Source organism: Anopheles nili, chromosome 3 (genome assembly GCF_943737925.1).
Source record: "Anopheles nili chromosome 3, idAnoNiliSN_F5_01, whole genome shotgun sequence".
In the NCBI taxonomy this organism is placed as follows: Eukaryota; Metazoa; Arthropoda; class Insecta; order Diptera; family Culicidae; genus Anopheles; species Anopheles nili.
Genome location: NC_071292.1, coordinates 16,229,281 through 16,299,484, shown reverse-complemented (window position 1 = coordinate 16,299,484; position 70,204 = coordinate 16,229,281). Strand labels below are relative to the sequence as shown.

General features: G+C 48.3%; 6 protein-coding genes and 1 non-coding gene across 7 annotated transcripts in view; 3 read left to right on the top strand and 4 right to left on the bottom strand.

The window, feature by feature from the left end:
• Window positions 1–9,573, bottom strand: part of LOC128727000 (proton-coupled amino acid transporter-like protein pathetic) — a 12,487-nt gene extending 2,914 nt beyond the window's left edge. The window contains exons 1-2 of the mRNA XM_053820855.1: window positions 8,965–9,573; window positions 1–198 (exon numbers count right to left, since the gene is read on the bottom strand). The exon at window positions 1–198 is cut by the window's left edge and continues 815 nt beyond it. Of these exons, the coding sequence (XP_053676830.1) occupies window positions 1–198; window positions 8,965–9,018 (252 nt within the window). The 5' untranslated portion in view covers window positions 9,019–9,573. The remainder of the gene's footprint in view (window positions 199–8,964) is intronic.
• Window positions 9,574–19,858: 10,285 nt separating this feature from the next.
• On the top strand, window positions 19,859–32,173 carry LOC128727406 (proton-coupled amino acid transporter-like protein CG1139). Its single transcript, XM_053821315.1, has 9 exons — window positions 19,859–20,083; window positions 20,251–20,376; window positions 29,616–29,686; window positions 29,753–30,151; window positions 30,233–30,401; window positions 30,515–30,706; window positions 30,797–30,975; window positions 31,040–31,215; window positions 31,302–32,173. The coding sequence occupies exons 3-9, from the start codon at window positions 29,628–29,630 to the stop codon at window positions 31,553–31,555; spliced, it is 1,428 nt and encodes a 475-aa protein (XP_053677290.1). The 5' UTR covers window positions 19,859–20,083; window positions 20,251–20,376; window positions 29,616–29,627; the 3' UTR covers window positions 31,556–32,173.
• Window positions 32,174–36,719: 4,546 nt separating this feature from the next.
• Window positions 36,720–39,248, top strand: LOC128722823 (proton-coupled amino acid transporter-like protein CG1139). Its single transcript, XM_053816505.1, has 8 exons — window positions 36,720–36,853; window positions 36,931–37,203; window positions 37,266–37,350; window positions 37,415–37,556; window positions 37,620–37,750; window positions 37,820–37,998; window positions 38,067–38,242; window positions 38,322–39,248. Exons 1-8 carry the CDS (start codon window positions 36,720–36,722, stop codon window positions 38,561–38,563), a joined length of 1,362 nt encoding a protein of 453 aa, XP_053672480.1. The 3' UTR covers window positions 38,564–39,248.
• Window positions 39,249–39,460: 212 nt separating this feature from the next.
• LOC128727590 (nocturnin) lies at window positions 39,461–42,069 on the bottom strand. Its single transcript, XM_053821520.1, has 7 exons — window positions 41,982–42,069; window positions 41,623–41,855; window positions 41,487–41,552; window positions 41,298–41,419; window positions 40,706–41,215; window positions 40,490–40,600; window positions 39,461–40,397 (listed from the first exon to the last, which is right to left on the bottom strand). The coding sequence occupies exons 1-7, from the start codon at window positions 42,029–42,031 to the stop codon at window positions 40,224–40,226; spliced, it is 1,266 nt and encodes a 421-aa protein (XP_053677495.1). The 5' UTR covers window positions 42,032–42,069; the 3' UTR covers window positions 39,461–40,223.
• A 7,122-nt stretch (window positions 42,070–49,191) lies between these two features.
• Window positions 49,192–49,263, bottom strand: Trnap-agg (transfer RNA proline (anticodon AGG)). Its single transcript has one exon. It is a non-coding gene; the product is annotated as a tRNA-Pro (tRNA).
• An 8,443-nt stretch (window positions 49,264–57,706) lies between these two features.
• LOC128723783 (m-AAA protease-interacting protein 1, mitochondrial) lies at window positions 57,707–61,208 on the bottom strand. The gene is made up of 4 exons (XM_053817548.1): window positions 61,205–61,208; window positions 58,365–58,642; window positions 58,001–58,296; window positions 57,707–57,928 (listed from the first exon to the last, which is right to left on the bottom strand). The coding sequence occupies exons 1-4, from the start codon at window positions 61,206–61,208 to the stop codon at window positions 57,793–57,795; spliced, it is 714 nt and encodes a 237-aa protein (XP_053673523.1). The 3' UTR covers window positions 57,707–57,792.
• Window positions 61,209–69,572: 8,364 nt separating this feature from the next.
• Window positions 69,573–70,204, top strand: part of LOC128725335 (photoreceptor-specific nuclear receptor-like) — a 14,764-nt gene continuing 14,132 nt past the window's right edge. Inside the window, exon 1 of the mRNA XM_053819068.1 lies at window positions 69,573–69,642. Within this exon, the coding sequence (XP_053675043.1) occupies window positions 69,573–69,642 (70 nt within the window). The remainder of the gene's footprint in view (window positions 69,643–70,204) is intronic.

Below are 70,204 nucleotides of genomic sequence, written 5' to 3'. Positions count from 1 at the left end.
GGTCGGGTGCGTTAGCTTGCGATGTTCGAAAGGGTTGTACGTGCCCGCCTCCTCATCGTCCTTGATCATGTCCACCAGCGGCAGCGTCGAGCCGGCAACCGTCTGCACCGGCACATCATTCTGTTCGGACTTCATGCGACCGAAGATATATCCTGAGAGTTCGGATTTGCTTCCACCGGTAAGCTGCGGGCGTATTTGCTGCAAACGGATAAATGGAACCGGTCTATTAAATACAGTACAAGAAAGGAAGCCTATACATACATACGATGCTTGTTTAGCGGTTTATATAAGTAAATTTGGAAAGCAAAGAATTTTAAACAAAGAATATATTCAGTAATTTTGAGCCAGGTTCGAATAAACATTCTTGACAACAATGACATTTATTTCATGGCCTGCTCAGGATTGTTTATGTAATCTTACAGATTGATCAACGTAGGCTAACGTAGGTCAAATTTTGCCCTACAATAAGTTTATAAAAATGCTCTTTTGTCCCACTTACGCTGTACAACAGAACATTTATCAAAGGGATCTCCTTGCGAAAAGGATTCCGCCCGGTCAATCACCTAGCAACCCGGAAGGATGTAATAAAATCACTCGGCTAGTAGTTGACCCTGGATAAATTTGGCAAGCGCCTTCGTGAATCGCGTTGACCGTCCAACCTTCCGAGCTATTTAAAATCTCACCACCGGAACAAACTACTGTCGGCGGAAGCAACGCTTTGCGCCCACCAATTCATCCGCCAAGGCGGAAGAAGGTGAATGATCTCGAAATACACGAGCGTCCGAGAATAAGCATACGGCGCAATTAAGAGCCACGCTCGATTGGATAAACGGCCAGATCCTGCCGCACGAGGATGAGTCGGTAGGATCTAAGGATCGATTCTTTCCTCTCCGAGTGGGCATCAAATTAGTGACACTAAAAGAGCGATCTAAGCGATCAGACTAATGCCTTCATCTTCCGACCCCGACCTTCGGACGGGGTCCATACGTGTGCGATTGTCGCATGCATTTGCGCATGCACGCGATGCACTTCCCTCAGACAACAGCAAGATGCATCTCGCTCGCACGCATTCCTCCCATTGACGGATCACGACGTTGGAATCTAGGTCAGGCACGTTCCATTCCGGACGCACTTCAACTCCGACAAGATCTTGAGATCGCGCCTCACGTTCGCGTTCTTTGCCATGTGGCCTAAAAGGGGGAGGCACGCATGCGCATTCGAAAAGGGGGTGATTAGGATGTGCACGTGTTCGTGCGATTTGTGGCAATATGTCTCATATTCTGGGTCAGATTCTAAACGCTAACAAATACAGACTCCCCACCATCGAATGGTTCTACCGATCATGAGACTACGCATACGTCGTTGGAATGTAAACAATCCCCGAATGATCCCCACGTTAAGATCGTTGACTGGCATGCGTGTGTAGGATCACTCGAACGGCGATCAATCCCGCGTTTTCCCCAACACCGATTCCGCCATCTCAGCACCCTTTTCATTCCGCATTGCAAAACAGCGCAAACGAAGCGCAGAAAAGCACCATCACGCGCGTGCGTTTGGGGATGTTTATTTTTAAAACGGTGAACAAAACGGCAATGCCAATGGCGGTGAAAACTGCGAAAACCCGGACCTGGCCCCGGTCGCACGCATGACCCACCCCTAAATCGGCACTCCACCCCGAAGCGGCAACTCTCGATCTGGTCCTAGGTTAATTCGTCCCCCATCAAGGCGAGCGATCGCGTGCTCGCGTACCTTCACGGATTCGAGCGGATCTTGACACAAGATTGTGTCAAGTTTAAAATACCAACCACTGGCAGACGGAGAGAGAGAGAGAGAGAGACATTGAAAAAAAATCTCACCCTCAATGGCGCACGTGCACCCACACACACACACCATGGGGAGTTTATTTTTCACCATGCACCGCAATCGCAAATGGGCCCTTTTTTATTGCCCTGTCCCTGGTCACCCCGACAGGACGCGATTGTGTCTGTCCCGTAGCCGGCCGCGCAAGGACCTCAGGACGAGGTCTCGTGTGTGTTCGTCACGGTTTACGCGGGTGGTTTGCGTTGCGCATTGAATCGGTCACGTACGCGTCGCGGTGGGTGCCATATGAGCATGCTAAATTTGGAACGTGAACATGCAGCCGGTGGTCGATGGTCGAGAACGCGACATCTCAATCCACGATGTCGCCTCGACTAGGCCCCTTTTTTGCACTCGAGTGTTCCCCCTCGCGCAAGTGTTACGATCCCGCAAACATTTGTGCAGCCGCTGGAGCCGATGGGCTGGGGTCTGTTTTAAGAAACCACCCCCAACGCAAGGGGGTGACTTGTTTATCCATGTGCATGACGCATCTCATGCTCCATCGCGATTGCTGAGACAGCTGTTGGTTGCGGGGTTCCATTTATTATTGAACGATCGATGCCGCTTCCGTTCCTTTTCGGGGGGGGAGATTCAATTAATGAAGACGGATTGCCAATTTCGCCGATTGAAGCACTAATAAAAATAGCCCACACCGGCTAGAGCCCCGGTGGAATGCGGACGTTTGTGCGATGGCGTTTTGTTACGCTCGACGATTGGAATGCCATTTTTTGTTGCTGTTGTGTGCTGCTGTTTCTGTTTTCAGAACTCACCCTCACCGATTAATCCGGCTTTTGTTTCGGAAAAGGGCGCAACTATTTCGAGAGCCGCCCGTGTGTGCCAACGCACCCGCTTACCGACAGGAAACGTTGTTTCTTGACGATTTAACACCATCCCCAAGGGAGACCGTGGCCAACCCACATGCACTTGACGATCGGGAAGGTGAAAGTGTGTGCTTTCCTTGACCCGAGCACCCGAAGGTGTGGGCAGAACATCCTCAAGTCGTGCAAGATTGCGACCCTTTTGCGATGGCCGGAAAAAGGCGGATATTTGCTCTCGTTTAACAAACCGCCCGCGACAATCGGTTGCCGGAAGAGCGAGTAGGTTGCACCGACAATGTTGCTGCACTAGAAGCGGGCAATACGATACTTCCTTGTGTCTAACGCTTGTCCCCACTCGCTGTTGGTGTGGGTGGACACCCTGGAGCTGGCATCGCTGAGATTTTTGTTTTGCTTTTCAAAACATTCAGCAGAAACTTCCGCCCCATCCGGACAATGCACCAATGGATCGTTTACGTACACGTGCGCAGTGCATGTGCTGGAGCTGCAATTCGTCGCTGCTAATGCACGCCTCCACCGGCTAGAAATGCGAGAACACCCCACACGAGAAATTGAGGCACATTTTTGGTGGGTGCACGAAATGGCTATGGCTTAAAAAATTGTCACCTAATCACGGGCGCGTGGCCTTGCTCCAGAAGCCATCGACATCATTAGACCTCGCAATCAACTCCGGTCTCACTCACCAAACTCTTGCCACAGACCTTCACCCATCGAAGCGTTATGGGGTGTTTTTCGTTCCGTTTAAACGCCCAAACAAGTGGGATAATTTCTCGCGGTTCCTGCGCTATGGTGCGCGAGATTTAGCCACGCTGCCGGATCGGAACGATTCGTACCCGCTGACGCAGCAGTCATTTCTGCGTGCGAGCCGGTTTGAACCGGATCGGAGAAGAAGGGAGGTCTAATTAGCCTGTGGGTGGTCTATGGTGGGTGGGGGAGGTGCGCGAGAGTCACAAAAGGGTTAGGGGGTAATTTACGAGCGTAATCTATCCCCCCCCCCATCGTTCATGCGATAGAATGGGGTGCAAAAAGGCGATCAACAAACGGCATTTTGGATAATCATTTCTAACCTCCGGGGCTTTTGGGACCTTTATTGTTTCGATCAGCGATTTTGTGACATCAGCCCATGCGATCGTTCGGTCGCGAAAGCCGTCCACCACGGTTTCCATGGGCAACCGGTGCAAAAGCGGCCATTGAAGTGAACAAAAAAAAACCACGATGGCGCATTTTGAGGTGCGTTTTAAACGCTTGCGCTTTCAAGAGTCGTCAGGTTCGCGTGACGCTTGTCGGTACTGCTTGGTAAGCTTCTTTTTTTCTTTTCTTGTTGTTGTTGAGTTAACCGAAGAAAAGCGCAATGCAGCTCAATGACATAGCAGGCTACGACTCGGAAAAGGTGCGGTTAATATGTGCATTTGCTAAACAAAAAAACCCACTCGCTTCCGCCGACCAACACGGTTGTCATATTTTATAGTTCTCGCATCACCGCAACCGGCGTGCTGTCGAAATGCATTTCCTAGCTTCTTGTCACACAATCGCGGGGTCGTTTCCCCCCCCCCCCTCCCCACTCCTTCCGACTTGCCGCGTGCTTCTGCTGACGGGACAGAGGTCTAGAGGTTTCGCGCACCTTTTTGCCGTTTGCGTGCGTTTTGAGAATAATGGCGCGGTAAGAGTAATTGCTTGTTGCGTAAGGAGCGCAACTACTTTGTCCGCGTCCCGAGAGATCTCGTTCTCGTGCGTGCGCGCGTGCCGGCAAAGAACCTTCTCAGGGCTGCTTCCTGAAAGTGAGGCATCAATTATTCAATTAGGAGCGTTCTGAGAGCCGATTACCGAGACGCCTTCTCTCGGCGGCCTAACCGGTCCCCTGGTGGCCTTTATCGGTAATGCTCACGAGTTCTCTGCTCGTGGGGCTGTGGGAAGTGGGTCTAATTTTCCCGTCACCCATCGTCCAATTATTATTGACCACAGCCAATAGGGGTGTGTGGAAAAAAAACTATAAAGGTGCACGAAAGGTCCAGACCTCACCGAGCAGGAGAATGCGCTCGAGTTCGCAAGCACCGGTGGTGGTAGGGAAAAATCAACACGATAGCTAAATTACAGGTGGCCAGCACATATCGCAATCTGATAACGCGCCCTTCGCGGCCCTTCTCACGCGGTCCTTTTCCCTAACCCCCCGCGGGTGGCGACGTTCCTACCGCACGTGCAGGGCGTTAAGTGGTTGAGCAATGCTTGACGAGGCCCAAGATCGCGCGACACCTCACCGATGGCGTAAGAAGAAGAGGAAAAAAAAGTAAAAAGAAGAGGCCAAAGCCCACCACCCACCCGGAAAAAGGGGTGGGAGAGGAGGGTTTAATTTGGATAATTTCCACCAACACCGGTCGGCGACACCGAACTGCGTCGTAGCGATTTTGGGCACGATTTTGGGAACGATTTCAATGTCACGAAAGGTATCTAATTCTACGGAAGGACAACACTGTGTGCACAAGCGCACTGTGGCTGGCGCCAGTTGCACCCCCTGTGGAGGTGGAGGAGTTCGCTCCGATAAGAGAATTTAGTTCAACATATTTTCGGAGCCGTTAGTTTTGAGGGCAACGAATTAAATGGCTCTTACCGAGGCTTAGCATGGGGCTAAATTTGAACTCACCCCTTAAAATAGTTTGTCAGCCAAAGAGAATGTGTTTTTTTTGGGGAAATTCCAAAACCGAATGAATTTATTTCAGCTAACCCATCGTGAAACAAAGCCATTTTCTTGCTCAATGAGCGAAAGAAACACCTCCTCATGATTATAAAACCATAAAGAAAATTCATCCCCTCGACAACAACGTCGAACGCACACGTGGCCATCACCCTCGTCAGGTCCTCGGCCCGCCGAATGCGCGTCAGTTCTCTCCCACCAACGGTTTGTCTGCGAGTTTCCTCCCGCGGGTCGTTTGAAATTTCGGAAGGGAAAAAAACGTAATGCGCCATAACCATGACCTTGGGGTACCGGAGAACGCCTGGCTGGCGGTCGACTCCCGGAATCAACTCCCCATCATCAATCGCAATCAGGGCGCAGTCGCTCTGCCCGTTCGCTCCCCTTTTCCGTTCCTGTTGCGAGAGCGTCTGCATCTCCTGGAAACCATCACGGCCACGAACAGGAAGGACTCACTGCCTCTCGCTCACACTGACGCTTGATGTTTCGTCTACAAACGCTCGTCTACAATAATAATACGACACGTGGTTGGACGCGTTCGTGGAAAGTGACGACGTAGTTTGTTTGTTCCGTGACAGACCGGCCCACGTAGTGTCCCCTTTTTTTTTTTTGCTGGACGACTTGCTGAACTTCGCGGCTGCTGGAGTTGCCGGAGGGAAAACTGATTGCAACCCTGTGGCACGCCACACAGTGTACAAACGGCACAGTTACTCAATTACCGGCTGCTAGCTTCGATGAATGGGGCTGCAAATCGATTCGGACAGCTACAGTTGCGCCTCGTCGGCAGAGATGAGTTTGGGAACAGCGGGCTCTTGCGGTGGACACGTGTGGTCAAAAAGTAGTAGAAAAAGAGGAAAATGAAGGTCAGCCTTGGTCAGCCTTTCAAATGCATCATCCCTCAGGTGGGCACGTGCATCCTCTCTGGTTGGCGCGACTGGAAACTGGAACAGAAAACCGGCCTGATTTTGCATTTCTTGTCCAGCACATCCATGGCAGGCCACGTGTGCCGCCGGCGAGACAAAACCGTCTGGTGCTGATTACCGACGTTCTACGATGCGCTGTGGTGGGAATTTGCCATAAAGTACCCTGCAATTTGTCGGTTTCTCCACCGGTTTTCCTTTCCACCGGAAAAAGGCATCTCTCGTCGCCGCTTGCCGTTGTAGTTAACGATTGTAGAACGGGTTTAGGATGAGGGTTTTTTTTCCTGATTCCACCATTCGATCATGACTCGACGGAATGATGGACAGACTGATCGTACCACGAAGGCGATCAGCATGCAACTGTGCACGTGCACGTGGGCCTCTACACGTTGACATTAATTAGCGATTTGTGTTCCGTAAAGCGACGAACCTCGACGAATCTGCTTGCTCTCGATCGTCCCACACGGGCCGTTGCCATTCTGGGAAACGATCAACGTGCTTGTCTCGTGCCCAACTTAACCACGGTGGCGTTACGGATTTAAAAATACATCTATCAACAAATTCTCCCGTGCTTGGGGTGTCATTTTGTTGTCATTTTTTTTTGCTCGCTCCTTTTTGCTTGGTGTTTTCCCAAATATTTCCCACCCCCCGCCCGTGGCCTCAAAACGCTCCCTTGACGCATGGCATCCGTTGCGCGTGTCCTCGCGTTCGCGCAGATAATTTGCGATTTAGCGGGCAAGGTCGGTCGAAGGAGTTCTGAAATACCACACGCTTCCTCTCGGATGATCGGAAAAAATGGCAAACACAAAATACGCATCGGAAAAGTTCGGGCGTTTGCGTGGCGGCTGGGCGGAAAATCAACCCCCCCAGGCGACACACGCTTGGTGTGGCGAAAACAGAAACCATCCCCTTAAGGTAGGCCTCCCCCCCTTCACACAAACGGTGTGCGTCATTTCGCGGACGTTGATGGCCGATCGCGAAAAGATCCGCGATCTGCGATGGCGATGGATCGGGAGAGCGGAGACAATGGTTAAAACCACCCCAAAAAAAAAACAACTGCAACAACAACAAAAAACCACCCTATAACGAAATGCCTGTCATGTACCGGGCTATTTTCGGCCAGCGGCGTTATTTACGATGTTTCTGTACCGGCCAGACCGGAGATCGTTTTCTTTTTGCTTCTGTTTGTGTCGTGAAAGCCAGCGCATACCGAAAGTGGACGGTGATAATAATAAACAAAACTATGCGCCATACGGTAATGCCCATCACGTCAAAAGGTAAGAAAAAAAAAGTCGGACAGTGTTACATAATTTACGAGGGTCAATTCGAGCCATTCGAGAAAGGAGTGGGGTTTTCCCACATTTTCTCTCGACTCAACGAACCGGCTTGGACTGCTTTCAATGCAGTGCCGATTATACGGTGCTTGTGCCAAATAAAAGCACAATCCGTTGCACTAACGACGCCAACGGGCATGGCCACAACATGGTTCCGAGGAAGCGTCATTGAATCGAAAGCAACCTTCACCTTTTCGTGTGGCCACCCTCGATACCGGAAAGGAAGCAAAAGCGAATGCAACCAGAGACGAACGAGCTAAAGCAAAAGGGCACATTCTCAACGCGCCAATTAAGCGCACCGGCTTGCGTGCCATCTGTGATTCCGTTCACTATCGAACCCGGACCGGGGCGTTATCAGCGATCGATCAATCGATTCCGTTCGATTAGGAATGTACGGTGCGGAAACGGCATCAGACTCCGTGTTCGGAGTTGACTTCGTTTGCTGACGCAGCCTAACGGGGGGGTTGATCTTATCTTACTGGTGTGAGACACATTTTCTAGACCCTCTCCAGCGGGTGACAATTCCGGAAGTGCACTTCCGTGGCACCCTATGAAGTGTCTCCTCCTTTGATGCCGTTCAGGCAAAGGCAATCGCACCATCTGCGCAAGTTGCTGCCACTTCACGCGCGATCTCTTTGATGCGAGGAAAAGAAACACACAAACGCAAGCACTTTTTTGAGACGGCTCGTACCGGGGGGCAAAAGTGATGATCTTTTCTTTGATATCCAACAGCCGCACGATGATGAATACCCGCCGGAAGCTGAAGCGAAGCTTTGCTAATTGAATTTCCAAACGATCCGCGTGGCTCTAAGCTCGAAGTTTCCCTCCGTTCGGTGTTGGGCGTCGTTGAGTTGACTAACTTCAAACAACGCACACGATCACCGGTTAAGGTGGAAGGGTTGCACTGTAACCCTTCGTTTTTTTTTCCCCATTCTCGCTCCTCCAAACAAACCCAACCCCCAACCCGTGGTGTGACATCGTTTCGACGACGTTTTTATGCATATTCAGAATAGTGTAGGGTTTCGCGTCGCGCGATCATCGCGCCTCGCTTACTGAGAAGCGCCCTTGGGCGAAGTAGTGCAAACAATTTAAGCAAATATGCGGCACCTGGAACACCCTTCACGAACAACGTGATCCGGCCACTGCAACCGGAACCACCCGTTTCCCACGTCCGCAACCACCGGTTCGGTGAAATGCGACAACGAAAAAACCCACCCGTCGCGTGAGTTGGGGCGCGACTCTGAAAACCGATCGCTCGCGCACTATTCACCACGATCCGTCACCTGAACTCGCGAAAACGGGGTTGGCACAAACGAACGCATCGTACTTACGGTGTACTCCAAATGCTGCACCCGGCCGGGTGTTTTCTTCTTGTAGTTATCCATGCCTTATGATGCACGCGCTTTTGCCCGACAGTCTCGACAGTGGAAATGGAGCGTCGTTTTTTTTCTTTTGCTACTGCCCAGCTCCGAACACCATCCGTGGTTCCGAGCGTTTTAAATCTGACCAACGGTCACGGCACCACTAAACGACACACCGTGGGAGGTAGGAAAAATAACGCGCGATCTCGCTGCGCAATCGCGAACTTTTCACGAGCACTCGCTCTCTCACTCGCGCGGCGACCCGCGATGGTCGTTGTAACGGTCGCGTAAGCTAAACTTTCTCCCACGAAAAGGGGCGCTAGTTTTTTTTTCTCTTTTCTGCTGTTGTGTGTGAATTTTTCTTCGTTTTCGGCTGTGTGAATTTTCTCCCGCTCTAAGCGCGCATTTCCTTCGCCGCTCTACCCGGTGGATGCAAAATTTTCACCAAAGATTTACTCAATAAAGCGTGCACACCGCGTTTCACGCCACAAACACCCACACATGCGGTTCGTTCATACGCAAATGATGCGGCAGATGTGCAGAGCTCTGTTCACCGTACAGACAGTTAGCGCGCGTACGTCCGTCTTCGGCGGAGTTTCGCTGTACAATGGAGGCGCCCGGTTCGGCGAGTGGTCGATTTATAGGCGAGCGGGCGCGCGAGCGTAAGGCCGCGTAGGGAGAAAACTTCTATGTCGTTTGCTGGTTTCGCGCGTTTAGGCAGCTTCACGCGACGCAAAAGAGAAACATTCATCGCGAGCGCTTGACGTTGGGGTTTGGCATGAAGACGGGGAAAATGTGTATATTTATACGTACACCGACCGGGTGCACCATGCGCCAAGGCGGGTGAAACATTCGAGTATGAGTATTAACACGTGGACTTCATTCATCGAGCTTTGGCGGTTGTGAAAATGCCCGCCAAAAATGCCACTTCTTGTGGTGCATTAATGAGCTCCAGCCGTGTTCGAGATGTTTCTGAAAGCGTTTAGTTGTGTCACCATCCTCGGCGAGTTTCCAGCCACCAGCTTTTCCATTCACGATTCGCTCTCCGCAGCTCCGTTTTTTCGTGGTTTGTTTCGCATTTTTCAATCGTTACCATATCCCACCTATACGCCTAGGGAGACACGTTGGCATTTCGCTTCGTCTCAGCGAGGTGTTGAGGTTTCGTTTTCGTTTCGCAAAACCACTTCCCGAGTCAATAAAACGCTAAATTGCTCGGGAATCGGATTTCGAACGATTGATCCCTTCCATTTATGCACGAATTTGCTTTGTTTTTATTTGATTTTGCTTTAAACAACTGATACTCGCGTTACTCGCGAGGGAGAAGACTCCGATGCACGCGGTATATCGCTTCATATTGTACTTGGTAAGCAAAACGAATCGCCTGGTTGGAACGAACAGGTGTTGAAGTAGTTAAATTTAATGCCCAAAATCACACTGCTACATTGCTACATTGCCTTTTCACTCGTTTTTATACAAATTAACTGCTTTTTCCTGGTTCATGAATGATATGAAATTCCACACTTAGTTTACTCAATGTGTGATGGTCATCATGATAGCTCTCCACTACACTGCAACGACAAGATCGCTGTTCGACTGATAAGATAGTGTGGCTTTCCTGCAACAAACTAGACAAGGGCGTAGTTAAACTGAATCTTTTATCTTTCCCAAACATTGCACCACCCGAATTGACTGTGCCCATGTCATCGAGCTAGTCGGAGATAAAATTATAGTAATTGCATGAATCACCAACCGCCATTCTGTCGCCAATATGAGGATGCTAACATCGACGGGAACGGTGTGTCGTCATGACGATGGACTTAAGTCTTTGCGCAACTTCATCCGCGCGTCCGGGTCTAAAAATCGCAAATCACTTAGCTTTATGCGTGCATTTCTCTGCCCAGACGCTCGCTGGTAGCTGGATACGTCTCGTTCGACAACCTTTTTTTCTCCATTTGCTCTCTCACTGCCACTTCTACGTCTGGCTGGTATTGTTGCTTATGGAATCAGCATAATCGCTGCCTGGTCGGCGCGCAAACCGAGACAAGGTGGAAGACTGCGAAGACGCATTTCCGGCACCGACTGAAACAAGTTCCTGTCTTATGCCGGTAGCGGTCTAAAAACCAGAAAGAGTTTGCTTCACATTATCACAGCGCGAGTTTCGTTTAGAAGCCAGCAGAATGTGCTTCAAGGAAACATATGATATGATCGTAAAAGCGTCGGTCTCTTTTTTTCAGTCTCTTTTTCATCACTAATTCGCCGCCCAGCGGTTTCCACCTCGAGTGCTCCATACGCCGAATTGCCTGTACTGTCAGGAAACGATCTTGCGGGGAGCGACACGCGCTTGTGATGCGGGTTCGGTTCTAATTCACAGCCCTAGGACATTGGTATGGGACGAACAACGTGCCAAAACCACTGCCAACCAATTGGGCGGCCTTCTCAGCAGCGCGCTTGATCAGACTCGAGCTCAGTGGCGAACTTTTCATGAACAGTGATTTTTTTTTCGGGCTTCTTTCGCTTTCTCTTCTCTATCGATGGAGCTGAACGTCACTCCAGAAGACGGGACACCGAGCGCAGTATCCAAAGGTCGTCGCTGGTCGATGCGTACGACTTGATTGCCAATCAATTGACCGCCGGCGAATCTGGGCGCTGGTCAGTGGCGCCGGTTTTAGGCGGATGGAAATTTGCCGTAGGCCCGCGGGGATCGCGTCGATCGCCCAGTCACGATCAATTTGGCCAATTGAGTTGCACCGAGTCCCGGCGCGCACCGACCAAGCACCACGATCTCGATCGCGGATTGCTCGTGTGCATGCGTGTTTGGTGGGCTTATTTAGCTTAAGCATGATCAACGAGCCGTTAGTGTCGAGAAGCCAGTAAAGAAATGTCGATATTGATATTTAACCAAGCTCTACAGCTATTTTATTTACTTTCAATTTTCCACCGTTCATGTGAACTCTTGAATTGAGACATTTTACGCTTTGATATTGATATGTCGTAAAAAAAACTCGTAACGGAATGCATGTTCCGTTCTCAATGCGTTAAAATGCAATCTCAATATTGCATCATTCATACTCAAGGCCAATTGGTTTTCCCACCCACTCGTTATTGTTATAATCCGCAAAGCGCACCGCCGAGACAATGCCACGTCAGCGAAGATTCATTCATACTCTTCCTGCACCGTAAGCGCGATCAACCACGCGCAGAAACGCGTCTCTCTAAGGCACGCAGTGACCCGCTCGACGCTTCGTTTGCATTTCTCAAAGTGCATCGATCACGTATAAAATGGCGCTTGGGTGCATGGCGTTGACGGGCGCAGGAGTTTTCAGTGACAACAGCGTGGTGGGGAAATGAACATTTCAAACGGCTCCACCATGCCGGAGCTTAGAAGTACCTTCGAAGCAGGGCACTTACCCAGCAGAGTACTTTTGGACTTCCACGCTCTAGTACTGCCGGTCGGCGATGGTTGAAATTATACGCCTCAATACGGACATGTCCGTCGGCAACGTGCAATGTAACGCGAAATATGACGCCGGCGTTGTTAATTCATCCTGATCGGTGCACCGCAAACGTGAGCGAGATAGGGCGTGAGAGCGAAAGTTAAACCCGCTCATGGGAGAGAAAATAGTTCGCAGCAGAAAAAAAACTAAGATAACTAAAACAGATAGTTCTGATACATCTTTTTTAGAATGCTTTAATTGTCTCTGCGCAATTACTGTAACTTTAAAGTTACACTTGACGATGTGCAACTCTCTAGATAGGTTAGATAGTGCGGCAGATGAATGCAGCCATAAGACGCTAATATTCATTCAAGCATAACTGAATCGTTGGACGATCAAATAAATAGAACTTCCTAGTTTTATAATAAGAAATATTACAATAATATAATAAGGAATAGTAATATAACCTATAGATACATCAGCATCAATAAAACAGATAAAACTTTAGAAGTAGTGAATCTCAAAAGGCTTTATGTGATAGCGCCAATAAATAAATACACATTACATTCGAAAAATTCAAACGATGTTCTTTTTAAAATGATATAAGATGTAAAAACAAGAGAAAAAAGATAGCGTGTATAAAAACGCTCAAATAATACAGCGCCTAAATGTATGCTATACGCCTAAATGTATGCAATAAACTATACCTCGTTTTGCAATTATTGTTTCAAGGAATAAAATCGTTATTTTTTATGAATATCAACTTCTATGTATGATACCAACATAAATATAATGAGAATGCAAAAAGTGCAACATATCACATTGATTTTGGATGAATTCTGTTCAAAATACTGCCTTATGTACTTGTCGAAATATTGAGTAGCACTGTACGCCATGTGATGATAAAAAACGAGTTTTAACAAACTTAAAACGTGATAGGACCTCTATACAGCCATGTCATTGTCTTTGAACATCATTTCCACCGTTAAACCTTATCCACCACTCGAACAGATACTCAGTTTACACTCTAACATGCGCGATCCATCTAACCATCGCTGAGTAAATAGACTTGATTGCTTCACGCTACACTTCACCAGCACCGGCCGGCAGCACGTCGTCATCGTTTTGGAACAGATACGTTGTTTTGGAACAGAGCCCAAATTTAAGTTAAACAGCTTATCCTCCTTACCGCAGCATTGGCCCACTAACCTTGTCCCGATAGCAGCCGCTCACGGTATCGTGTTTGCCCTGAACGAGATGCGGCTGCCTGTCGTTAGCAATATGCTCGCCACACTGTCTACCGGCACGGCAAAGCGAAGGAGTAGTTCACGTGCAACAGGCTCGACAGAAGCGGTTCTAACACCAGGCACAAAAATAGTAAAAGCTATGCCCACAGAAGGGGATGCTAAACGCAAAATCGAGAACGAACGAAAACCCGTCATTAATAATGCAACGAACCGATCGATTCGTCACAAAGCATCTTCACCATGTCGAAGGTTTTCAACCAGCTAAAGGGAGCTACCCTGAAAAAAACCCACTGCCTACTGCACGTTTAACCTTTAGCGGTGCCTTTGCGGTGCGTGGTAATAAAACCTCGAATGGCTTTGCCGATTTCGAAGGCGGCCACTTTAATTTGCATTCACGCTACTCACCTTCGCGCGATCCGGCTGATCCAACGGCAAAATAGCTCAATAGCTCGGCTCACGATGTCCACCTTTCACTCGTCGAACGTAAAACCGGGGAGTAGAAAACAAAACCAAACGAGACTCGAGGCCGTACGATACACCTTCCAAAAGGACTGTCTCAAGCGCGCGCGACTCTTTGAATTAATTCACACGAACCAACGGTCGAATATCCTTTTACACAGGCGCAGATATCTCGCGTATCCTTGCTGGAGCCTTGCACACAAAAAGCGCGAGAAAAGCGCTCACGTTTCTGCAACCAAAAGAGTCTTCGCGATACTCAGAGAACACCTATCCGAAGTGGTACGCAGTCGGAGCTTAACTGACCGTCCGCACATTTGGGGTCCCATCGACTCTCGACCGATCGAGCGCAGTCTGGCCGGGTGTTCGCAAGTTCTGCCCGGTCTTGGTAGGGGTTGATCGGAGGGCGAAATTCATACGCAACATGCCGTCACCATCACTCACACACACACAAACACACACGGATCGGCTTGTTTGGGAGTTGGGAGATCGACCGGTGATCGCTTGCGAGATCACTGCTATTCGCGCTGTTCGGAATTGCTTGTTTTACACCAGTTTTTTTTCTGTTTGTTTCTTTCCTTCTCATTTTGTTTTGGTTGCGAGGTTTGCAAATCACCTAAACCGTGAAATTTGATCGCGCAGCGCCACCGGACAGTGGAAGTTCGGTCACATCCATTCGCAAACGCCATCCATCTGTGTGCTGCTGGTGTCCAGCGCCAGTCCCAGTTTGGGCGCTCATAAAACATCAGTATGTTGATGGTGCCACACCCTTCGGCAGCGTTCTTCTCCGCCCTAGCAGCTCGATGAACTGCTCGATCTGATTGTTTACTGCCAAGTTGCAAACCACCGGCATTAACGTGGGATCGCACCCGATCAAAAGAGGCGGAAACGTGCGCACGTTGGTTTGAGCGCATTATGTTTGCGCTGCAGGAAGAGATCAGCAAACCCAAACCTGCCCTCGGGATGACGATCGCGATGTGTTTTTATGAATGAAATCGCATGCGGCTTCGTCCCGCAACGGCACGTATCCAGGCATGTGGGGTGCGCACTTTCACCCAGCACAATCAATTTCAATCCACGCTAGTTGACAGTTATTGCGCCGTTCTGATGGCGGCTTGCTGGCAAATTTCGGTGCTGGTTTGCTTTGTCTATTGAATTAAGCGCAAATCAGCGCTCGTTTGGGGCGAAGGTTTGCACAGGGATTGAATAGGTCGCCAACAATTCATTAGTAAATTAGCTATTGCTTCCTTTATGCGGGTACTTAATTCAATTACTACGCAAAACCGGACGGAAGCGCATTAATTATGAATCTGCGCATGCCGTCACTATTGTCAAAAATGGGCCTCAAATCGTTGCGCTGTTCAGTGACATATTTCAACCCATTTTAATTTAAATTGTAGCTGCAGTAATGTATGCGCTCTCACTCTCGCTCTCTCTCTCTCTTGGTGCAAGTAAATTCAATTGCTATTAATTAAAGTAACGATAATAAGCATTACCCGTTCTAAAAGATCACAACTCGTTCGGCGTTCTAACCAGTATGCTAGCATTTCCTGGAACAAGCACAAAACTTGTCTAACCACAACCCTAACAAAGTATATCTATCGATCGGACTGTGCTATGATAAATTGATCCCCCTCCGGTATGGTCGCATTCATTGATTTCAAATTAATCAAGCATGATGGAGCATTTTGGCCGTTCGAGCAAAAGGAACCGATACCAACGAATGGTCTTTGGTTATCAACCAGCCGATTTGACTTCCAACAATGGCAACCACCCTCTCGGATATCTTCGCTTCACCAACCGCGCGGAACAGGCACAATGGGATAACAATGAACGTAATCCTGCATTTTGCAAATTGTAAGTTTGTTTAAAGCGTAGCTAACTTGCAAACCACCCAGCCAACAGCAGTACCAACAAATCAGCTGATCTGCATCTAGTTTTACCTGCTCGCTAGCACCCAGCTCGCCACCACGCCTAGATATAAACGCGGGCGAATGCAAATTAGAACCACCCGGTGTCCCGACCGAACCCGGACAGCGTACGAAACGGGTGCGTTTTGTTGAGAATCTCGTGTATCGCGGGATCTAGTCACTCGCCCGGCATCGTAGCAAAGCGGTTGCGATTCAGTGATTTGAAATTTAAATTTTAAATTGCCATTAAAAGCCACGAGCTGCCAGGCAGCATGTCCGTTGATAGAGCGATATTTGCCCCCGGGGGGAGCGAGGCTGAACTGACTCGCAAATGCATGGGAGAGGTTCGGATTTCATTCGCTAGGTCGCCGCAAAAGGTCCCTTTGGTCACCCGAGGCTCATTTTTCACACTCCCAATGGCCACGGGAGATCGACTTCTCCGGGACTGTCACACGAGACAGGCGTTTATCGGCTTAACGGCTCCATTTTGTACATCACACGTTTCAGCTTCACCATCATTATCACGCGCTCGGTAAGATTTCGCTCCACCAGGTGGTCCCGAGAACGTTGGTCCTTGTGAAAGAGTGCCGTACACTTTTGTTTCCTGGCTCGTGGAATGCTACACGTGCATACAGCATTCCGAAATGGCGGTCGAAACCAGCAGGAAACTAGCGACCTTTCAACAACATCCGGCTGGAGATCAGCCGCGTTGGCGACGGTACTGGAATGGAAATTGAATCTGATTCCGGTAAAATGCGAAATTGCTCGGGCGAGCATTACGTTAACGAGCTAAAGATTGAGCTTCTTCGTCTACGAGGGGCGAGATAGAGCCTGCGTGGATCATGGGATCGCGCGAAGATCAACGGATCGAAGTCCAACGGCTGGGACCGTGGCAAAGGACAAAGCTGGAAGTCAAATCTATTTGTGCACCACAACGCCAAGGACTTACGAGCTCGAGAGTAGTGCTTCCAAGCGCGCGAAGATGTTGGTAGAAGATGTTGGTGAGGAGATCCTGCTTATTCCCAAAATTTGAGCCTCTTCATGGGATGATCATTGTACCAGGGAGCAATTGATATGGCCTTAAGATTGGCGCACTTATCTCCAATTGAGTGGCACACTTTCGCCTTCGGGCGTTTGGATGCGAAGATATTTTTAGATAAAGAAAAGGTGAATCTTGTTATGCTACCTACCGGACTACTTAATTGGACCGGACTACTGCTAGTTTACAAGCAACAATTTGCGCCCACTCGAAGCCATTTCACTGCAAAAGGATCCGCTTAATACGATGACCGCAGGTCATAAATGGACGACCAACAGCCGAGTACTTCGTTCTTCATCGAATATAAAGCCAACCGCCAACGTGTTGTCATCGAATCATGTGCTTAGAAGTCGGCTACCGCTAGTGCGTCAACTTGCCTTCCTGATGATCCACCGCAAAGTGAAACATGTCACCTGACGAGCTCGTGGCCCAGGGTTTTAATTATCCGCCACCAACAGCCGCATGATGTCACGATCGGTAACGCAATTGCCTCTATTACCGAAGCCAATGTCCGTACGTACTCTCGTAATGCGTGTTAGAGTTAAGCAAGCGAAGGAGAAGCACGGGACATCTAAAATGCAAATTCCAATCACGGAACAGATTTGTCAGTGTGCTCATATTCGTACTGCTTCTTTGATTAGCCTGTTTATCCTTGGCCCAGGGCGAACGTCCTTCCCCCTTGATCAAGGGTCACTTGACAACTTATGATATTCGGATGTCCTCGCGAAGACCGGCATTGTGATCGTGTCGCGTTGGGATGCTCGCGACCCTCGTCAACAGGGCACCGGGGCAATCAAGAAGTTCCAGCCATCAGCATCAAGGACACCGCGCATCTTACCCGCACATCATCCTTGTAAGTTGAATGATTGAGCTGCGGCGATCGTTACCGAAAAGACCGGTTCTTAGTGGTTCCTTGAACTTAATTTATCAAACCCATCCTTCTGTCAAGATCGTTCCGGTGTCTAGTGAACCGCAACGAGATAATCCCGCTGGCAGATCAAGGACATTCAGAGCGGTGGTTGGGTGAAGGTAACAACAATAATGCTGAAGACATCATCATGCTGATAAATTTCACGCCTTTGATTGAAGCCACAGATTGGGGTTTTGTTTTCGAAATGTATTACCACCGAAGGAACGGACAACATGCAGTAATGGTGTCTGGAAACGGTTACTGTGGTTAAGAGCTATCGTGCGCAGAAGCTTACACTTTGTCCTTTGTTCAGTCGACAATAAGTACGCATTCGAATTACGGGCACTTTGGACTTACCACGCTACTAGATCCGTTGCAGTTCTTAAACCCTCTTATCTATCACGAGCTAAAGTGAAAGTCTTCTCCATGCCCACAGTCACCAACTACCCAAGAAGCGAGCACACCTCAACAGGCACTTCTAGCTATCCAGAAAACATCTTTCCTATCAACCAGCGTGACACCTGCGCGATGGACATGTTCCAGTTTTTTTCCACCAACCAATCCATATCTTATCTCATGCTGATGCACTAAAGAGAACACACACTCCAACTCAATACACACTCACACAAGTCATTCTTCTAAAGCGGAACTTTTCCTCCGATTTCGGTGGTCAACCGCAACACTTACCCTTAAAGGAATGCAATTTTCGACCGAGCCAAATTTGCATATCTCTCGCGAAAATGTGCACCGTTTGCATTCGTTCTTACGTTAGAGTCACCAAGTGGGTGATCGCGAGCCCCATTTCGTTCACGCTCTCGGGGAGCGGTTCGCTTTGCAACGCTCGTCATCTCCTTCCAACGCTCGGCAAGCTCGGTCCGACCAGCTTCAAACTCTCGTGGTATTGGTTGGTTGAAGTCGGTTTCGCGCCTGACGGCGATGTGGGGCTTGCAGCATCGACAGCATCTGCTACCAGTCGCGCTTCGGACTTCGCAGGTTTTAGTTGATCCTCGCCGGGTTTAGTCGATCGTCTTCCACCGCACCGATCAGTCGTCGACGTTGCCGTTGCCCCTACTGTAGTCGCTCTCGCTGCCCATCATCATTGTAGTGCAAACCGCGCGAGTGTTTGTTGGAAGTGTAGCAAAAGGAAAACCCTCGCGCACCTGTGCATCGTCGCGTGTCGTCATCGTCGGCAGCAAATCGCTGCATTTTTGTGGACTCACAGATCACAGCGTTATCAGGGTGAAGGCGAGCGAGAAAAGTGATCCGCTCACCGTTCGATCGCGCGATCAGAAAAAAAAGGATACGGCGACTGCGTGCTAGCGTTTCCGTGTTCACCTTACCGGTCGCTCGAGCGGAAGAATCTAATTAGCCCGGTCCGAGCCGGATTTTTCTGGCGCATTTGTTTTTTTTTTTTACTTTGTTTTAATCAACCAACGCCGATTTTAGCCAGCTTTAATATCCCTCCCCCCCCCCCCTCGCTTCGGTTCGGTCGAGTGATTCCGCGAAAAACAGAGAAACGGACAAGCGGTGGACGGATCTAAACGGACGCCACCAGAACGCGAACGGCACGACGCAAACGCGAACTAGGCGGTGTAAACGGCCGGCGCTACCGTATCCTAATCCGAGGATCTATTTTGAGCTCGCTCCCTGGTAGTGGTGTGCTTCGGTGTGCTTCTCGCGTGCGTCAGTGTCAATGTCGGTTGGGGCTCGCAAGAGGACTTCTTCTTGTCGCTTGACCAAAGCTGCCACCCTTTGTCCCTGCCCGCATCCGCCACCCATCCACGGCGACGACGACAGTCACGCATCGAACGTGATACAGCTCGTGAGCGCATTTCTGGCGATTGCTTAAAACCAAACACTTCCCAGCTTCGAAGCGTGGAAACTGGGCAGCGAAGTGGAGGAAAAACCACAAGGAGACGAAAAAAATTAACATCCTCCCTGACACGCACTCCTCGCCGGGTGGTGGTGCGCCTAGTAAACGACTAGTATCTGGCACGAGAGAGAGAGAGAGAGAGAGAGAGAGAGAGCGCGATAAGACGAGCGAGAAAGAAAAGCTAAACGGCACGGGTCGGTTCGGAGCCGAAAAAGAGAAGGTAATTTAAAACATCCGCTACGGAAGCGTAAAGACGTGCAGTGGAGTGTGGCGAATAATTTACCACCTGCGCGTGTGGTGGTGATCGCAACCACTAGTACATAGTAGCCAGCCGGTGATTGCGGACGGGTTTTCTAACTACTAAAGTGTCGTTTCGCCCCTGCTTAGGCGATCGCCAAAACCATCAGGAAGCCTTCGATCGTGTGGGTGCGATCTCTCTATCGCTTGGTGCGGATTTGACACTCGCGGCGTGTTGTATCATCGGAAGCGAACCGCGGCCAAAAAGCCGACAAGGTAAGGATACGCCACTTGTGTCACTTTAAAGGTGAGGGCTTTTTTGCTGATTGTTTGGAGCTGAAGTTGCTTCGAAAACGCCACCGACAGTGTGGATCAACGATCAAGCTTCGCAACGCCGGCGTTAGGTGTCGATCACCCACACAGCTGGTGATGATCGCGATCGTGATGATGGTTGATTTCCGTCCGTCAACGGCGAAAGTTGTGGCAACGTGGGGGTGATGTACCGATGGAAGCGTGTCATTTTATGTAAATGCAATTCAGCGCAACTTCCGATGTTCCGCCTCTCTGTGCGGTGACAACAGCAGGTTTGAGAGCCATAACTGCGGCTATAATGGCTCAATAACTGCACACGCTGGTGTTTGTGGTTCCGTTCTGTCACAGTGCACTCGATCGTTCCACTGAACGTTAGTAGTCAGGGTACACAGCAACCACAATCTGAGGACGGCTTAACGACAGTTTAGTGATACCCTTCCTGGCTGCGATGACAGACGATCGATCGGTGTTTCATCTAACCAAAGCCAATCGCTTGCTCTTGCGGTTGATTGCGTTCGAGGTAGGGTTCGGTAGTAATTTTCAATCTAATATCCAACACGTGACAGCCGGTGGAATTTACACGAATGATGCAAACGGGCTAGCTTCGAGATGACCTTTTTACGAGTGCTACTCGTGGGAATGTAAATAATTGTAACGTAAACAGCGCTGAATTGAAGCACTATCCAAGCGTCATTCCGATTGCACCATGCGTGAGTGCATTTAACATTACAAAATTGGCGGGTTTTTGGCTCGGTGTGGCCAGGTTTTTGGCGATGAAGTTGTTTTCAAACAACCGGCACAGGAAAATAAGCCAACTGTTAACCCCCACCCCAATTGCGATCGACGGGCAGATCCACCGCCAATAGCTGAGCAAATATTGGCCGAACCACTTTGGTCCACGAGGGGTGGGAATCGTGATAAATCATTCATGTTTCCAACGGGTGGCCGTAAACAAATGATGTTTATTATGCCGTATCGAACGGCGAGAGCAAAAGGGCTACGGAGATTGCCCGAAAATTGAACGCCCGTAAGGCGGTTCCTATTTGGGAAGTTATATTATTTATAGCTCATATACGCGCACCTTCTCTCGTCGGTGGGTTCCAACCCGGTTCCATCGCTAGAATGCCGCGCGCGCAAGATGTGATAAACGCGTCGTTCCGCGCCCAACGTTTGACGCAAATCCGAGTGCAAGAATAACAGATCGCGCCTGCCAAAAGCGGACCCGGTAAACCAACAACGTGCTCGCGCACAGGCCACGCGAAGAGCAGAACCATCGAGGGTGCTGAATGATCGGTAAAGGTTTTTTCGAACCAAAAGCAACCCCCCAAAAACAAGCCAAAACAAGCTTCACTTTCCACCACAGGCAGCACACCGCCACCTGCGACTCTCGGACCGATGGAATGTCCTCAACGTCTCGTGAAGCAGCACGCCTCCACCGCGATAGAAGCGCGATGTTTGCGCTGACCGTCGCAAGAGACCTTGTCAAGCGTGATCGCAATGCAAATGGCCGCCCGAAAGCTTTCGCACCGGTTTCTGGGACCGGAGTGGCTGGGAATCCCCAGCGCGATCGGGCAAGGATGCGACACGGAGGACGCGAGATTACGCGTGATTCGGATCGCTAATGGCCGGGCGGGTTTAATCACCGATATCTGGCGAAACCACAACCGACAGTCCGGGGGACAACGAAAATAGTGGTCCCATTATGGGAGTGTGTTTATAATTAAAACCCATTCCCACTCGCGCATGCCGCAGACGCCGCAGAACCGCAGAAGCGCGTGCCAAGGGAAAACACGAATTCCTTCCGAAAAAGACTCCCCATGATTGGGCAAAGTTCCACCGATTGGGGTGGGTTTTTGTACGCCAAACAAACAACCGGTTCGTATGCCTTCTTAGTGCAGCGTGGTTTGTGAGGGAGCTGTATGATTGATGGCTTGATCGGTACCGATCAGGTGATCGTAATCGAGCTTTTATTCTCGCCCGACATCGACGGCGGGAAATGTGTCTCTTTTATCAAGGATAATAGGCACAAATGAAACTCAATCTAAATTACAAGCGGATTGAACGACGGGACCATATTTGAGGAGTGGAACATTGAAATGATCAGTATAGTAATGATTAACTGAATTCTAAAAGCTACAATCCACCTTGACACCTAGCATGTGTGCTTGCAGCTGTTTCGTGCTTCTCAAACGAGGAATCGCGCTGAGCGACATATAAGGATTTCTTGCTCGATCGACTGGGTTTATGATCGAACGAGTTCTGCAGAGCCCCTGTCATTCTCGGGTGTCGGTAAGGGTAGGCAAATGGTTCCACCCACCGAAACTCACCCCACAGCCGGATAGAACGGAAAACCCGTTCACAGGGTGCGTTGGGTCCTCGCCCATGGTGCGGGAATTATCGGGGCAAGGTCAGAAAGATATCCTAGGCTTTGGGGGGCACATTAGCAGACCGGCTTTGGCACACGGCCCAACGTTGCCACCGTTCGTTTACCACGCAACCGTACGCCCGACAAGGGGCTAACAAAGCCCGACCACGCGCCTAATACCTTTGAAATGAAACAATCAAGAAACTGGTGCCGGCAGCTGCCAGCGGGACGGATCGTGTGCCAAGTAACGCCAGCCGGAGGGCGTTGGGCTGTTTTATTTATGAGAAGAAAGTTTTGCAAATCGTATGGTAATGGTCATTATTTGATTATTCGATGGTGTTAGCTTATGGTGTTGTTGTTTTGGGGCAAGCAATAAACTGCGTCAACTCGGATTGCGTCAACCGGCATGGGGAAAATTGTTCGTAACCCCTTCCGTGGTTGAAGGAACAAATTTGTGTGTTTTTTAAAACGGACAGTGTGCGCAAAGTGAGCTTGAAAGGCCATAAAAACGTTGCTGGGACATTAAATCGTGCGAGACGAAGCACATTTCCTACACTCTTTTAATGCGCCTTCACATTTACATTGATCCAAACCAGTCGGCATGGTTAATGGACGTGATCTCGATTTTTGTCTTGCATTTGTTCCACGCCATTATCATCTTCTCAGTGGCCAGCCTGCTTCAGCTGGGTGCTGAATGGAAAGTCTCCCCCCAAAATCTATAAACTCCACCACAAAATACAGCCACGAACTGCAGTCAATTATGCGCTTTCATTAAATCCCCACCATCGCGGCAGCAGCACAATGCACCGCAAGATCCTTTTTGCATCCTTCCACTTGGTGCATTCTTTTTGCGGCTTATCGCGGCTAATGAAAGTCCTCTCGCGAGCAAAAGCCTGCCCGTCTTCTCGTTCGATAATCGAACCATTTCGGGTTCTCCGTGACCATACCGTGGTTGTGGGGCTTAAAAGGCGCCTTAATAACGGGCGGGTTTTTTTTTTTATTCATTTATGCGGTGTTTCCCACCCGTCACTTCACGAGCCCGGTAAACCCGACCCGGCTGCGAAACAGCTTATTAGCGTTAATTTCGTCCCGCCTCTGCACACCGGGGACTGCTTCGTTCGGTTGTTAAATAAACCAGCTTTGCCCCTTTTTTTCGAGCCCCATGTGTGGTTGCGAGGCGCAGAAACACCGATCAATTCACGTGTTGATGGGCTCGATCCGGGATGAGAACTGCCATCAACACACCTCGGGGACACAAGGCCTGGTCGAGTTTGGGGTCAGCAAGTTTCCAGGGAATCCCCGAGATCGGGTACATTCTGCCCGGGGTTTCCCAACCTCTCCCGAAGGCCTCGCCGATGTTAATGCTTAGCAGGATTTCGTGCAATGTTTGCATAATGTGCGGCACGTAAATCTTAAGGTGACGCTTTGCTTTCAGTTTTTTCTCAACCAACCCTAATCCAGCGGTCCACGGTATTCGTCGGTCACAATGGCCTTAGTTTTATGGCTCTCACTTCTGCCAAACGGACGGCTTGTGTTGTTGTGGTTTTACGAGTGATTCCAGCCCATCCAGGAAGCAGCAGCTTCCAACCGGTATCACAGGATGCTGCAAAACGGCCTAGCAAACTGGTAGGCCGGTTAACCTTGGGCTGTGGGAAATCATTCCCCCTGCAGATCGCGATGGGCGCTTCAGATGGCAGGGAACGTGATGCTAATATTTCGCCTTGGTTAACCTTCACCAAACTTCGCAACGACTCACCCCCATCGAGGTGCCATTCTGCGTGTGCGTGTGTGATAGCCTTTACCACACGGCTACATCAATCAAACCGGCCACTGGAAGTCGGGCTCGACTTGCCAGAAGCGATCTGGCAAAGGTACACAAATTAAGTGCACGTGAAGACAGTTTTATGCTCGGCCAACGATCGTACGATCGCGATCGACCAACGATATCGGTGAAGAAGGCACGCTAAGGAAGCCTTCTGCTACAGTACTCGTCGAGTGCAGTAGGACGAACCCTTTATTTGAGCTAACGTGATAGCGCTTGGACGTGCCTGAAAGAATCCAACCGAGTCCTGTAACAATTTTCCGGCAAAATTGTAATTTCAAAAAAAGTTAATAAAATTCATTTACATGCTTCCTGTTGCGCTTAATCAATTCAGAAGATGCACGAAACATTGCCCACCGTAAATTGCTCCCGTCCACACGATCGTGCAACGCAGTGTGGTGGGAACGTTTTTCCGTCACTCATTTCTCAACGCAACACCCCTCGGGTGGCGCGTGAATGCTGCCAATTTTTCGGCTGATATCTTGATCCACTGGCTACCAGGATTCCGCACCGGGGGAGCACATTTTTTTTTCCTTCTTTTGCTCGTGCGACTGCACCCGATGACGGAGCGATCGTACGATGCACCTTGGCGCATTCGAACAAAGGCGCAGAGGGAAAAACGGACCGCAAGACGGCACCGTTGATGCCGATTTTCCCACACCCTGCCAGCGTTTGTCGACGGCTCGACGGGGGAAGCAAAACCGGGGCGACGTTAACTGCGACGCAAAATGAAATGAAAACGAACGCCTCGGGGCTCGTCGACCGATGCAAAGGACGTACAAGGCACAGGCGCACCAGAAAACCATGCTCCAACCCAACGAAATCCTCTTTGGGCTCCTTTTTTTAGCCAGGGTTCGAGAAAAAGCGCACGAGAGATGGTGTAGGAATGGAAAAAGTGTGTAATTTTTGTTTCTGCAAAGTTTATTGGCATTTTTTTTTCTGGTAAATTTTTGGCAAGTTTGGCAAGGTCCACCGATCCGATGGCATAGATTATTTTATTACAGCCACTGCCGGTGAAGCTTGCTAATGGGCTATACAATCGTACAAAAACCACGGCAAAGAAAGAGTTTATGATAGTTGAAAGTTGGTCAATTGTCCTATTATTAAACTGTTGCTTAAAGTATCGTGTTGAAATGCGTTTTCTAAATTATCTTTTGTCCCACTGAACACTGAAATCTAATACGCACTTTATATTTCATAAATTTTATATGTTATTATCGAAAAACACATTTTACCATGACCGATTTATCACATTTTACCATGACCGATGATCAAGTTCTTGACCACTCGCGACGTATTCTTCCGCCAATAACTCATCTCGCTGGCAAACCGACACCAAAAAACCCGCTTACAAAACCGCTCTCATACTTTAAAAAAAACCCTAAAAACAAACTCCCCGCCATCGAGCAAAGCATCAAAGCAACCCTGCTCCACAGCCTGCTGCGCACACCTGAACACCAGCGAACAAGGCTGCCTCGGGTGGGCTTTTTTTTTCAATGTTTCGGCCGATCCGGTTCACGCCGGTTCCGAACGTTGGGCTGATCGTGAATATTTATGAGCCCTACCACCCCTCCATCATCACCTGCCGGCGGTGGGCGATTGATCATGCCATCAATCGAATGGGAGCTGAGTTTTTTGGGGCCTGGCGAAAGTAATGGCGCAGGCCGCGAGTAAGGGGGAACACCGCAAACACCGAGCAAAGGAACAGCGCCGTCGGGCGTTCAAGTGTGCTTCTCGTTTTATGCGCGAGTTATACTGCGCATAAAGCGCCACAAGCTGTTGCGCGAGCCCTTCCGATCTGGACGGACGGATTTGGTTTGCTGGATTTGCAACGCTTGCTTTCTAGGTCTAAGAAAACTCCACGCCTGACGCCCGCGTTTCAGAACTGTGGCGAACGAAATATGGACAGAGCCGATTCTCTCGCTCTCGTTTCGCTACGCCACCGGATCTGCGTATGCTAATTAGCGACCGACCGGAGCTTTAGGGCCTTGAACTGATTGGCGGGTACTTACGAATGATTATTAGTCATGAAAAAAAAAGCCGACAAAACGCAGCGATTCCACCCCGACTGCAGCCCGACTGCAGGACTGACTGGACCGTGCCCATTCGAAACCACGTCTGGTTTGCCTTTCGTCCGCGACGGAAAGCAAATACGCAACGACACCTAAACCACGAAATTTTTGCGCAAACGGACGATGGATGGTGATCCGTGAGACCACAAAAAAAAAATAAACTGCATAAAGACCGCCTCGGTTTGCTACATTGTAGACGTTTATTTATTTTTTGCGGTCATGACTTTTCGCACTCGAAACCGGGTGTCAGTCGAAAATTGCACGGCAGCTGCCGGTGACCTTCGCGGACTGTAATACGTGAAAGTTGCTGCGTATTAGCCGGGCAAACTATTAGCTACAAAACCGAAAAATGGAAATGTAGGGCAACTTCATCCGCCGGTAGGAAGAAAATTCCACCTTATTGGACCTTACCTTGAGGCGTCTGATGGGGCGATATAATTACACCGTTCAAGCAACGCATCTCCAAACACGTGGCACGCGTCCGAAAGGAGACGAAACACACTTGCCGTTTGTGTTTGCTCCATCAAAAAGCCATTTATTTGCCTTCGTAAGTGCCGTTGGTGTGACGAGATATGATACGCGCCCTGGTGTACCTTTATCATGTTCAACATCCGAGGCTAAGCGTCTGGGGCTCTGCGTGCAAACAAACGCTGCTACTGTTCTAGTCGCCCGACAGACTCACTGGTCTACTGGAAGTGCGATCTCATTACTCCATACGTATGGAAATTGGTGATTTCATTCCATCTCGCACGCTCATTTTATGCCCCGCCAAAGAACGTATCGCCACAAAATCGCTCATCGCCAGCTGGAAATGCGCCTTACAGCGTGATTTACATGATAAAGAAGCTCCGCCTTCTGCACGCCATGCGTAATGGAGCAGCCCGGTTCCGGTTGTGGTTCCAATGTCAATGTCATCACACCACGAGCGGTCACAATTGTGCCCGAAATGCAATTTCAGCGTTAGATTGCGGCAATTAAAACCTGCGCTCGCCCTAGCCCACGCCACGTGCACTTGAGCCGAGTTTTGTTTTGTTGCATCAGCTGTTGCAATGGCATCCGCTTCTCGCTCGGTGGCTTGGTGTATGCATAATGAAGCGCATGGCAGAGTGGCTCACAGAATGCACTCGGGTGTGATTATTCAATTGATGCGCTAGCGAACCGCGCGCGCGCGCGTCCTTCTGTCTGGGACTGGCTTGGACTTGCACGGGGATAGTGAAGCTGGTTCTCGTGGTCACATCCCGCCAGTGGCGCTGATTGCCCGCGGTAATGACAGGATGCGCCCGATAGGTTATGAGGTTAGTGCAATTGGATTACCCGCCTTGAAGGTCGGCCCAAAACGACTTTTACCGGTCCGTTGGGGCACCCACACGCCACGTGCCTGCGTGATCGTGATCGTATGTCTAGAGGGTGGTATCGTACACTATCACGGGCTGCGGTGGTCCTTAAGGGCGGAAACCGGTTCTGGGCTGGTAACTGCTTCCTGGACAGATCGTTTCGACGGTTTAATTTCAAGCGTCGTAGGGCTTTGTCCCTTCCGGAAGGGACCCAACGTCTGCTAACCGGTCTCTGGCGTTCGTTCTCGCGATCCGGATTCAACTGAGCCCGAACTGGATCGGCATGGCAACTGGACCGCAATAAATCGCCCATCAAAAGTTCGTGTGGGGTAAAAGGGGGGTGGTGCCAATGTCATGGCGTGGTGGACCACCCCAGCTGGTTGACCTTCGGATGACGCTGGCATATAAAATACAATCGAAATGGTTGTCGGCTGACGCATGGTTGGTTGGGTTTATTATTCTCTTTTTTTTTACGTTATCATTTCCACCCAATCGGGTTTGGCGTACCTTGAATTTGCTATCAACAAAGGTATTGACCTACGCAGCATCCGTTCGAAAAAACAAAAACATCGAGCCCAGCTGATGGCGATGGGGTGAGGGATGATAAATATATTTGCGATCTCAAAACTGGCGCCTCTATCAGACGGGTGAGTGTCAGTTGAAAAGTAGACTGACCTGATAAAACACGACACCCGCACGGGGTGTATAATTTTCGCGATAAAATCTACAGCATTCCATTTGACACCCCAGCAGTAGGGTGTGGTGGTGTACAAAGCTGTGGGTTGTATTAATTTAATCAACATTAGCGCGTACCATTCGCCCGGCCCCTTCGACAGGTAATTTAGTTCGACCTAGCCGTACCGTGTTTTAGCCCCATTTGCGAGGTGTAAAGCTTTAATGCTGATAAAATATTGACGGGTTGCAAATGTTTGGCTCATTAGCGGCGAATAAAACAATTCATATATTGAGCAAAATAATGGTATAATATCGTCGCGTTATCACCGTACAGCTAGGTGTACACCTCCTGCGAGCTACTCTATGCAGTTCGCTTTGCATTTTACAGTTTCATAGTCCCAGTAAAATGCTCCTTGTTATTGCATCCCACCGAGTGCACGTGCTTCGTCCGTCCGTTGACAGGCACTTGGTGTGCGAACAAGCTTAGAGATATCTTTTATTACCAGTCAACCCACCGTGTGTAACCTGTAGCGACACTCTCGCCAATAAACTTTACGAGCCCGCTAAATCTTCCCTTGCCACTTTGAATGCTGGGTTGGGTGAGTCCTAAAAACCCGTCCGGTGCGCATCTTGTTTGCCGTGCAAGGTGGTAAAATGAGCTTGCAGAAGTCGCACTTTACCAAGCCGGGCAAGCTTGCTTCTGGGTGTGCTTGCTTTTTGCAGCTTAAGCGTCACCGGACGGTTGTCGGTTCGTTCGAGAAAGGATGGTTAAACTGTAGATTTAAGACCCAAACTCGTCCGCAACCGTGCGGCGGTCCTCTTTCATTAGCTCGTCCCCGATCGGTAATAAGCAATAATAGGCCGAAGAGTCGCCTGCAACGCTAATTAGTTTCGGTATCTTCTTTTTTTCTCTCTGCTCACATGCTTCTCTACAGCCCACTGTAGCGATGACGATGGACAAAGGACACACCAATACGGCGTTCGTTGGGGATGAAGCGATCAATGGGTAAGTGTCGGTTGCACAATAGGTCATCCGAGCCGGTACTATAATGTGCACATTCTCTCCATGCAGCAAGAAGCCGCCTCAGGCGAAAACCACCGATCGCAACATGTACACGCTGGACATCATGGAGAAGAAAGCCGAGCTGGAAGGAGACTACGATCCTTATCAGCATCGGCAGGTCGAGCACCCAACGACGAGCAACGAAACGCTGATTCACCTGCTGAAGGGCTCGCTCGGTACTGGTATCCTGGCCATGCCAAACGCTTTTCACCACGCTGGCTGGACGGTTGGAGTTATCGGTACGGTGCTGATTGGGCTGCTCTGCACCTACTGCATACACCTGCTGATCAAAGTTGAGTACGAGCTGTGCAAGCGGAAGCGCGTACCGAGCTTGAACTATCCGGCCGTCACGCAGACTGCCATACTCGAGGGTCCGGATGCATTAAAACCACTGTCGAAGATCATCATGTAAGCATTACCGAAGGTGTTCAACCTCCGTGACAGGGAAAGTGAACCTAATAAAACCGAATTTTCATTCTCCCATCACAGCCACGTTGTGAACGTCTTCCTGCTGATCTATCAGCTCGGCACCTGCTGTGTGTATGTCGTGTTCGTGTCCTCCAACATTAAGGCCATTGCGGACTACTACACCGACACCGACACCGATGTGCGGCTGTACATGCTCATCATCCTGCTGCCACTGATCTTGATTAATTGGGTTGGTAACCGGGTTGGTTGAACCTGCCGTACTAAAGTTTGTACTAATTGTCGCCCTCCTGTTTTGTTCTTTTTTTCTTTTTTTTCAATCTAACCCCCACCCCACCACGGTAGGTCAGAAATCTCAAATTCTTGGCACCGTTCTCGACGATCGCTAATTTTGTCACGCTCATCTCGTTCGGTATCATCCTGTACTACATCTTCCGCGAGCCTATTTCGTTCGAGAACCGCGAAAAAGTCGGCACAATGAGCGGATTTGCGCTCTTCTTCGGCACAGTGCTGTTCGCGCTGGAAGCCATCGGTGTGGTAAGTACCGAATGTGGCGTAAATGAAGCCATCCAGCAGCCAATTGACACGTTTCCTTGCTCGGATGGTATCTCACACACGCCCCCGTAGATCTTGCCGCTGGAGAACGAAATGAAGAAACCGAAAAAGTTCGGTGGCAACTTTGGTGTACTCAACAAAGCCATGGTCCTGATCGTGACGCTGTACGTCGGTATGGGATTCTTCGGGTATTTGAACTATGGATCGGCTATCAAAGGCTCGATTACGCTCAACTTGCCAGAGGATGAAATGTAAGTAGTCCTTAATCGGTTGCAAATAACGGATAAACTAATGGCACTTGAATTTACGTTGCAGCCTGGCACAAAGCGTCAAGGGAATGCTGGCGTTTGCCATTTACATCACTCACGGATTGGCCTGTTATGTCGCGATAGACATCACCTGGAACGACTACTTGAAGAAGAACCTTGGAGATTCCCCACGGAGCGTGTTTTACGAGTACATCGCACGAACCGTGCTGGTGTTGATCACATGTAAGTTTGATCCCGGATGGAACAAAGCCTTTTCCTTTTGCTTGTACCGTTATGCTAATCAACGCATGCTCTCCTACGTATTTTAGTCCTGCTGGCCGTAGCCATCCCCAATCTAGAACTCTTCATCTCGCTGTTCGGAGCCCTTTGCCTTTCCGCGCTCGGTATCGCTTTCCCGGCCTTGATACAAACCTGCACCTACTGGCACCAGCGCAAGGGCATGGCGAAGGTATGGATGGTCCTGAAGAACAGCATCATCGGGGTGGTGGCCGTGCTTGGTTTGGTCATCGGCACCTCGACCAGTATGATCGAAATTATTCACACCTTCGGCCACGACGCCTGAGGTGTGTTTGCGGTTGTATGCGCTAGCAATCAGCGACCGCGAAAACCAACATCCGCGACCGCCACGAAAACCTAGTATTGATTCGCCATCACTACAAATAAGTATTATGAGTGAAAGTGCACCATTGAGAAGCAATCATAGAGCGAGAGGAAGAGGATGCAGTAGCCTGTGCAACAGAGACAGAACAGTGAGGAAGAGACCAATAGTGAGGGAGAGAATGTATGTGGACAGAGGAGGAGAGTTAAAGCCATAACCATTCCTATGAGCAATGCGTTGAGAAATCTATGCGCAAGCTGTAGCCGCCAAACTACCATTGTGCGCCTGATCTCCTTGATCTTGATGCTAAGCGACAGCACCCGTTGGGGCGCGTGTCCGTCATATGTGCTTTTGTTTTAAGGTGTTCTTCCATGATCTAGACATTCATTTGATGTTCCCTATGATCGCAACGATCGCAACTGTGAAGCGGTGGAGCGTGCTCTAGAAGCCCACCTGGACGAACGTAGATATCTGTAAGACTAGCCAAGCTAAGCGAAATTATCAAACCATAATTTGAAATGTTGTGTACATAGTTTAAGCTAAACTACAATAAACTCGTATTTTAAAATAATCAGTGCTTCGTTGACTACATGTACATCCGATTAGGCATCTAGGGAATAAATTAATAAAAATACAAAACTCGTTTGATTTTGTTCGGATCTAGGTTGAGGGTTGAAAACTTGGGAGCAGGAAACATAAATTCAACTTTTTATAAAAAAATGAGCGCTTATAATCTTGTTAGAAAAAACAAAATACCTGTCGACTTATGTCGACAAACTGGCTGAGATTTACGCCCGAAGCTATGCAAACTCAATTACAAAGGAACCTACAATTATGTTCATCACTGTGTACCGATTGAGAGAGCATTCCGACCAAACATGAGCGTTCGCTCTCACTTTTCCACATAAATCAGCAGCCGTGACGTCAATTCTGTAAATCATAAATTTAAAAAAGTTCAATTTATTTAACAAACATTTTTAGGAAAAGAAAAAAACTCGATAAATAATAATGTTCAGTAAATCCCTTGACCCTGAAAGATTTTGATTCAACCGTTACCGAGGGTGTACATGAAGGGTTTGCTTCGGTGAAAATCTTCTCCGTTTTCGGGTACCGAACTCTTTTCACTTCGGCTAACCGAAGAGCGGTTCAAAAGCGCTTGAGATGGGGCCAAACCGTATCGAGGACTAGTGAACCAGCCAGTCCTCGTACGAACGACCAGGCGTCCGCTTGGTCGACACGCGTTCAGCTCCGGGCGAACCCGTAAACGTTCGTTGCTGGCCGGAAAGGATATTTACGCGGCTAGTTTCCTCTCCTCCATCGGGACCGACTGCACTCGCAGTTCCCAAGAGGTGTGTATTTTACGCTCATTTGTTTCATTACTACCATTCTGCGCTGAGCACGCTCGGCGAGGAGTGTTTTCCCAGTGGGGGTGGTAGACTGGGAATCTTCATTCCCTTTCTTACTTTTTTTCCAAGTGGCACAGGATACGGGCTCGTTTGTGTTGTGCTCTGCCACGGCAAGGACATTTGCAAGCCTGGCACGTTACATAATTTCCAACTGCATTTGTGGTGCATTCCGGCCCACGCTGTCTGGCCATACGCTGCACAGTCGGGCGAAGAGAAGGCAAGACATATCTGACTCGGGAGTGGGAGTAACACTGTGTGGGTGAGCGGCAGAATGCACGTGAATGAAGAGATGGTGGAATAAATATAGATTAATCTACGAGACGGTGGTGTCGGTACCGGACGACCCTCGTACCTATGAGCCAGCATAGCAGACGGCGAAGAATCTGAAGTGACGTGGTGGATAGCAGCAAAAAGGGGAACGTAAATGTTGCAACTAGCGGCTTGTCGTGCCGTGGGAGTAAAGTGTAGAACCACACGGTGCTCTGAAAACTTTAAAGTAGCAGGAAAATGTAGGATTTTTGAAAGATAAAACTTCTAGTAGCACGTGAAACCAAGCCAAGCCACGCCAGCGTGTGCCGTAGGAAAAATCCGGCGTGCTAGATACACACCATCCTACGCCAAGTGAGGACCTATCTCACCAATACCAACACCACGTGGGAGTGGATTGCAAAGGGATGCTACCGGGAACAGGTCGCACCGAATGGGACTGAGAGGCAAAGGACGCCTTTTATTGCTGTTGTTTGCGTGCGCACGAGCGGGAAATCAAACAAACGTCACGAGGTATGATACGCTACGTACGTCTACAGCTTCCGAATTGCAAAGCCTGTTGATAAATGAATTTGACCTTCGTTCTTGGCCATTATTTCCCCATTTGGTTACGCTTCTTGACGAAGACATGTGGGTGTCAAGCATGTTTTCTCTTGACGGATGCAATTATATGATTTTCTAATTATGCGAAATGGACGGGCAGGAATCGTTACCATCAAAATTTTCGTTTATTTAAAGACGCATTTAGCATAAACTAGAAATGCTTATAAATGAAACATTTCATGACGCTGGTTGTTAGATTGTATGAAATATTTCACAAAATCCTTTGCTGGGCAGTATTTTTTGCAAACAAGCATTATAGATTAAGTAGGCTTGTTATTTACCATGTTTATAGTTCAGTGTGTAGTTTACAGAAAACACAGTTAATCGGCCAACAGATTCAATACATATTTCAGGTTCGTACGTTTGTTTTCAACATTTAAAAATTAACCACTTTCTACACAATCATGAATGGGATGTAGATAGTTTGTTGAAACCGCAATTCGAAAGTCCTTGATAACTTTGACCACATTCCAATCGATGATTCGTGGTGAATAAACTTCAAGCTTCATTATTGCAAAGTTCAATCCCGAGGAAACTTTTACATCCCTTGTGGCTGAGTAAATTACGCGAACATAATAGGAGGCCTCATTGTTTGGCCACCTGCACCCAATCCCTGCCGTTGCCAAGGAAATGTGACCTTTGTTGGCAGGTTGGCAAAACCTTCAAGGTTGCGGGAAGTAATGCGCCCTGGCAGCAACACCCAAGTGAATCAACAAGTAGTGTGCTCCTCCCTGGATAAGCAAGTGGTAACGAAGCGTGAACACTTTAAGGAAAAATTGAGAAAACCATCAACGATGCTAAAAATACTATCCAATCCCGGTTGTTTACTAGGTGCATTCGGTGTATCAATCAATCAGTTGCAACTGCAACGGTTGCTCTTAAGTGAAACTCAGCCGACTTTGCGAGTCTAATGGATTGCAGTTTTTTGTTGTTTTTGTTGTATTTGTACATGACCCTTTAAATTTTCTCTTCTCATGCAATCATATGGCATAATCGATGACGTAAAATGAAAGGGTTGAGCAAGTCTGATCACAACAAGGGCACAATAATTCCGTTCAATTACACATACACCAGTATCGGTGACTAGTGCCGGCTAGCGTGCTCGTCGTGTGTTTCTTTACGTGTCTGAGGAGGCGCGGCCAAACGCGATCAAACCGACACCCGTGTTGCCAGTACGGACGTCACGTTCAACCTCGGCCATCCTTCCGACTTGTATGTGCCCTCGTGCACCCACCAGTCCCTTTGGAGACAATCTAAGGCAGGATTCGCCTCTGTTACCGCGCAGATGTCCGCCAGCCGTCGGTGCAGACGGAAGTGAAGTAAAACGTGTGCCAATCCTGAACCGACACTCCCGGTGTGATCCGCATTGTACGAGAGCGCGAATTAACTGGTCCGTTCTGTTGCTGGTGCGTTTAGTCTAGATCGTAACTAATGGAACTGGTGATACGTTTAAGTTGATTGGGTAATAATGCTGTCGGTGGGCAAAGTGATGGACTTATTGCAACATAAATAACAACGTTACCGTGTATCTGTGAAGTTGTGCATAAACATCAAACGTAGATGGATCATTTTAATTCAAATTTAACGTCTAACGTTTCTGTTAACAACATTTAATGTTGTGTATAAGAACAAAATTTATAGAGCTTTTTGGAAAAACAAATAAATTTGTTGAAAACATTTCGCAACGTTAAATGTATAGTTTTCACCAATCATGATATAAATGGATGAATCAAGCAGCTAACGAACTAACAGGCATTGAATTATTACCTAATCCAATACAATCTGATAGCGAAACAACTCTGAGCAAAACAAAACAATGTATCAAATTGCAAACCGCTTTTGCCAACCGAGCTCTGAATACCCTAGGGAGCGGCTTATTCTGCGCCACATTGTTGTCACTTTGATAAACCGACCCCCCTGTGCACAAAAAACGTTCCTAACAAATCTGATCGCATCACAACATGGCGGCTAATTTTGGCACGGATGGTGTGGGCGCGTCCCGCCTGAAACCATCCCGCGTTTGTCCACCTGAACTTTGGCCGCGGTAAACTTTCTAACTCGCTTGTTCTCTAGAGCGGTTAATCTATTTCAATTAACGTCAATTCGAGCCGGCTTTGCTGTTCGGTTGTCGGTTGTGTAGTTGCAGGAATGTGTTTTAGTGCCTGTCGGTCAGTTGATCCTCGCCACACCGGCCGGTTGCTAACGGGTGCCAAAAACTAAAATCCGCAACATGTGCGATCGATGGCGTATGTTGCCACTAACCAGATAAAATGAATCTTTGAACCGATGACCTAATCGAGCTGCCCTTTGGCACTGAGTCGGGCATACGGATGGGGAGAGAGTATTTTAAAACAAAACGAAGGGAATGTGCCCCATATCGGTCGTTGACGAAGGGTCGTACAAGATGGCCGGTTAATGGAGCTTGTCTGCTGCCAAGAATACCACAGATCGTCGGGACAGATATATTTTAATTAATAAACAATGCCCGTGCCCTACCGTCAACGACCATGCGCCTCCATTATGGGGCACGTTAACGCGTGTTGGGAAGTTAAAAAAGGCCATGCATCAACCCGTTGTCAACGAGGTCAAAAATGAGGTTATTTGTGGAAAAAAATGTACTCACCAAGCGATTCATTGCATTCGGATGGTATGTACGGCACGTGAGCGAGCAGAACGGGTGCAATTCAAAATGTGCCCTGCGAGTTTCATCGAGCACAGGATGAAAGCAAAACCATCACTTCAAACACACAAACAAACGAGACGCAATTGGGTTCACTTAACGCTGACTGATTCGTGTTCAATTGCAGTGAATTCTTCGAGAGGTACTTCGAGCGCCGCCGCTTCACGCCAAGATGAGCAGCTCCGGAGGGAGTCCCTCGAAGAAGGGCACCAACGTAGACATGCAGATATTCGCCTCCAACGGAAATACGATCGTTGACGAAAGCTATGATCCCCATCTGCACCGAAACCGACCACATCCAACGACGTGAGTAATGGAGGAGTTTTGTGCGATCCATCTTTCACCTTGTATCGTCATTCTTTTTTTTCGCGATCGATCATCAGCAACTTCGAAACGTTAGTTCACCTGCTAAAGGGTTCGCTCGGCACGGGTATCCTTGCGATGCCACAGGCTTTCTACAATGCCGGCTATATCTCCGGCGTTGTCAACACTGTCCTGATCGGCATCCTCTGCACGTACTGTTTGCATGTGCTTGTTCAGGCACAGTACGCGCTCTGCAAGCGTCATCGCGTGCCCATCCTCACCTATCCCATCTCGATGAAGATCGCCCTCGAAGAAGGCCCACAGTGCTTACGATGTTTCGCTCCCTACGCGGTGTAAGTGCCCGTCTCCAGGCTTCCAGTCGGTTTATTTTGATGGGGTTTTTTTTTTATTTCAGCGTTATCGTCGATGGCTTCATGATCATCTATCAGCTGGGTATTTGCTGCGTGTACATAGTGTTTGTGGCCACTAACATCAAACAGGTGGGTGACCCATTAAGTTGCAGGAAAAGGATACATTTTTTATTTTCTCTTCTCATCTCCGTAGTTAGTCGACTACTACTGGCTGGAGCTGGACGTCAAGATCCACTGTCTGATCCTGCTCGTTCCGTTGATAGGCATCAACATGATTCGCAACCTTAAGGTGTTGGCTCCCTTTTCGACGTTAGCCAACCTGATTACGTTTGTCGGTAGGATTCGCTATACACATTTTCTTTGTTGAGCGTTGCATAATCTGTTGTTCGCTTTACTAGGTATCGGACTAATATTGGTTTACGTCCTGGACGACATCCCACCGATCTCAGAACGTGAAGCCATCGCCGAAGTGGGCAAATTTCCACTTTTCTTCGGTACCACACTGTTCGCACTCGAGGCAGTCGGAGTGGTAAATATTCTTCGTGTGCTACCTAAACTGGGCTTGCATTAAAATACTAATCGTGACTTCCTATCATAGATTATAGCACTGGAAAATAACATGGCAACACCAAAGTCGTTTGGTGGCTCTTGTGGAGTACTTAACGTGGGTATGATCGCGATCGTCATTTTGTATGCTGGCATGGGTTTCCTCGGTTACTTAAAGTACGGTGCCGAGTCTGCTGGCAGTATCACACTCAATCTGCCACAGGAAGATATGTACGTCTCTGCGATACGGTTTTTGTTGTTTGAAAGATACATAACATGCCGCTTTTTCGACTTTACAGCATGTCTCAATCGATAAGAATTTTGTTCGCTGTGGCCATCTTTATTTCTTACGGACTGCAGTGCTACGTACCGGTCGATATTATCTGGAATGTGTACTTGGTTGAGAAGTATCGTGACTCAAACAACAAGCTCGTATACGAAATGCTGGTTCGGATTGTCGTTGTCATCACTACCTGTAAGTTATCTTCAGGCTAGCCATCCATGCCTCAGGACTAAGTACCATGTTAATCCATTTGATTTTCTGTTTTCCACAGTCCTGCTAGCCGTTGCCATCCCGCGCCTGGGACTGTTCATCTCGCTATTCGGTGCATTTTGCCTGTCCGCGCTCGGTATCGCCTTCCCGGCGATCATGGAAATCTGCGTGCTGTGGCCTGATAAACTTGGCCCCGGAAAAATAACTCTCTGGAAGGACATCGTACTCATTATATTCGGCATCATTGGTCTGGTAGCGGGCACGTACACGAGCGTGCGTGACATTATTCTCAGTTTCATGTAGATGAACACACCCACTCGCAATCTCCACCAGCTACTGCAAACTTTCTTGCCAACGAACGACGAACGGAGCCCACTTACTACCAAAGCGAGAGACTGGCAAAGCAAAATCGTACAGGATATGGGGAAGGAAACCTAGCTTATTTGTGGCAATAGAAGTCGGTTGTGCACTAAGCTTCCTGGGACGGAGTTTCTCGGTCCACCATAGCGATAGGCTTCAACCACAGTTCCTCATACTAGCCGGCCTTGTTGACAGTTTCGATGGCTCTGGTAGAGACTATATGTGACATATCATTTGTAGTTTCATAAACTGTTCTTTACACGATCGTTTACTAGTATTACTTTCACGTCTTCTGCTAGCAGCGACCAAAGGCGCGTAGGTGGCCCTTTCGCGAGACGCGTTCGGTTTTGTTCGAATAAATATGTTTCTACTAAACCGCAAAGCAACCTCAAAAGACGAAATCGTAAAGCCTATTCTCTGCAGATGTTTTGCATGCAAACGCCACGCGATAGGCGCACACGCGTTACGTAGAAATGGTGATAGTTAGAGATAACTTTGTACAATCACGCGACGCACTACTTCCACTAAAAAGATTAGAAGCCGACGCTTTCGGCCAAACAGATCCACTATATATGTTTATGCTTTACGCGAGGAACCAATGAAAACACCTCAATAAATGATACATTTATCCGACCAAACCTGAACCTGAAGTGTCTCATTCCAGCTAGTGCAGCTCATGATGATACTTGTAGACTTCTCACCTTTTCAACAGTGAATCAATACACCTTACGACGTTGAAAGTTACCATCACGAGACACCTCGTGGAAGAGATGATAGACGCTTGAGCTTAAAAAAGGAAGACATAACATAATTTTTATTTTTTATTATAAATACATCCTTACGGTTTACTCTATGTTCAGCGATCGCCGTTACTTGTTGATATGAAAATATAATTTTCTGCCGTTCCTAATACAATCTTCACGTTAATTGGGAGTTTGCCCCCCTCCTAATGCTATTGTAGCGGGTTATAAATATATTTGTTTCCTCCCCGGCCAGGCCGGAGGTCAAAAGCGGATTTATTTTTAATTCATCTTGCTGGCGATTTTCTCTTCCATGCGCGTTAGTGCGAGGTTACGCGGTAACCTTGAACGATCGGGGAACGATCGGGGGGAATTTTGTGTGTTTGCTGCTTTTCGCGTTTTGTCCACGTACCCGGAACAACATACAACACTAAACTATCAACATAACTCATTATGGCAGAATTAGTCTATGTTAATCGGACAAAAGAAGAAAATACAAAATGTATACCACATTTTGTAGAGGAAGAAAAACACATAAACTCCCTAACCTAAACCCTATCCCTCTTGTTATTTAGTCCTGTGTCTGACACCTTTTATGCACTGCATTTCTTACGCGATCACAGTATCTATCACAAAAATAAAACTAATTTCCACAAACTCATTCACACCTGGAAGAAAATCCAAAACGTGGAAAAGGCGTTGATAGTCGAACGATCTTTCCCGTAGGGTGAATCGATTTTTGAGACAATTTCAATATGGAACTGAAACCGATTACCATAGAGATGTAGGCACGCCTGCATGATGTTGACGCCTTTCCCAGCTAGCTATCCCTTCCACTACATGCAACTAGATCCCAATCAGAACTACAGCTGATGGTTCGGTGCAGGACTATTGACGTCCGGTTGAACGGTTGCTTCTGCCGGTGGCTTCAATTCAATATCGCACACGAGAGAAAAGTGATCCGATGGATATTGGAAGCTAGGAGTGCGATCGACACCGATATCCTCGCCGGAAGGGAACATTAAGCAATTTTTCACCTAAAACACAAGGAAGTTATTAATAACAACCGGTTAATGGTTTCATATTTCTACACAAAAGATTAAATCCTTCATTATTCTGTTTTGCATACCTTAAGTTTTTCCTTGGAGTAGAACACATAATCGATCGTGTGGCATACTTCTCCCTCCTCGCGAATCTTCCACGTGGTGTAGGATGGTTCGTACAAAGCAGATAGCTCTGCCTTCGTCCTTAAGCCATTCGATAGCCCGCACTCATCGCCGACACTGTGCGCCGATCCAATACTGCTCCGGCTACACCGCTCGTCCGTCGTCCTCGTGTTGGGCGCGTTCTGATTGTTTTCGTCCTGCGGCTCACTCTCGGCCAACATATCCGAATACGCGCTAGCTAGCCCGAGCGATTTGTAGTTCAAAACTGTGCTGTAGATCGGTTCGATGGGCTCGGCGTTGAAATCACCGCACAAAATCACTGGTCGGTTTCCTGCGACACCGTCGATAAAGTAAAGCAGATCCTTGCCTTGCTCATTCCGCAGCTTCGAAAGCAGTGCACCCTTGCGTGCCTTCAAGTGGGTGGTCGTAACACATATCTCCTGCTGTGTATCTCGTGTCCGCAGCACGGCTGCTATCGCTACCTGGTTGCTTTGTACGCGCCAAACCTCTAGCACCCGAGTGAAGTGGTTGATCATTTCCAGGCGATCCTTTTTGTAAAACACGGCGCACCCATCCGGACCGTTGTTGCCGTTGATGTACAAGCAAGGTGAGTCGGGCTTCGGAAAGAAAACACCCTCGTAGTTCTGCGTGTGGAGAATCTTTTGCAGAAATTTAAAGTGATCCACCTCCTGCAAACGTACAATTCAAATCAAACATGCTCTATTATTTCTTTGCTGTCCTTGATGTCGCACAGTGCTGTCTCATACACACCTGCAGGCAAATGATGTCAGGGTCATTTTGAATGATTTCCTCAATAAGCTGATATCGTCGGCAATCCCATGTTAGTGCTTCCAGCGGGCACCGTACGAAACCGTCGTTGTGCATGCCGAGCGCTAAAGAAAAATGGTGGACAGACCGGTTACTCCAATCGAGAAACTTAAATTAAGTCACTTTACTTACTTTGTGAGAGCATGTTCCATTGGAATATCCGTAGCTGGGTGGCTGTGAGAGATGGTTTACTGCATGCTTTGGAGTTGAACAAAAAGCATAGTTTAAGTTAGATTGATTGTTATCCTTCGTATTCCGGCAAACTTACTCTTCGATATTGCATCTAATTGCAGCATCTTGAAACCATCTGTAAGATCGCTCCCGTTCATCCGATCGATCGGTTTCAGGAACTTTCGCTTGACCAACGGTGGACGATCGTCACCACGCGCTAACCGGCAGTACTCAACCAGATCCGGCACGGACATGCCCTCAGTGATTTCCAGCTTATCATCTTGGTAGTCCACATTCTTTATCTGCGGTGCCGATGTGAATGAACCCATTCTGCGCGAGAAACAAGCGGAATATGGAAAAAACGGTTACATAACAATGCCAACACAGGCGATATAATTCAACCAAATCGGACAAATCGCACAAGAGAAACCGTTCGCTCTAACAAAAATGCACTACCTTTGCAGCATAACCCGCTGCAGATGACTCTTCTTTAGTGCCCCATTCATCGGTACGCCTCCCCGGGAGGGCTTTTCAACGAGTTGAATTTCACTACACGGATCCAGCATCGTTGCTAGGAACGTCCGAATTCTTTAGCACTACAACCGCCACTGGACAGCTCGCCCTGCTGCAGGATACTACGGACGGACCGGTTCTAGACGAGTGTTGATAGCGTTAACAAACATTCTTACACCCCGTTGAATAGAATTGAATGCATTTGGCTCACTGAGCGAACTAGCGAACGATTATCATTCGAGATGAACCCCGTCGCGACACGATCCGCTAGTTTCATGTAAAATTGCTCGTTTCGGCAAGCTACTCTCTATTCAAATAGATTCTCTAGACGATCCCCGTAGATCACGAAGAAGTGATACAATTGATTGTCCTGTTTAAATTATGCCTTCGTTACGCTTCTAGACCGTAGGTGAACAAACCTTTCGCTTAAAATATGCGTACAGTCAATCGTAAACCTTTTCGATCTTTTTTAATCTAGGACTAAGAAGCAGTCACGCGGAGACCTTCACAGCAACATGATAATCCCATGAGGCGACATCATATTGGCGCGAAAAGTTTTCGATGCGAGCAGCAAATTCTCTCAAGCACGCCTACGGGACGTTTTTACGCCAAATATGCAGTTTTTAATCTCAGATATAAATTAAAAAAAAAATCAACGTAAACACTCAAGGTGAGATGAACGAAAGTGGGCAATAAAAAAAACTAGCACAAGCGTTACACACCACGCCAGAAAATTGGCAGGATCAACAGAACTGAAGGTCACGGACAAACTATATTCGTGACCGGGTACGGGTGGGAAGTTGTTTTAAAAAGGTACGATATAAACATTTACTGGCCAGAACAATCTCGCTTTGTTTGATCGATGAATTGCGAGGCAGTATGAAAGGCAGTATAAGCTGGTTTTTCGCCGATTGCCCCGAACCGGGTGAACAAACCATTTTCAACCAGCACACGTACACCCCGTGGCATTCCTGGCGATGATCAAAACCATAGCTTTAGCGAAAACGCAAGCAATGGATGAATTAAATGAAGATTTATTTCACACAAGCCAACACACAACTTGCTGCCAACCCACGCATTGCATTGGAGGCGTAGTCCTGCGTGTGTCCTTACAGTGTCCGCTGCGAGATTTTTTGTTACACCCAATCAACACAAACTGCGTAGCAGACACACTGGCTCAAAGATTCGCAGAAGAATGCTCGCTTGCAGATAATGCATCTCCTCTAGCAATCCGTACTTCACGAGACACCGCCAACCGTCTTTCATTTTGGATTTTGGGTAAAAACTACTACTCCTTTCACCGAACTAATGCTTTTACAATTCTTGCTTCTGGCTCGGAACACTCAGCACACAACACCTTCACGAGAAGCACAACGCGAGCGTGAACGTAAGCGAAAGGAAGTGGTTTGGATTTGAAATACGTTGATTTATCGCAGGGTATCGACGTTTTCGCAAACCCAAACGCAAGGAAGGAAACAAATGCCCAAGGCACCCGAAAAAAAACCGACCGAATCGTACGCTTTTGACAGGTTGCGCAAATTACACGATGATTCGGTGTATCGAGAGAGAGGGAGGGGGTGATACCGAACAACGGTTTCGGTTGTACGCTAGGTTGATGTAAATATTTACATGTGCCACTAATATCATGCTTTCATGATTCAAATTGTTTTTAGCAGACACGCTGTCGCATTCGTGATTCAATTTTTAATGAACTGTTTTATAAAGAGCATTTTCGGCGTATCTTTGGAGCACTTTTTGGGACAACAAACACAAGGAATGCTCTTGCTATTTATGATTCAAATATTATAGTAAATAATAAAATGTAAAATATTTTAATTATTGGCATTCTCTACCAGCAACAACCACTGTGCCAACACGCGCGAGTTCGTTTGACAGCAGCCCCGTAAGCGAAAGCAATAAAAAAACGTAGTTGGCTACGTTTAGGGTTGTTTTTGGGGTGGGGAAGAGCCCAGAGAAGGGATGAAAATTCGTGCTATTGGGGTTTGAAATCGATGCGTGGTGAAATGAAGAGAAAGTCCACCCTATTAGCATCTGCACCACCCGTTGTGCGCTGCCTTCCGACCCCCACCGATGCCTTATCAGCTGACTTTGGCACGCGATTATCACCTCATCCGATCCGCGGCAGCGTTGGTTTCGATCCCTCCCGCGGGGTGTTTCGTAACGGATGACGAGGGCGTCAGCAGCCGAATTCGCACTAACATCCTGCATTTGGCCAGCAACAATTTGAACACTTCCATCAGTACTGGCGGCTGCACTCGCGCACTTTCTACACCATCACTTTCTGGCGCTAGAACGAGGCGACTGTAACAAACAATTTACCAAACTAGCGCGCTGCCCCGATCACGCCCTGCATCATCGATGACCGTGAAAACTTCGCTCCGACCATTTTCCGAATGGTTGGCATTGAGCGCGCGGCTTCACGCCACTATGGATACACTTAAAATACTACCACCGCCTTCGGTTTTTCCCCCGAAATCCCCACACCAGGCCGGCAACGGCGATCGACCCGCAGGAACCGCTTATTTTCCGTCCCGAAATTACCTTGGGATGAGTAGTAAATTCTTAAAGCGCTTCGTTGTAAACACACACGTCGTGCGAACAAACAGATCCATCCTGGCGAGAGCGAAACAGCCAATCCCTTCTATATCCTGCTCGCTCTAGCGGGCCACTTTGTGATTGCGCGTGCTGTTTACAGAAAATAATGTAAAATTAGTTTACTCGGCAATTTTAATGTTGATTTCACGGGCTTGCAACACTTCGCATCGATGTGAACCAAACGGATTTTCATAATATTACATTTGCAGACCTTTTTTCATGCAAAAAACTTGGCGTTTCTTGATCGAACAATAGCAATTTAAAAGTAAACCTAGGTTTAATAATTTTTCAACAGTAAAAATATGAGGAACTTTATGAAATTCGTTTATAATTTGATACTCTTTCATATTTTGTTATTTGTTGTGATTCAAATCGTACACAGTAAACAATAACACCAGGTCTAACCCCTAACCATACTAGATTCATGCTTTTGATGCATGACGTCATAAAAGCACCAATAACCCTGTACTTTTTGGTATGACAGAGCGAGCAGGTAGCTATGTCTTATGCGTTGCAATACAGGGTGCAGTCTTGCAAGAGCACGCTTCAAGGGTTAACGCTTCTCAAGCGTTACCGGTACCGGTTCAACTGGTTCGGTTGATTCCCCAACGGCTGTAAATCTTTTGATCAAATATCATGCATATATTCAAAATTTACAAAGCAAACGATTCGATAATGAGTAGAATTGACCTTTACATGCACAAACGAGAGTCTTCTAGGAATGGTAAATAATCATTTCTCAAGTTTATTCCCTAAGATTCCACATCAAATTCAAATAATTTGAATTCTGCACACATTGTCTTTTCCATTTCGTTTGGGTTTAGATTTCTTGGGTCATATGACTAATTTATTTACCACGCAAGCATTCAATCCCCCGGAAGGACATTGGAGCAAAAATAAATCGACAAACATACCGTGCTTCAATTAGCACCTCCCGCAGAATCAACCACGAACCAAGGAAACGCTTTGTCTAACAACAATGCAGCTCTATTGAGAAGCACCCTCGAAATACACGTTCTAGTCACAGCTTCCGGAAAGCGAATCTCACTACCATTTGGCAAATGACGTCTTGCAGCTTATAAGACGCGTTCGAGGAAGACAGATCCTTGCCAATGGGTCTAATGATGCACTCCACATGTCATTGCCCGAACAACCAAGCAAGAACCTTCACATTTGCTCATTTGCGGCATCCGACCCCAGCGGATGACATCTATCATCTACGCGGATCAGGTGCACGAAAGTGAATGGAGCGCTAAATTACAAGCAAACCTACAGCAAACCTAACGATCCCCAAAACCGCCAAGGCAGCTACTGAACTAGGAACTCACAACCCAAAATGATGCAATTCGCATCGTGGGGAAGTCCCATTTTTGATTGCCCAGCAAAAACCCCGCTCTCGATCAGACCGGAACTGAGACGCAAACGGCAAACCCTTCGCGGCAGCAATGATTCACGATCGCGACACGATCGGCCACCTGCGCGCGTGAAGGGTGACGACCTAGGTCACGACCTGAAGATCGCAATCGCGACATAGGGCGAGTCAACGCGTGAGCCGTTTTTTTTTCAAGGGCCATGCAACGCAGCATGCGTGTGGCGTGCCCGGGTGCCATACGGATGTGTACGGAAAGCGCAAGTAAACCTTCCACATAACCGGTTTTGGGGCCATGCGTCCGGTGGCAAACGGTTTTGGTGTGATTTGTTCGAACGTTTCACCCCAACCGACAGGGTGGTTCAGGTGCGATAACGTGCGCCACGTGGATTATTTAAAAAAAAAGCACCGCGTAAATGTACAATTAACAGGTCAAAGCGGCAACTTGAGACGGCTAAATTTAGGCGTCCTCCCGTCATTGTTCGTCCTTGTATTTTCAAATTAATAACAAAATTCAAAAATACTTCAAGGCACAAGAGCGAATAAAGCTTCTCGCTTGCCACGATTTGCAACCACGTTGTGGTTGTGCTATTCAACGTTCGGTTTCGCTCGGCATCTCATCCAGCCTTGCCAAGGACCGCCCTGTGCCACAGTGCCGGGGGAGGACTGCAAGATGTAATTTATTTTTACGATCCCAAACCTCCCTCCCACCCAGCACGCGTTTTCGGACGATGGTCGACCCGGTACGTGCCTCGGCTTTATAGATGTGTCCGCTGGAGGCGGGCGATCTCGCGATATCCTCAAGGTTACGGGCAACCCCCAGCTAACTGTAATTTACATTTCCCGCTCCACTTCCGTAACGGGTTTCGTCCGCATCGTGTGTATGTGTGTGTTTATGAAGGTTCACGCCGATGCATCGATCCGATCGCGGTGCATTTCTTCCGCGGGGGAATTTTTGATTAACGATGGAGACGCCACACGGAACGAGCCCCCTTTCTCGGGGTTCAACCGGTACCGTTAGGTTGGGAAATCGTTGCACTTGCACAAACGTCCCGATCCCGGCAACCGGTCACGATCAGGCGATCGATCACAATCTACGCTGAGGTCGCTCTGCTACGGAACGAGCACGTGGGTGCTGGGTGCGTGTGTTCTATTCTAATCGTATCGGCTGTTCTAGCATCTAAACCACACAAAGCGCAATAAATTGTATTCATCGGCCAAAGGCGGAAGCGACCCTTTTTTAGGCGGGGGAAAGAACGTGAGTTTTATTTTATTTTTTTTTTGCTGCTCCTTTTTCGCCCAACGGGTTTTCGACCCTCGCGTGCCCTTGCTTCCTGTGACCTTCAGCACAAAGTGATCGATTCCCGGTTTTGTGCGAGCACGTTCGCGAGACGCGTAAAAACAGGCGCCACGTGACGAATAAGGAGCCAATTCCCAGCCATTTGCGGCGTCGTGCCCGAAAAACAATCGTCACGATTCATTCGCCCACAAGAGTGTGCCATCTTTGACGCGACTCCGGAAGACTCTCAAAAAATCCCTCAACCCACGGGGTCCGGAGACGAGGATTGCGCTTGTACAATGGAAAAAGCTGTTGTTGAGGATGCAACGCGTATTGCGTCTTGACCGGACGCGGTTAGAGCACGCGTTTTGAAATTCCCCAACCTGGGAGGGCACAAAAGGACACAAAAAGATCTTCCGGTTCGCTCGGGTTGTTTGGTTGTTTGTTTACCCGGTTCGCGGTTCAGTTCGCACGCGTTCGCGATAAAAAAAGAGCCCTCAACGGGAGCCATCAAGAACGCAGGCAAGAATGAGCACGAAAAAATAGCGACAACTAATGAGAAACGGTAAAAACAAGCAAATAAATCATTTAAGATCTCTATCCAGCTACCAATCGGGGTGAGCAACAGCAGCTGGAGGAGTAAAACAAAAACAGCAAGCAACAACAATACGAACTATTGTTGCAGATGTTGAAATGGTGACGCCATTTTTTTTCTTTCGGATCCCACCAGAACGGAAGGAACAAACGGGTCGCGCTTCGATCGATTTGCGCATCGGTTTTAAAGCACGGTTTTTTTACGGCCTTTCCTGTTGGGACCTGTTCCCCCACCAGCAACAGGTGTTGTTTTCATCCCCCGAACAAAATGGAGAAACGTCCTGGGCGCCATGAGAGGTTAATAATCCCATCAAAGCAGGCGGCGATTAACACCAACCCCGTGGGGGGATTAATGGTCTGCGATCTCCCGGTCAATATTTGCATAGCTTCTTTCTGCGTTAGTCGACTGTTTTTAGCTCACTTCTGCTCGTTTTCGCTTCTTAATCCAGACCCAGCCCCCGTTAGTGATGAATTTTGGGGACAGGCAAAAACCTGCCTAAGGCTAGAAATAGTAAACAACAATTCGATACCCATGGGAGGCAGAACCACAAACAATCAAAGCAACCAAACCAACTCGAAAACTCTCGAAGCTGCGCCGGTTCCAAAGTGTGGCGCCAATCTTTCTGCTTCGGGCTCCATGTTATTCCCATTTGACGGTTGCCTTGTGGGGTGTTCTAATCAAAATTCCATTAAACCGGCTGGCCGGCGTCGAATCCAGAGCAGAGAAGCGGGAGAAGTACCGAGAGGGAGCGCGAGTGCGGTTTGTTTATAAATTTCGAATACCTTTCGTTGCGCTTTTCTGGGTGATGAATTTTAATTTGTTCGATTTTAGAAACTTCTTGAAAATTAGAGACGTCATTCGAGCCGTGCCCAATCCGTTCTTAATCGGTCTACTTTATTATCGTGGTGGCTAGCGTGGTTCGAATCATCGTAATGTAGCGTGGAAGAGTAATTTTATCAATTTATACATTCGACCAATGCGTCATTTTTCATACACCAAAGGCTGGTCCGTGCGTCAGCAACGACTCAACCAAAAAGGATGGATGATATCGGTGGCTACTAGGCGATGGGTTAAGTAATTCCATTCACGGTTGGCTTGCGAAGCTTGTTGGTGAGTTGTGACGGTGAACTGAATCGTGTAAAAATACAATTCTCAACAAGTGGCAAGCAAATGTTGGAACAAACGTGGAACGAGTTGGCAGTAAAAAGAAACACGCGAAATCAAATAGGTGCAATGCGGTAACAGGCTAGAAAAAGCATTAAAAGAAATACGTGACAAAAAGTTTGTGGGAGGTGGGCTCGTCCGGGATTTGAACCCGGGACCTCTCGCACCCTAAGCGAAAATCATACCCCTAGACCAACGAGCCCGTTGAGGAGTGACGCGTATAAACGCGTACAGTTTCGACGGGTCTTATGCGCATGTCGTTTTTCTCGATTTCATTATGACTTCGATGGAGAGAACCAGGACACGAGAAACTAAAAACATGCCACCGGAGTTCTATAAACATACAGAATGCTACACGAAAATGATACATGAATAGTTCTGCCCTTCGTGGATCATATCTGAAAGTGAAAAAGTATCATTACATGCGCCGTAAACGCTTTGTAAGCAAGAGAATGTATTGAAGCATTGACAAAAGTAAAGGACAAGTATTGTCCGTTGTTCTATCACGGGATTCATTCGCCACACATTCTCCTTTCCTCTGATTAACGATTCGTCGATCTGCTACTAAGCGAAGGGAAAAACCCTATGGCTCCGGAGATCGCTTTATGCAAGCCTTTGTGTGGCTGCGAGGAAAAGGTTCCCGTCGCTCACCCATAGACGGTTCAATCATCCGTTCATTACCAACCGGATGTGTTTGCCAATGTCCTCTCGAGCGATAGGGCGACGTACGTGCACCGCGTAACGTCTTCAGAATCAATTTAACAGCATGTTACTCTCTCCCCACCTTTGCGACCGGACGACTAAGTGATTGTTCTAATGGAAAAGGTCGTGCCGGAACGATGATCGATGATCAATGGGTAAGCACGCTATACACAATCATCTCAACAACCCAGCACTTAGTGAGCCGCGTATCATGACCGGCCGTTTCGTTGGTTGGAAAACCCCAATAACTGACCCACTTTGAACCAAACCACTGACCGTTTCGTCCCAAATTCGACGCCCTACGACGCATACGCACCTTACCAAGTACATGAGCAGCTGCCGGGGCGGAACACAGTCCAGCTCGTCGGTCACCCCGGAGCCCTCGGTGAGGCCACCCTCCATCTCCAGCTTCCTCGCCGCCAGCCGACGATTGGCCGCGACCGGCGTCATCATCGACGCCTCGAAGATGGCCAACTTTCGCTTGAAGTACGCGCGTGTATCTTTCTCACTGGCGAACCGGCTCAGGTCGATCTCCTCGTCCTCGGTGCCGCTGGTTGCGCCCGGTACGGCCTCTGCATCGCTCTGGACCCCACGATAGGTCGCCAGGGAAGCCGCCAAAGCACCAGCTTCAGCGGACGAGTCTTTACGGCAGGTGCCGCGCAGGAAGCCAGCCGTAGCGTCAGGCAGCATCCGCGAGATGGTGCCCATTTTCTCCGCTAGCGCCCTCGAGCCAAACTGGCCCACCGGCAGCAGATCCATCGTGATCGGCAATGCGGACGTTGTAGTATTTTCAAACGTTCAAAGAAAAACCGTAGTCCACCTCGCTCTCGCTTTAGTTTTGTTCTTTTTTTCCCTCGCACAAACCAACGCTTCCTCTATTTCCCGCCGGTTTTGGAAAAGCGTCTCGCACACGCCGCGTGTGTTTCACTCAACCAGTAGCACGATCGTTTGCTGCACACGTTTTTCTCACACACCCCGAAACGAACACGTTTTGCTTTCGGTTCGAACGCGTGGTGCCGTTCGCGACTGCCCGCAACTGACTGAGGGACTCTCGAAGCTTGCGAATGGAGCGGGCGCGATCGCGCGGTCCTTCCCCACCCTTTTGGGGGGTGGCGATCTTTGCCAGGTTTTTTTATGCTATTTTTTTCCCCCGCCTTTACTCGTCGGCTTGCTTTTTTTTCGGTTCGCTCGGGGCGAGAAGTGGGACGGTTGTGTCTGGCAGGTCGCGAGCAGCCAACGTATAGGGTGCCAACAGAACCGGCCCACTACACCACAGATGTTGCGTTTCTCGGGCAGCACGCTCGATACTTTCCCAAGATCAAGGTCGTTTCTTGTGTTAACGACTTTGTGTGTGCGGTGTTCCGGTCGTTTTGCCGCGCAACACTCTCGAACAACAAGCGGTGGAAAAAAAGGAAAACAGCAGCCTGGTCAGGGGCGCGATTTGGAGCAATTTTCACCCGAATCCAACCCGGCTGGATTTTTTCTGTCTATTTGTGTATCACGGAACGGATCCACTGAACACATCCGCTAGAACGATCACCAATTCACCGACAATGCATCCACCACGAATCCCGGTTGCGATCGAACTTAATCGATTGAAATTACATCAAGCGTGGCTTACGTCACACAGGACAAAAAAAAAGTATATTAAGCGCCCCCAACGCGAGACACGATTTCGATAATCGATGCTGTAACGATGCGGCCAGTTTGCGGTCCTATGATTGTCTATTTGTTCTGCTCATTGACGACACATCGGCCCAATCAACGTCACGATCCGTGGCGCCGTTGCATTTTGCGTGCCTTAAACACTTCGATGGGGCACCTCCGACCAATCACGATAAATGCATTAGGCTTGCATTAGTTGCACGAACGGTTCGCGGTTATGATTATACAATGGCTTCTTACGGCCGTGGTTATCGGGTGGATCGGTGCACAGAACCGCCTGTTAACACGTTACACGCCGATAAGGATCCTCTTGATGAGCGGATGGTTTTTAACTGTTCGTTTAACACTTCAAGCGGTCAATGATCCGGATTAGGTCCTCACAAAACCGAATGATCATTAAAGGATCGCTAGCTCTCTCGATGGAAAGACAACGCAACTCGGTTAGAACAAGTGGCAACTCCTAAACTAGCGAGCAACTGAACAAGTTCCGCGCGCACTAAACTATAAGCGGAAGAAATTAAACAGCACCAATAGGTACGTCGCCTGACCCGTCGTCCGTGGGGTGTTTGGGATGGCTGAACTGCTTAAAGCTGGTGTGCCGACACTACAGCACTAAGAACAGCACTCGGTTCCGCACTAATGAAGGAGGAGAGTGGCTTGCGATCTCTCGATCGAGAACGGATCCACGATACTGATCGCAGGCTCGATGCAAAGCAACGATTTTATCTGGACGACGGATCGGGTTCGTTGTTTGAAAAGGAGAGCCTCCTGGGGGAGGTATGCTGTTCTGTAGTGTCTCACTCACGCCCTGGAGATAGGGGTTGAGAAGAAGATAAAAGGAGACAGCAACAAGGATCTGCGAGCCACAGACAAGGAAGCTGTGCCACCTTTGCTGTACCTTTAGCATCGCTTTGGTGTGTAAGATCGGCCATCTCTTTGTCCGTGTGGGGTTATGCGATTCAAAATGCTTGTGAGAGAAAAATACCTAATGGAGCAAGTTTCGCTCGTATGTAACGATGGTAGAATTAAATGGGAAAATCGTTTCCCTTTGAGAATGTCCTTCATTGCGTGATCGAGACGTGATAAAACGATTGCATATTCTGGCGAGTTTTGTGGCAGAGGAAACAGCAGACGTGTTGTTGTTTTCGCCGGTTGATGTCGATTTAAAACATTGCATAAAACGCCCCCCACTCAGGCACACAGTTATGTCATAGTCGAATATTGCTTCTTGGTGGCGTGTGATTCATCGCGATCGTCGAAAACAAGTGAGCATTAAATTGCTACACGAAGGAAGACACACACAAAAAAAAAAACACACACACTCATCAAACCCTAGTAAACACCTTCCACCCGGTCCATCGCTCCCGCAACGTGCCGTCCCGTGCCCCCATTCAGGCCAATCATACCGACAATCGGCACCCTCTCCATGTCCAGCCCGTCCCACCGAATCGAACCAGGGGTTCGAGTAAAGTAAACAACGTGGCCCTGTGGCCCTTGGGCGGCAGATACTAGAAAAAACTGGCCGCACCAGCTCTTAGCTGTTGCAGCCGGCTGTTATGCTTATCATCGGCATGAGCTGGCCCAAGCGGGCGCTATATGCTGCGTAATGAAAACCTCACCACTGGTGGGTCCTCGGATGGGTAGGAAAAGTCCTAATCGACGTCCGACATCCCCGAGTAGCGGATTGGTCGAAGAAAACGCCAACATCGGATAGGTCCGTCGCTGCAGATGGATCTACCGTACAAAGGAGCGCTTATCTAACGAGGAAGAAGTGCATGAAATAGTCCACCAGTCAGAGTATAATCAGTCTGCGTCAGGTGAAACAAAACCTCTACGGCGTATGGAGGTAGGCTCAGGGTATTATGAATCAGGTCACGTTTTTCTTGTTGGTGAGCTTCCACCGTCCATTGTCCGGTCCGGTTGGCGGGAAGCAAAGCGTTTTGATAAAAGTGAACGCTCCGTCACGATTATGCTTAATCGCACATGCGCACACGGTAGCGTTCTCTACGGTGGTTTAATAGGTTCTAGCTTATACAAAGTCTCGTCCTTGTGCACTGTAGAACGCCTTCAGTTACCCTGCGGAACCCTAGGGAGCTTCCACAACCCCAAACTGGGAACATTCTCTTTTACATAACGTTTTGCATATGACACCAAGCGCCATCTTCCCGCTGGTAGACATTCTCGCGTGTTATCAACCACGTTACATCAAGCATGGGCACGATCAAATTTCGTGCTCTACGGCACCGGATGGACATGGCGTCACGATGTGACGAATCGATCGTTCTCGATGAGATGCCTTTCATTTGACCGTCCTGCGGGATGGATGCGTAACGATCGCCAAAGGAACACCAGGAAGGGCTTTTAAATCTTCTGCAATGTTTCAAAGGTCGATTTCGGTATTTTTACAATCACACTAGTGTTGAGTCAACGATCCCTCGAGCGCTCCAGACGCACGATAATATCATACGCTCTCGCTCGTAAAGATGTTGTTTCACCATATTCAAAAGCACAACGTCACAAAAAAAAATCCCATCATGATCTTCCTTCATACTGGAGTGCTTGTCGAGACTGTGGCTGAGGATGTGGTGAAGAAGTTGCTAGACTAAGCAAATGACTCACTTGTGGTGCTGGTTTAGGCCAGTTTTATAGATGATCGTGCAAAAACTTCATATCCGTTTTTTTTTGTGCGTTCGTATTTTTGTCCCTATCGATTCAAAGTCATCCCAGGAACAGCCACTCACACCCGGGAATGAAGGTGTGAAACGGAACAAACACCGGATAAATGGCTTTCGGGATGAGTAAGGTGTTCTCTAGGCCACCGTTTAACAAACAGCCCGCCACGAAGGTGTCGGGAGGACATTAAATAATTAAAAACCATACAATTATCCCGCCAATCAATTACAATCCTCGGCGCTCACACCGGCTTACAACCGATGCCGTTTTGAACCGGCTCATAAGGCAACACGCACCACGTTTTACTCGGACCCGGTCTGATCTGGTGGAAAGAAAACTAACTTGCCAGACGAACGAACGGCGCGATAAATTACAGTTGACGTTCATTATTCCAACCATGTCTCTTTCGCGGGGCTCGCCGGGGACGATATTGACGGATCGTTTTCCGCCTTGCTGCGTGCAGGGATTCGAGAAGGCGTGGAGTAAAAAAAAGGAACGAGAGAGAGAAAAAAGGACGAAAAGATCGCAGCAAGAAGCGCGTGATTGTACGGGGTCAAAAGTAGGTGTGATTATGTCGTTGAGCGCGAGTTGGCTGAACTTCCTGATTAATCGGTTAGTTAATACTGCTGTTACTAATTGATTGAAGGTCGCCGTGCGGGAAGACGAGTTATGGGAGAAAACCACCGACACAAACCCGAACCGGAACGGGAAGCCATTCCATTCCGACAGCATCCGGCTGGTGGTTCATCATCCACAGTTGGGAATCGCGCACGTACTACGCAATATTTGTGTTGCCATTTTGGGGTTTCGATTGGAAGTGAATAAATAAACCACTTTCACAATGATACTGGTGTGTTTTGGAGCAATGTCCGAGTGCTTGGGGAAGATAACCTCTCAAACTGGCTTGGGTCATGCCGAACCGGCGCGATAAGCGCGAACCGTACACAAACGTCCTTGGGAGTAACTTTGGGGTGGTTTGTTTGGGTAATTTCGATTCCTTAAACTGCGCACCACCAATTCATTCATCTCCCGCCAGCTAAATGCTGGATGCAGTGCGTGGATGATGGTAAAAAGGAAATGAGCTTTGAACTAACGTTTCTCGAACCTCGTGTAACCTTCAGCAAGCAAACTATGCAGCCTGTTTCTAACGGAACCCATTGTAACCCACATGATGCGAGTACTTCCCACTTGCTCGAAGTGACCCACACCGGGTTGTCCACTCCTAACATGGGGACACGGCACCATTCCTGCCGCCAGTGCATGCGATCGTTTAATTCCTGAACAAAAATGGCCTAATGGATCGATTGATCTACTGCTGCGAACAGTCTCCCAATAAGGAAACTAACCTCCTTCCCCTGTAGAATTGCAACCGGTGGGACATACATCAAGAGTAGTAGACCTCTTTTTCCTCCATCTCGGTTCTCGTTGCCGGTTACCCGGTGCAGGTCATCGACGCGTGACGGCTACGATCGATTTATGGTGGAGCTGTTACGCGTGCTACTAACAACACTTAAAACAACCGTAAAGGTATCCTCTTTCCGTGTAGGTTTGCACGAACCTACGGAAGAGCCAGGACACGCGAGTATGCAAAATAGACGTTGTGGGACACGACTCAATCCGGTTACATTTGAACCGGAATCTAGCCTAATGGTCAACAGATAAGTGAATGCAGATGAATTGGCGAACTTATCGCATAATTTTGGAATACGAAGCCGGTGTCGCGCACCGGCTACGACCGGTTGGAACTGCTTTCCGGCAAGTGTTTGGAGAGCTGCCATAAACCACTCTGATAAGGCCGGTTCGTCGGTCGGCATTATCAGTGGGCTTTTTTTACAGCGCACAAATAAAGCACTATTAGTAACAGCTATAGCCACACGCGAAAGCCCAGAACAATGGCATATCCTTCGACATATCAACGCGTGTGTCACGTTTGGTTCACATGATGCTAGCCGCTTAACGATTTGTCCGCAACGTGTTCCTGACTTACCGAGTTCTGATCCTTAGAGAGCAGCTCCTGTCATTACCAGAGATCGATCGGGATTCGGCGTGTTGATTTTGCGTCTGGTGGAACAGTTATCTGGATTTCGCACCAACCGGTTGATATCTCTCCTTGACTCACTAAACTTTGGACTTTAGCCGCACCTAGAAGACCGCTTAGTAATGGCCTGTGGGTGTGTTTGAAATGAAATGTTTCGAAGACGGATTCGTCGCCGTTGTGAGAGGATCACTCGACAAAGCTAAGCTGCCTTAAAACCGCACACACGCCACTGGGCAATCACTGCCGGTTCGGTGCCGTAACTGGGCCGCGAAGCTGCGGAACCGCACAACCGCTCGGAACGATACGTTTGAACGAATTGAGCCAGCCCGACCGGCACTGGGTCGAGCTTCTCGTTGAACCAGCGAACCCACCACTCGCGCCTTATCAGCTTCGAGGAGGACCACGTTGAGAAGGGACACTATCGGCGTCGATTACAGTGCCCCACAGGGAGGTTGTCGCTGGTGGAGAGCTGCTCGCTGTCCCAAGCGCGTGCTCCACCACAGTGCCGTGTTATCAGCGGATTTGAATTCGATTTTTGCCGACTTACTTTCCTTCCGCGCAAGGCACGATGGGAAAGTGCTAGTGCAAAAACGAACAATTAACAGCTGAGAGCCGAGCCAGCCGACCGAGTAGAGTGTGTAGAACAAATCGCGAATGTTCGTCCTGATAAGATCACCTCAAGTAGCAAGGGAGCGCTCGAGTGCAAAAGAAAGCATTCGAATGTTAATGCGCCACCACACGCATGTCGTTAGTGGGTCACCGAGAGTGGGGACGATTGGGTGTCGTAATCGTGTTTAGAAACGTTTGTCCTTGCGAGAGCCTTTCAAGGGGCTCCCGCAACGGTAAGCTCATCTGTCTCGGGACGTCTAGCAAATCACGACGAATGCGCATGGGAATGCGTAGAGCAGTAGTGTTTACTATTGCCAACCAGTCACCCGTGCATGCAATCAGGAAAGTTACCACCAACGGGTAGATAATGACACGGAACGCTTTCTTCGCGGAACTGGGACGAGCAAATACACTCGCCAACAGGTGATAGTCCCGGCTTGGGATAGTCTGGCTAGACGGGGGTGAACCAATGACGCAAGAGCACGTTGTCCGACTTGCAATTCAATGAACCACAATGTTCCACCCTGCACGGGGTGGTAGAAGCGATGCGAAATCCCTCCCGCTAGCACTTCGCACACAGCTAAATCTCGTCGTGCTCTCTTCGAAGGCAACCAGATGTGTTTTCTTTTTGCTCGCGTAGCCCTTGGACTTGGGCGCAGTTTGATAAGGACGAATCTGGTATCGCTGCAACGGGTTTGATGAACTGCCAGACTGTTCTAGGTCGCGTAGATAATTTGCCAATAAATTACCGAATATAAGAAAGCAGGTTCGATGGTTTGCTAGCTGATATTAATATTCGCGAGATAGAAATAAACGATGGACTATTAAGATTGATGCCTAACAATGCAGGCGATAGTGTTATCGCGTAACCGTGTACAATTTCTTATCGAAGAGAACGGCAGCACAAAACTCATGGCTACACTGGTCACCCACACAGGTGCCTCACACTTTTGCCTTTTTATTGTTTCTACTTTTATGTATGACTTGTTCTGGTTCCGATCGTCGTATCCGGACGTATTTTGCGTTGTCATCCGACAAACACAATTACTCGTCAATGTAGTCACTCGGCTTGAAGTGGTTCACTACATTCACGGTCCAATCCGAATCGACGCCTTTGGTAAATTCCTTTATAAACCGGTAGTTGCAGATGCTAATTTTGTCTCGGAACTCGGGAAGAACTCTGTCGAGAATATCGATCGGGGTGATGTCAATCATAGGGATTTCATTTTCAAAACCGAGCAACAATTCTTACCCCACATTCAACGGTACGGATTCGCCACGTTCTATCATCCCTTTCAGACCTTTCAGTACATGGAAAACCATCGTTATTTCCACAAATCGTTTTTGGCTATCATCTTCCGATTCATCAAACATTACACCGACTTGATAGGGAAACGAAAAGTACACATCTTCCTTGTCCACGTGAATGTCGTAGCGCTCGGCAACGGACATTTTAGAAATCGATTGCTTAAGATCTGCCAATGCCGCACGATCAACCAATCCCTCCAGTTGCTTAACTTCTCCCCCAGCAAGGGATGATGAAACTACCTAAAATGAACGGTTGGAATTAAGTAAGGGCATCTTTCATGCAGTGTGTAAAGCTTATGGCAACATACTTGCAAAGCTTGTTTCGCCCCTAAGACGAAATCGGGAAGCACGAAATCTCGGTCGAAATACGGTCTAATTATGAAATGAACCAGTATCCAGTTTCGAATGGTTTTTATCACCGAAGGCCATACGAGCTGGGGGAATTCCATTAACACAGGCCGCTTGCGAACCCGTTGCCGGGAAGATTGTTGTTCATCGGTAGAATTCCATCGTGCTTGTATAATGGTGTGGCTCCAGCTGACCGATGAGCTCGGTGTGATATTCGAAATACCCGACCACGTGGGCCCTTTTCCGGTTGTGTATGCGCCACATCGTAAAGAAGATATTCCCACGCTTTGATTGACTCTATTTCCAACGGGATAACGCGTCAAACTACCCAAACATTGTGTAAATTGCTTGAATTTCACTGTACTTTTTACAACAAACATTGTTGACAATAACAAAATGACAACATTTCTCGATGACAGTTTACATCGTGAGGGTGAGACATTGCAAATGAATAATGTTTTATTGGAAACATATGGTGACATGAGTGAATAATGTTTGTTGAAATTAAATACTTCTAACTATAAACCAACTATTGATATACTATATAATATGTTGTATGGTTTTAAACGTCCAAAAAGTACGTTGCAATGACTGATAGAAATGAACTATGAGTAGAAAACGCATGTTTTCAAAATGTCAGGAAACGTGCGTCGAACAACGTGGTACCGTACCACGTGTACGACATTTATAAGATATTTTCATTGATTTTGATCAAAATTTTATAAATGATGAAATAAACTTCTTATTTGTCCTATAGCTCAACGTTTAAGTTTAAAAATAAAATAAAATAATGTGCAACGATTTCAGATAATTATATCCAATTACTGCATGAAGTACTACAGTTAGTTTCTTTCAAATGTTACGATGAAAAATTTATTAGACCGAGTTGGTACTGCGATATTGAAGATAATTAAAGTTATCAATATTATTATATTAATGCCTTACACAAGTATTTAATTAAAAAGTTATAATCTCCTTTACACTTTATTCATCAACCATTTGAAAAAATCCATCCCGATTGACAAAACCAGATAAGCATCCAGGATTTATGTTTTTAGGATCAACGAAATTTGTCTCAAAGGATATTTTAAGATTTGTTTGAAATGAATAGGAAATATTATGTGTTTTTTTTATTTGTGGTGCACAATAAAGTTTGATAATTTGAGAAAAAAGAAACATAAATAAAATTCTGCAGCCAGTAATCCGCTTCATTGAGCTTCAAAGCAAATAGCTAAAATTCAAACTTTTGCAGCATTAACTACACATGCGGTTTTGGCTTATTTTCATGATTCAACTCCACGAGCAATCGGAGACGGAGCCTTCTTTCTAACAGCCAGCTTGTTAGGAGGCTCCTTTCGGTGCCGTCACTCTAAATTTGCACCCCATCACCAATCAGCGCTGCTCCAGGACACTTTAACCCGATTCCGATGTGCTGTGCCCGGAATAATCATGCACGTTTTTTGTTGTTTCTTTCCTCCACACCGCTACGTGTGCTGTGCTTATTGCGTTACACATTCTTCAAGAAACTCACGACCGAAAAGAAGAGCGGACGGATCCATCATTGGGAAAAAGTTCAGCCGGCTCCTTCACCTTGGCGTGGCGTTCGGTTTCTTTTTTATTTTTCGGTGATTTGATTTATTTTGATTTGATTTGTTGAGTTCAAAGTTGCCTCCAGGTCCAGGACGGGGCTCGGCGAATCGTGTCCCAAATCCGGTGGAGACGGCGCTACTCGCCATTCCAGTCAATGTTCCATCCCGAACCCCGGTCTGAACGTGGCCAGAGTTGGCCGAGGGAGAGGTAATTCAATCAACATAAATTACAGTTTTGTCAATCGGATGAGTTAAGTTCAGCATTTGTGACGGTGCGGCTGTTCGGTGGCGTTCGGTGGAAGAGCAAACTTGAGGCTAAAGATGGCTTCTTCTCAAGCTGTCGTCGTTAGATGGCACGGATTTCTTAACCCCCCCAGACCGCTTTGAGATGGGAAAACATGCTGACCTTTGTTTTACGGGTTTGATTGAATAGTTCCACCATTTCATCTCCTACTCGTTTTCGTTCCTTGTTTTCCGCATCTTCCTTATGAACCTAACCTAAAGAGAAAAGGTAGTCCCATGGTAATGTGGTGAAAAAATCGAACGAACGAACGACCATGCGAACATTGCCGGCGGCGATCAGAAACAGAGTGCATTCATCAATCTGGTCGGCCCACGCGCAAGTTCGATTCCGTTCGGCCCCTTCCGGTGCTGGTGGGCGTAGAAGCGTAGAACAAATTATCGTCGGATTGCAGAAGAAAGAAAAGGAAAAAATGGCATGACGTGAAACAAAGCGGCGGTGCACTTTGCTGCTGCGGACAGGACACCGTCGGGAGCGGACCAAATCGACCAACGGATTCGAGGCGGACCGCGCGCTGTCATAACAGAGTCATTTTCCATTTGAATCAATTCCGTGGAAATGGACAAACGGCTAGCGCCCGAGGACATACCCGGCACGCGACCTCGAACCGCCTTCTGCGTGGAGCGCGAGTGGAAAAGAAAATCCGAAGGATGCTGCTCGAAGCGAGAGGTGTAGAAAAGGACCCCGAGAAAGATGCGAGTGGATGTTTTTTGCTCTGATTTTGTTCACGTGTTCTTTTGAAGAAAAACGCGACCAAAGCGTATTTATGAGAATGGTGAAGATTTTGTTGCTTTAGCCTTTGCTTTCGATGAGAAACCAGCTTTGGTTTGCAGAATATAAATTAATGTATTCCGTTTTGTTTTTAGTTGAGCTGGAGCAATGAATAATACCAGCTAAGAAAGAATCTCACCCATGTCTAGACACTTTTCCATGATCAATATGGAATGAAGCACTCGTTGAATAAATCAACTCAGATGTTAATAAACCCGCGACCTTTTTAAATGTGAATAATCTCAATTCGCAATACAAATTATAACAAATTTAAACTCATAAAAAAATCACCTTGCTTTAGTTGAATATGCTTCACATGTATCGCATAACGCTCAATTGTTTCGTAATTGTTTTATGAGCTTCCCCACCCATTTCTCGTTGGAAAGAAAGCTATGCCAACGTTTGGTGACAGATTTCCGTGAAGTGGCAATGATTAGAACCGATGGCAATGATTAGAACAAACACGCTTCGGACACAAAAAAGGGGGCGCATACCGTGCTCGAAAAAGTGATTTCTAAAGCGGTGCACATGAATATTGAACACACGTGCGGAGCTTCTATTGGAAAGTGACGCCCTCCCGGGCGGTTTTCCTCCTACTTTCCCGGGACCGAAACCACCCACTCCCACAAACCCTTTTCCACGGACGGACCCCATGGGTGGCCGGGAAGAAGGGGGCGTTCTCGTTATGGCTTTGTGCGAAAATTTGTTGGTATAATAAAATCAGACTATTAATGCTCATAACGGCGTGAATGAAATATAGAAATGATTTCGTCCCGAAACCGAAACCCGCCCATGCGAACGCGAACATGCCAACCAAACTGCAGAACTGAATGCCCGTGTGTATGTGTGTGCGTGTGCATGTGGGTGGGCACCCACCGGGAGATTGAAGGGTGGGTTTTAACGCGTCAAAAACAGGCACGGAAAAATTTGATGAAATTTATTTCACATTTCTGCACGCGGCGTCGGTGTGGCCGCAGCGATTGCATTTTGCTGTACGCCCCAAAACCCAAAACCCCCGAACCGTCCGCTGGCAGTGACGGACGTGAAAGGTGGGCTGATTGACTGACGGACACCGGCATCCTGGGACGGGACCCGAACCCCCCGGGTTGAGTGTTTGTTTTTCCGCTTTTCCGGTTCGCCTGCGTTTTTGCGGGCGCGCGTGCACTTCGGTCGGTTCCGGTGTTGGTTTTGACCTTTTCGGGACCTCGCTTTTCCGGTGCCAGCATCCTGGTGGTGATGTAAAGGATGGCTGGCACCAACCCAAGGACAATGGACCGATCGAATGCATCGCGAAAACTAGCCCGAGCTGCTTGAGCCCGAGTAAACGGAGGCCACGTTAAGCGCACTTAATTGTGCGCCCAAGAATGCGAAGGGGGAAAACCACGGTGGGAAAACCGTCGTTAGCTAATAATTTTCTCTGCGTGAAATGTAAACAAAATTGGGTCGCGGAACGGGGATGCTCGCTCTGTTTGTCGAGGTTGTTCAGTTTGCTCGAAATGGCCACACAATGGGACCGGGTTTGGCTCGTGGCTTAACGTGAGCGAACGTGTCTTGAGTAAATCGATTACATCGGTGGGGTGAGCGTTAGAATGGGCGCGCACCCGCGCGAGGGAAACCCGTTTTGAATGTGAAAAATTATTCAATCAATGCTAAGCGCTTGTTTATGACGTGTGTCTGACGTCTGGACAAAGGACCAATTTGTGAGCGAACGAATGGATAGTTTTAGTTTTACCTCATCGAAATGGGTTGATTGTTCTCAATCGTATTGCTTTGCGCTTTGAAAACACCTATCGAAGTAAGATAATGTTACTTTAAATATCTTGCAAATGTTTCAAATAAATCGGTGCTTTGTAGAGTACAAACTAATGTCTGTCTAGTGCTCTAACGTGCCCGAGATATAAATGTTCGATTGCCTCCAACATATTGACTTCGAAATGTGTTCCCCATTCGATTGCATCGCTTCAATTTGCCTCACGAGCTGGTCGCATAAATCAGCACAACCCACCCCCGGAGGTTGGCCAAGAGCGCCGGTACAAATCCAACGGCAGCAATAATGGCGTCGTACGCCCACGTCCCACGAACAATGCACCACCCAGCTCGCCCGAATGCACTGCCGGCTCTCGACTACACCTGACGTATCGGCACAAAATAGCAAGCCTTTTGCCCTATCAATCATAAAGCAATCCGGATTTATTCGATTGAAATCCTCGGCACGGTTCGGCGCACATGAAGCCAACGTTCATCTGTATGCAAAATCGGCCCCCAGGAACCGACCCGGGTAAGCCTACATCTCCGCCCAACGCCGGACCCCACCCAGGACAGGACTCTCCCACCCGGGGCCCGGGCTCGGATATGCAAATGAAGTCAAAAGCTTCTACGGTTATCGGTGAACATTTGTCACCGGGCGGCAAAGCGCGTGGCCGTACGACGAACCATCCCCGGGCAAGGACCGGGACGACCATTTTGCCAGGCACAGATCGATTCAATAAAAGTTCGTCCTTCGCGCGGTCGTCCTGCGTCCGTTTTGCTGGTCTGGGTCGCTGCCGGTGGGGCTTTCGGTTTCGGTTCGAAAAGTCTTTCATCATCATCGTGCCGGGCAGGGGGGGGGGGGGGGCATCGTTCTCGTGGCGGGAAAATGGAGACTCACGCCCACGGCCCACGGTTCGTCCTCGCAGGACGAAGCGCTTCTTCACGTACCGAGGCGCCACGGTGCCACTCAATCAACGGGAATTATTTTTTCTAATGTTATCTTTTATGTATAATTTATATTCTATGGTGCTTATATATTAGATTAAACCGCCGCCATTTAACATCTGTGACAAATTTTCAATATTCCATTAGCGTAGGGTGGCTGGCTGGGTGCGGGACGCGCAGGGTATGCGCGGGTGGCGATAAAAGCGAACGCCCTGATTCAGATTTAAGCCCGCAACAGCTCTCTGATGGCACTTTTGCATCGTATTACCGTTTGCTGCGGCCCGTTTGCCACGGTCTCCGTGTGTCTCTCTGGGGTGGCCTCATCGCAGAAAAGCAGCACCCCCCAAACCCACCCTTAGGGTGGAGGCTAGGGGGATGAAAATCGAATTTAGTCGAATGGCTGCGGCATGGTCGTCCTGGTCGCTGGGACGACGCTGGTGATGGAGAAAACTTTTCCTCTCTCATCTCGTCGCCATGGTGACTGCCTGCCATGGTGGTGTTGGTGGTTTTTGTTCTGTTCTGCGAGCAGGATATTGTCGTCGTAGTAGGCGACCGCCACTAGATTTGACTGATGGGCAACGCAAACAGGCACACGGCTAGACCCACACATAGAACTGATCCTGCCAGGGAAAGGATCTCGGGAAAGTGCTGTCGTTCTGGAACGCGAGCGCCAGCCCCGAGTACCAAACGGGAGCGAGTGGAAAGATTAAGTAGGATTAGGGGTTAGATTTATAATGTTTCCCTTTCGCTATTTCCACCGGATGGGGATATTGTTCTTGTGCGTTCGCAGCTGCCAACGCCTGCCGGTTTTGGGGTTGGTGTGGTGCGAGTGGATGATGACGCTCTTTGGTTGCGCCCTTGCGATCTAATTAGTTTTAGATTTTCCTCCGCGATGCTTTGTAAATTGTGATCGATGGGAAAACTCCTGGTGGAATTTGAACCCTTTGGAGCAGAACCCTTCTTGCTGGGATGTATCGGAGCGAAGGAGAGTGTTTTATGAGAAAGAAACTCCACCCAACACTGGATTTACGTCATCCAATAAGTAGACAGAGTCTTACTCTTATAGAACAAGACTCGAAGAAAGCAAAGCAATAGAACAGTGTTGCATCAGAACAAATGTTTCGCATATGTTAAACATTCCATTTTCTTCGTCATTCCAGCAATCCGACATGCATAAGCTGTTTTAGCAGCCGTATTTGAGCAGCAGTTTTTTCCAGTATTTATAATAACGGTTGACGTACGATATTTTATTGAAACAGATTTTATTTTGCAGCATCGGCCGAACCAAGCTGCACAAACACGATGCATCGATTTTCAAGAACATTTGCGAAACGAACCCGAGCCTGTAACCGGTAACGAAAACACCTGTAGTTGGTTGCGTTAATTTTCCAGTCCATTTCGTCGTCCTCTTGCCGCGGTCTCGTCCAGCACCTTATGGGGGTTGAGCCGCGGGTTCCAATAAAAGCCTTCATTGCGCGAATAAATCGCACTCCTGTCGCCGAAACGAAGCGTTGACCATCCGTACGGTTGCTGGCGTCGGTTCGTCTCGGAAACGGCACCTGAAACGGTGGCATCGTCATGATCATCACGGTTAATCAGTTTATCGACGGTGCAGCAAACCCAATTATTGGGACCGTGTCCGGGCGAAATGGCATCAGTTATCAGTTATCTCCCGTTTGCAAATTACACATGTCCGTTCGGTCCGGCGTTCCGACGGAAAAGAGGATCGATAGCCCGCTGAAGCTAACTGGAGTGAACGAGAGAGCGAGTGAAATAAAAAACAACAACACCATCAATGTGCAGGCTGCACGCTCGCAAGAACCGGGCAAGTGCAAGTGCAACACGATGTCGAACGGGGTCACGTTCAGGCTGGCCATTTTCGGGCAACTTGCCGGAGCTAGGCCTCCGTACGGTTCGGACGACAATTGACAATGATTTTCAGCGGGTTCGCTTTGATTTTTGGACGACACCGCAAAAGGCCAACCGGAAAGGCTGAACGAAAAAAGCAAACCCACACGCCACAACGAGCGAAACTCAATTCCTCAGCACGCTTGCGAGATGGCATGCGGTGAAAGAAGCAAGAGCAAACAAACAAAAAATTGGCCCACACCGAACGAAACGTCCCCGAGATTGAGTTTATTTTTAGTTAAAAATCAATACGTCAACGCCAAAAAGGGCAAAACGCTAAACGACCGGTCACATTTCGATTCGATGGGTGGGCTTTCGGATCGATAAACCGGGTGGGCTGTGGGTGACTCTTGTTCGGTGATTGAAGGGCTCCTTTTGCGGGCCACTGTTGGGTCGTGCGGGTCCATTTATCGCACGAAAATCATTACGCCAGCCCGGGAAGGGTCTGCTTCTTCATGGGTGAAAGAAAAGTAGGGCTAGCAACAAAAGAAAAAAAAAATAAGCGAAAAAGAAAAGCGGACTGGCAGAAAATCCAGTAAACAATCGCCCGAACGATCCCACCACCCACGAGCCCGAGCCGGAGCCTGATCCGCAATCTTCGTCCGTAATGTTGAATATTTATGTTTTGCTTTTTCGATCTATGTTTAACCTCACTAACCGCCTGGCACAGTCCTGCCCGGGGCCCAACGCGGTGCGTGAAAGGGCCGCCGGTAGGGTTTTTATGTGCATTTCGGGCCACATTGAACAGCAACTGTCGCCCGGAATCCCACTTTATGGCGTTGGGCTTTTGGCGGTGTACATAAGGTGACTTTTTGCGTTCGCGCTCGAGCTCGGGCTCTCTTTTTCGCACACAACGGCAGGTTTTCCACGCTGCTGGATGCCCTCGGTGTATCCTGGCATCCTGGCGGCTTTGTTAAAACAGGTAGTTGCGGTGAAACTCCGCCTACTTCGCGAGGCGTGTCAGAAGAACGCCATGCAAGCCATCGGACGCGTGGCGAATGAATGCAATAGCAGCGGGAAAGAGCGAGAGAGCGCCCGGGTGGTGAAGAGAGACAGCTGCTGTGCTGAGCGGCCGTGCACAGCAAGGGGGAAAAGGCGCCTGTCATAGTTCAGCTAACAGAAGCTAGGACATCCTCACATCCTTGCAAGCGTCCTGGCATTCATCCACCCGCAGCATCTTTAAGACGAAACTAAATGGCGACCGTACGGTTGAAGATGCCCGTGACGCCAGGCATCCATTTCCTTCACGCTCTCTCGCTCTTCCACTCTGCTCGGTCTCTCTCTCTCTCTCGTTTTCCACGATGGCGAGAGAATGTTGAAAATGATACCGCTGCACCGCGCAAGGAGCATCGGCGGGAAATGGCATGCGCGTCGACTCCTTGTGCTATGATGGCCGGTGGATGCCACTGGGGCACGTTTTGGGCAGCCTTTTGTCACGAAAAACGTCGGATGATGGCTGGCAGAGAATCACAACATACGGAGACACGGCTAAAATCGTGATAGGAAGCCATCACGGAATGGAAATCACTATAAAAAGGCCCAAATGGCTCCGTTTTTGAGCTGGCAATAACCATCACTGGGCAGAACGCTCTCCGTGGCAGCGTTTGTACGTTCGAATGTGGAGCGTTAAATAGAACAAAGAAAAACGATTGCAACAGAGCACGGACTGAAGAAAATAAAAGAAACGCTTTATGTATGAACAGTTGATGGGGTTGCTTTTTCCGGAATGAACCGGATTCATCGATCAACATTGTGGTCGGCCGACGGAAGCCGGTGTCATTTGGTGGTGGAAGAGGTGAACAATTTTGCCCTCTCTCACCGAAGTTTTAGGCAAAAAGTGAGCGCAAGAGCAACGAGTCGAAAAGGACGATGGCTTGTGTGCCCTATGTATGGAAGGTTCTGAACTACTACCCAGGATGCCGGGCGCCTGGTGTTTTGTGAAAATGGAGATAGCAAAATGGCAGTAATACAATGTGATGCAAAATTATTGCACATTTCAGTAACGATGCACTATGAAAAATGTTATAATGGAGAGTACAGTGATATTATGCTTTGGAGGCTCAATAATTTTATAAATATATAAGGAGTTGAACATCTTTTATACCATATTATGGGGAATGTTCGATGGAAAAGAGAAATCAAATTTGAACTCATATTAAATGAAATAAATTAATCAATTCGAAGCTCCCAACGAATTATGTTTTTTTTTGGTAAATAAACGCTCCAGAATCTCCAGGAAACGCTCAACCTCCGAAATATAGTATTTTTATACCCGTGATCAGATAAAAGGCCTCAGTAATCTTCCGCCAAAAACCTGGCACCCACTGTCACCGTCATAATCGTTATCGAAAAACCGTTCACACAAAAAAGGGCCGCGCTGACATCACTTCACTTGACGTTCGGTTCTAAAGCCCCTACAGCTCGCGGCCGCGCGGCCCTTTCTAAAGCCGACAGAGACGGCGCCTGCTTGGATGAGTGGATGAGCGAGCAAAACAGCGTGCGAGCGAGACGAAGCGAACGAACAACTGGCATCCAACAAAGAGCAACGCGCACCGTTTGACGTAGCCACCCTTGGAAGGACCTTGCACCGGCCGGAGTTTTTCCAAGCGCGAGCGAGAGATGGCCACAACCGTCGGTCGGACAGAGACCATCGCAGCATCCCGCCCTCGGGAAAACAAGCAAACCCACCCGCCACGCCATGGCCACGGTCCTCACCCCTCGTGGGGTTTTCCCGGTCGCACTTTCCCGGCAGCCGCGTACATAAACGACCAATAAGGGAGGAGTTAGCTTAGGGCTTACACGCGGCAAAGGTAACGAATGTGGACTTTCGACGTCAAGAGAGGACGAATCATAGATTTCCGATTGCGTGAATTTTCGCCTCGATCGTCAGTTGCTGTCAGCGCGAATACACGGCAGCAGCCAGCAGCAGCAACCAGCAGCAGCCAGCAGCCACGGTTTCGGTGGGTTTTGGGTGTCGAAAGAGCGCCAGTTGTGTCAACGGAATCGGGCGACGGTGTTTTGCTATCGGGTGTCTGTGCTATCGAGTTGACGGAGTGATTTCTAGTAGATGAACGGACGGCTTCCAAACCAGGTGTTCTACCCGACGGGATTGTGCTTTCGGAGGGTGGAAAACTTCGAAACCAGTGCGATTGGGGTGAAGAAAATCGGTCCAAGAAACGCTCGCAACCTCTAGGCATCAGAAAAAAGTGACAAACGAATATCAAAGACCGTCAAAGACCACGTGCATTGTTTGGCAAATGTCCGGAAGCGAAAAGTGTCGGAAGGAAAACGAATAAAAAACCAGGGAAAAGAAAAAAACGCTCACACCCTGGTGCTCCCAAACCGCATCGTGCGCCCAACACTCGGAGGTGTGCAATTGCACTTTTTTTTTGTGCGGGTGCATTTCGAGTGCCGCTTGGGAAACGACACGACAGCGTCGGAAGTTAATTCGATCGGCAAGCGCAATCCGTGGCACCGTTCGTCCAGCAGCAGCAACATCATCACCAGGACTACCGAAGGACGTGCGTGTTTGTCAGCGGACCTAGGCATCTTTGCTGGCGTCGGTTGCATTTTTGGACGATCCCCAGGTGAATGTGAGGTGACTGGCTTTTTTTTCTCGTGTGAGAGTTTTTCACCCGGTGCGAGAGGGTGATAAAAAAAAATCAGGACCTTCCCATCGGCATATTAGTGCCATAAACGGTAGTGCGCCCGGTAAGGCGAGTCGCTAGTGCATCCTTTCGATACAGGATCGAGGTTTTTGGCGATAACGGTGTGATTGACAATTATTGCCGGCTGCGTTCGAGAGCGTTGGAAAACCGCGCACGGCATCGCGAAACGGCAAAAGTCAATGGGATGTTAATAGTGGCACACCCGGGCGGATCCAGCGGTTGTGCAAGTGCATTTGGATGTATCGGTTTAGCAAGAAAAGCGACAACAGCATGGACAGCTCGACAGTGCTGCAGGACAGCAAGGGTGGTAAGTGAAAATCGAGTGGGTGGGTTTTCGAGGGAATAAAATACAAATTTGAAATGTCTCTGGGGTGATTAAATGTACCCATAAGTAGCATAATTTTTACTCTAAATTACAAGCACAAATATTCAAGAATACAGCTTAATGTGTCTCGTCAGCCCACATGCGTTCCAGCAATTTCTGTTTACTCGTATCCCGCTATCATTGATGTGACCTCAAATATCAACGCTACCGTTACCTATTTGACTTCGACGGTCGCACTGTTACCAACTGCCAACTGACGTCTGGTCGAACCACTGAGAAGGTTTCTTGTAGGTACAGGTGTTTTTCTTTGCCTCCACGACGCTCCAAACGCCCGGAATTTCGACACAAAGCCCCCCAATACAAACCGGCACCAAGTTTCTCCCGGTTTCTTTGTCGTTATTGTTGGCTCAACGGGTTCTTTCTCGAGCTGTTCATTTCTTTAATCCAGCAGTGCAGAATGACGGTGCGCTTTTTCTCGTATTGGAAAATCGCGACATAAGTTTTGGCAGAAGTAAAGTGATCAATCCACCTTAAAAAAAGGTCT

What these genes read in the sequence shown, in the direction of transcription:
- LOC128727590 (XM_053821520.1), bottom strand. Translation starts at nt 42,031, where the DNA reads ATGAATGGGGCACTAAAGAAGAGTCATCTGCAGCGGGTTATGCTGCAA. An exon ending in AGGACGAAAACAATCAGAAC is followed by an intron (nt 40,601 to 40,705) that starts GCGCCCAACACG and finishes TTAAGGACGAAG; the next exon opens with GCAGAGCTATCTGCTTTGTA. An exon ending in ACTCCAAGGAAAAACTTAAG is followed by an intron (nt 40,398 to 40,489) that starts GTATGCAAAACA and finishes CTTGTGTTTTAG; the next exon opens with GTGAAAAATTGCTTAATGTT.
- LOC128723783 (XM_053817548.1), bottom strand. An exon ending in GGGCGAAACAAGCTTTGCAA is followed by an intron (nt 58,297 to 58,364) that starts GTATGTTGCCAT and finishes CGTTCATTTTAG; the next exon opens with GTAGTTTCATCATCCCTTGC. An exon ending in TCCGTACCGTTGAATGTGGG is followed by an intron (nt 57,929 to 58,000) that starts GTAAGAATTGTT and finishes TATTCTCGACAG; the next exon opens with AGTTCTTCCCGAGTTCCGAG.
- LOC128722823 (XM_053816505.1), top strand. Translation starts at nt 36,720, where the DNA reads ATGAGCAGCTCCGGAGGGAGTCCCTCGAAGAAGGGCACCAACGTAGAC. An exon ending in CACTCGAGGCAGTCGGAGTG is followed by an intron (nt 37,751 to 37,819) that starts GTAAATATTCTT and finishes TTCCTATCATAG; the next exon opens with ATTATAGCACTGGAAAATAA. An exon ending in TGTCGTTGTCATCACTACCT is followed by an intron (nt 38,243 to 38,321) that starts GTAAGTTATCTT and finishes TGTTTTCCACAG; the next exon opens with TCCTGCTAGCCGTTGCCATC.
- LOC128727406 (XM_053821315.1), top strand. Translation starts at nt 29,628, where the DNA reads ATGACGATGGACAAAGGACACACCAATACGGCGTTCGTTGGGGATGAA. An exon ending in CCACTGTCGAAGATCATCAT is followed by an intron (nt 30,152 to 30,232) that starts GTAAGCATTACC and finishes CTCCCATCACAG; the next exon opens with CCACGTTGTGAACGTCTTCC. An exon ending in CGCTGGAAGCCATCGGTGTG is followed by an intron (nt 30,707 to 30,796) that starts GTAAGTACCGAA and finishes ACGCCCCCGTAG; the next exon opens with ATCTTGCCGCTGGAGAACGA.